Source organism: Quercus lobata, chromosome 2 (genome assembly GCF_001633185.2).
Source record: "Quercus lobata isolate SW786 chromosome 2, ValleyOak3.0 Primary Assembly, whole genome shotgun sequence".
Classification (NCBI taxonomy): domain Eukaryota; kingdom Viridiplantae; phylum Streptophyta; class Magnoliopsida; order Fagales; family Fagaceae; genus Quercus; species Quercus lobata.
The window spans coordinates 5,974,992-6,046,337 of NC_044905.1; the positions used below are offsets into that span (position 1 = coordinate 5,974,992).

The following is a 71,346-nucleotide window of genomic DNA, read 5'->3' on the forward strand; positions in this document are numbered from 1 at the left end:
ATTGTCTATCAAGGTGGTTAACAAAATTTTAATGAAACCAAATGAAGTACCAAAGCATGAATGATGTAAAACTTTAATAGAAGTAGAAGCGTAAGTTTTATAGTAAAAAAATTAAATTAAGAAGGAAAATTAAAAAAATTACATTTCTCTATAAATATTGAACCAATTGACTAAATCATTTTTGATAAATTTCATTTTAAGAATGTAACAAATCAAATTATATAGTTTCAAGATTAACAAATTAAAATGTGAGGTTTTAAAAAGTAAAAAATTAAACCCAATAATTTCAAAATATAATAAATTCAACCTAAGGTTTCAAAAGCTAGCAAATTAATAAACCCTAACCTATATTATAACTCAAACACTATGGGATGAAGTCTAATTTGTTATCTTTAGAAATAGAGGTTTATTTTGCTACTTTTGAAACTATAGAGTAATTTCATTAATTTGTTACTATAAAACTAGAATGTTTAATTTGTTAAACCACTTAAATTATAAGGTGTATATATATATATATATATATATATATTCCTTTCTTTTTTAAGAATACCATTGGACTAAAATATTTGGGTAACCAACTCAATTTTAATAAGGTAAATATTTGAAATATTCATTAAAAACACATAGTATAAAAGGATTTTTGATCATTTTAGAGGGGCCATGGCCCCTTCCCTTGTTGATAGTTCTAAATGGCCTTGGAAAAAGCAAGAAGCGCTTCGTTCACAATATTATCACAACAAATCATAAACGATAAGTTTTTACTAGTTCTAATTTGAAACAACCACTTAAATAATGAATAAAACTCATTTTCAAATAACTGAAAAATATGTCGTACAGGCACTGATAGTAGTTTATTCCAATTTTGAAATACAACCTAGGAAGTTATTACACGTTAAAACCATGTTAAATCCTTGGAAGAATGGATACTCCATTTTTCCTCAACAACATATGTATTCCATGCGTGTCCCAACCCTTTTTTTTGAAAAAAAAAGGGGACGATACGTCTAGGATATGGCCATGATACAACTCAGATACAACCCAACCTCCCAATCAAGAAAGCTCAAACTTGTAAGGATTTTTATTTATATTCTTTATATATTAATTTTAATGTTAACACTTATCTAATTATTTTTTATTTACACTTTTGGACATTAGTTTGTATTCTAAACATCATATAATGGCCATGTATTCACTTTATTTTCCATTATTGCATTTAAATTGATTTATACTTAATAATTTTTTTAAAAAAATTATTAATTAATACATGTAATCACGTCATATCGTATCATAATTTTTCAAGAATTTCTATATCACCGTATCCCATATCGTATTTTACCCATGCTTCTTAGGGTAAATCATGAGATCTAACTTGATATAGTTGGCACATGCATTTATAGTATTTGATAAATAGATTTGTGCAAACCCATATGCAGTGAGAATATATGATGCAGCGAGTTTGCCATTGTTATAGCTAAATGAGGTCTTCAAATTAACTAGGGACTAGGGTGGTGGATTTACATAAGCTATTAGGGTTTTTGTGTGTGTGTGTGTGTGTGTGTGTGTGTGTGTGTGTGTGTGTGTGTGTGTGGGTCTTGTTATAGCTAAATGAGGTCTTCAAATTTGGGACTAGATTTACATAAGCTATTAGGTTTTTGTGTGTGTGTGTGTGTGTGTGTGTGTGTGTGTGATGGGTCTTGAACTAATGGTCTCATCCTTCACATCTTTACAAGGGGAGAAGGTGCCCTTTTAGCCAGGGACGGACCTAGGTGGGGGCCCAAGGGGGCTTGGCCCCCTTGGGTTCAATTTTTTTTTTTTTTTTAAGTTATTATATATTTTATTTTTCTAGTTGGGCCCCCCTTTCAAAACTTTAGGCCCCCTTCTTCTCAATAAGCCTAGCTAGTCTCACCCAAATGACAACTATCCAACCCAAAAACTTAATAAAAATAATAAAAACATTTACAATGATGATTGTATTTTAGCAACAAAAAAAAAATATAAATATATATATATATATATATTTTTTACCACCAAAGAACCAAAAAATCATTTGTTATTAGAGAAGTTAAAGCTAATTTTTTTGCAACTACAGTAAATTGGTATAAATACCAATTGACTGTAGCAAATTATTAAAAATAAAATAAAATATTTTATTAAGATTACATCTCTTCCTTCAATTAAAATACTCAAATTCTCTCTCTTCCTTTATTATTTTAATGAGTTGTTTATATTATTTTAAGTGAAGTGATTAAAAAATAGAACAATATTTGATATTTGGTGTATTGTAAAGTAATGTGGTAAAATAGATAAAATAGTTTTTTGAGGTGCTAAAAACTAAAATTTTTAGCACCACCACTTTGAATACTCTAACTTCCACTACCCAAAAAAAAAAAATCATAGCCAGCTTAGTATTAAAACAAAAAAAATAAAAAAATATTATTTTGTTTTTTTTTTTTTTTGTTTTGGTAAATAATTGCATCTTAATATATTTAGAAACAGCAATTTTGAGTATTTATAATTTTTTAATACTATATAGATGCTTATTTAGAGTTTTTTTTTTTTTTTTTTTTTATACTCCAATTCTCGCTAACTTAAAATCCTTAATCCATTCCTTCTTTGAGCTAGATCGGACTTGTCACCTCCTAAATTTTTGGCAGGTGGCAGGTTGGTAGCATCCTTGAAGCTTTGGAAGCACACCATAACTTCGGTCATTTTATCTAGCTAAGCTTTTTCTTTTCTTGTTCTTTTGATTATAAGTGTCATTTTTTATTTTTCTCTTCTTTTTTTCCTTTCCTCCTAAAAAATAATGAGTTGTTTCTCTATAGCTTTTCCCCCGGATGCCTAGGCAACATGTTCAGGATTATGTCAGTGCCTCATAGACACAAATATTGCAGTATCTGTGCAAACTAGCTGCAAAACAGAGATTAATCTTTCGCAAGTATAAGACTCTTGGAGACTTGGACACCCTGACGAGACCATCTTAAATAGGCAAACATTTCTTCTGAGGTTAGTCAAGAGGCTATCCGGATATTCTGACAAAGAAATTAAGCTGTCCATTTTCACATCAAACCTGACATCAGCTATGCAACTCTGTTCAGGATTATGAACACTGATTACTCGTATAAATTATTATTAGGGATGAAGTTGTGACTTTTGTTTTGGTTCATATAATAGGATGTGTCACACCTTTGTACATTAGATATTTATGGTGGAAGCTCAATTTATAAGAAAAGAAGCTTTTTTACATTATGCCTTAGCTATTATACTTCACTAGCTTGTAACCCCATGCATATGCATAGACACATTTAAAAATATACAATAAAATGCATAATATAATTCCTATATATATATAATTTAAATATTATTGATAGTCATTTTTATATTTTGTTAACTTTTTTAAAAAATTTGTAAGAATATTATTAGGTATAAAATGTAAATTGTCCATTTTTTTTTATAATTATTGTAAAGCACTTTTTTTTTTTTTTTTTTTACAATTCATTTATTCTAAACTCTTTGATTTTTGTACTTAATAACTCACTTAAATGAATATTTATGATGTAGTCCCACATTTGATTCTAAAATTAAGAAATAAAACTCTTTAAAAATAAATCATTTAGGATACATGGCGCAGAGTTAGAACTCTAATTTAGAATTTTAATTTGAGTTTCTCTCAACTTCACCTATTATATATATATATATATATATAGACTAGCCACAGACAAATGTGATGCGTGAGAATATATAATTATTTTGAAATGTGGTATAATATATAATTTATTCTCTAAATTTTATTGTAGATAATTTCTTCTACCTAAAAATTAAACAATTTCTAAAAGTAATTTTAATTACACAATTTTTACAATATATATAATTTTATCATTTTTTGTGTTTTTGATTGTTTGATTGATATCCATATTTTTCTAACTTTTTTCTTTTATGCATTATATTTTCCTAATTTCTTTTGGTACAACTAAAATTTTGAAGTTTCACATTCATTATTCAAATTCTCATTCTCTTAAGGAGATTATCATGATAACTCAAATTTATCATATAATTACAATTAATATTCCTCAAATAATTGATAATACTCTCAACTCAAACTTATCTTTAACTAGTCTTAAGTACACCGAATTGGACCGAAATGAACCAAATTGGACTGAAGTGGACTAAAGTGGACTGAATAGACCATATTAGACCGAATAGACCAAATTGGACCGACATGGACCGAAATTAACCAAATAGTCCGAGTAGACTGAATGGACCAAATTGGACCTAAATAGACCGAATCGATAGAAGTAGACTATATGGACCGAAATTTATAGAATGGACCAAATAGACCGAAGTGGACCAGATAGACTAAATTTGACTGAATAAACCGAAGTGGAGTGAATGGACCAAATTGGACGAAATTGACAGAGGTAGACTGAATTGGACTGAATTGGACCGAAGTAGACTGAATTGGACTGAATGGACCTAATGCTGATATGTAACTAGCAAACATAACTAAAAAAGCTAATGATAATTATAATAAGAAAGTGATGTAAAACCTGGTTTTGAATAGGATACGAATATGAATACAGCGGTCTTGTGGTAATGAAGACGTAGATATGTGTTATTGGGGTTCTAATAATTTGGTGATATATCTTGGTAGTTTGGTCCCTCGTAGAGTGAGGGTAAATGAGTTTTGGTGTTGCAATTTAAGGCTTGTCTTGCCTTGCTCAACATGCTAAAATATGTGAGCTGAGGTTTGATGGAAGAGGGGTTAAAGCAGAGGAGGAAAGCGCTTAGTTTACTTTCTGGACTATCAAGGAGGTAGTGCATAAATCTTCAGTGTAGAGTTTGACTGTCAGAACTCGATTGCTTAATGTTTGGTAGTTGTATTTTTGTGTGCACGTGTGCTAGTAGTATCTCCTTGGGGTTAAGACCCCCAGAACTCTAAAGTTAAGAGTTCTATGGGGGAGGTTCTCATTATTTTACAAATAGGAGATTCTGAGTCAAATTGTTGGATCTAGTTGTCTTGATTTTGCTTAAATTGTACCTGAATCTTGGGAATTTATTGGATTTTAACTAGTGTAAGAGAAGTTTTGTCATCTGTACTTATTGATGTGGTATTGCTGTTGATTATTTCAACAAAAGAAGAAAAGAAAAAGAAAGACGTAACACAGCATGGACAATCCATGACCGTACAGAAACTATTTGAGCTTAGTTTACATGTACCTGGACAATATAAATTTTTAGAAATTACAGTGTGAAAGGGCAATTTATTCTATTGGGGGAAGTTTCCCTGTAAGGAAAGATGAGATCATGGTCAGTGCTCGTTCTGGTTGGTAGCTTGGAACTTCATGCCCAGCTCCCCTTACTGTGGCGAATGTCACTCCTTTGTACTCAACCACATATCCTCCAACCTGCCAGCATCAACATGTTGGAAATTCTTAACCTTATTTAATTTTGGCTAAACTATGAGATCAATTATCTAATATATTTACCTCATTGTCAGAATACCATGGGCGCCAATTAGTAGTGACTGGTAGTTTTAGTGTGTTTATGGCGTACCTAGAGGAGGTTACTGGAACTCGGCCATCTATGTCGCCACTGCAGGTTTCATTGACAGAAAGTTTAAGGTGCTAGCAATTGGTAGCTTGTATTATATCTAAATTAATGTTTGTCACACATAGTTGCACACATCCGCACACAGCCTTGTTTTGAAGACACAATTTCAATTGACAAGATGCACACATTTAGTACACACCGGTGTGTAATAATCAGCACTCTTACATCTAATTACTGTAATAGACTTACAGCTTTGGTTCAGTTATGAAGAGAGAAATTTTAACAGGGTTTTCTCATGAATAGGAAATTTTGAAGGATCACTTGCCAAAAACCAAAAAAGCTCATGTAAGATGAGGGATTACCTGTATATCCATACACTAATTCCACTTGAAATGAGATGATTTATAGTGGGCAGAATTGTCGTTGGGCTGTCTCTCCATGCATAACCACTGCAGGCAGTGTAGAAGCAAAATTAGTAATTTGTATTGGGTGGCACTTTTAGTCCAAGAAAGATCTTAACTTTGCATTTGTGGGACTTCTATCTTTTCATGCTTTGTGACAAGATCATCACTGCCCATGTGGTCAAGTCCACAGGTATCACAGGTAACTCACTCATACCTGCAAGCTTCCCATTCTGTAGCTTTTGCATGAAGAGCTGTTTGCACCTCGGCAAGATTTAGATAAGTACGGACATAATAGTCGGAGCAGGGATCAAAATTGTGGACCTATATAGTGTAAGATTAAAATCAGTTCTAGCTTAGTTCTAATTACAAGGTCAGTTTAAGTTCTTTATATGTGCTTGTCAACTGAATATAAAATCACAGATTATTGAAGCCAAATTCATGCTTAGTTTACAAGAGCATAAAGTCAAACCCAATTGTATGCGCCCTGTTTTATAATAATCTTCATGGCTATTTCTTTATGATTCTAATTAGATTTGAAATTATTCATAAAAAAAATAAAAAATAAAAATAAAAACTATTTTGATTAATGCATAAAGACTTACAGAACCGCTTTGGCCTGACTTGGGTTTTGCATTTTTGCAAATTGGAGCATATATGTTATAAATACCAATATTTCCGATTTCTAAATCTCCTCGTGTTTGGTAATCATCACACTGGCTTGAGAAATTATCCGAAACCAAGTTGCAGTACTTATGAATTCCTGCATTAGTTTCGTCGGAGTTTAAAGCATGTGTCCAAAAATAATCATACATGCCCACTTGACCAGTATTATCATCTATCCAAGCATTCCCAATCTGCATCCATTGACATTTACAGAGAAGCCTTTATCAGTTTTTTTAGAATAAGCATTGAGATAACAAGCGCATAGAATTCACAATGTACTCACTGCAATGCCTTTGAGGTTGATTACTGTTTGGTTTTTGTTCTTGTTCTTTGAGAGAATTGTGTGAGCAAGTTGAGGTACATAATGACCTGCATAGCTTTCTCCAGCTATAAAGAAATCTCTGTTTTTATATTGGGGGAATCTCTCAAGCCAGTTCACAAGAAAAGTGTAAGAGTCCTCCGCTGTTTTTGTGTCACCGCTTTTGATGTAATCTGAGGACGTGTTTGAATATGAAAACCCAACTCCCGCTGGGGACTCCAAAAAGATAACATTTGCCACTGCCAATATTTTTTTCAAAGGGTATTAGTTTTTACTAAAGAGAAATAAATTCAGATTAGATTTCTAGTACTTAAAGCTGTACGGCTTACTCTATCATTTGAAGGTGAAATTACATGAATCTGCTTACCGGAGTTCCATGCGTAATCATTTCGGAATAATGTTTTTCCATCACTGTTGACTCTGAAAGGTCCCAGTTCCTCCATGGCTCCATATCCAAGAGAAGAACATCCTGGGCCTGTAAATCTCAGTATGGTTTTATTAGTGAGTTATTCTATCCGCCCCATAAACAATCTCACAATTTTTAGCATAACTCTCCTACTTGAAATATTATGACTAGTTTCTTGTAACTTTCACACTAACCTGCTATTTTTTATTTTTCATCAATTAGTGACAAAAGTTATATTTTTTTTTTGGTGGGACTAGAATTTTTTCACCAGTGACATCCCTTAACTTTTCCTATTTTTTGTTAGAGAAACAGTTAGGCGATAAGTATAATGCTTTGCGTCGGCCTCACTACTACTGATAGGAAATGTCCAATATGTTGTGACAACTGGCAAGAGATATTTTAATTTGTCATGATACAGAAAGTTTATAACTCAAAGTAAATCAGCAATGCATTCAAATTTTGTGGCCCCATGCGAGTAAATTAGTAAGTAATGGTGTAAGAAAGCAAAGATAAGTTGTGAGAGAAAAAGCAAATCTAAGGGGCTGTTTGGGTGAAAAAAAATGCTCATTCATCCCTCAAATATCATCACTCTATAACTCATTTCCTATAATTCAATAATCCCAAATATTTCCAAAACCCGGTTTGGCACCTAGAACTCAGTTCTATTTTCAACTTTAAGAACTCAAAAACATGGAACCTACCCTCTGACCATGCTACCATTATCCCACAGGTATGTCTTCTTCTTTATTCATTTTTTTTAATAAATAAAAAATTGACTCTTTCTCTTTGTCAGTGTCTTCTTCTTTGAGAGTGGCCACAATGCAGGTGAGAGTTTTTTTCCCTGGGTTTGCATTTGGGGTTTTGTGAATCTTTGGAAGGATGTTATGGTGACCGAGGACTTCGTGAATTTAAAAGTAGGTGTTTCAGCTGAAGAAGCAATAGATGTGAAGAAAGGAAGAAAAAAAAATACACTCACGGCTTGTTGAAGCAGAATCTGGAGGCTGAGAATGAATAGTGCTGAGAACGGAGGTTGAGAATGGCTTTTAGAGAGCAAAATCACCTTTCGGAAATAACAACAATGGAGGCTGAGAATGAATAGTGCTGTAGCCGTTGGCTGGGCATTTTTGCTCTACTACGGATGGGACTTAACATGTGGGTGGGACCCACTAAGTTCAATAGAATTACAAAAATACCATTATAATTTAGTTTTTATAACTCAAAAACAACTAAAACTTGTTTTCAGTTTTTGTATCTCATTATTCAAAAATGTGAGAATTGAGTGATGAAAACAAAACTTGAAAACAAATCCAAACAAGCTGCATCTCTTTGGGTCTCATCATTTTTGAATGATGAGTGATGAAAATTAGGTGATGAGTGATGGTTACATCAAAATCCAAACAGCCCCTAAATGATTTTGTAGAAACCAAAAATTTGGAAGGTGATTGTTTATAATACAAAAGAAGATGGTGTTATTATTAATAAAGGTAAAAGTTAACAAATGCATTTGTTTAAGAAATTTTTTACAGGAAAAAAAATTAATTTTTTATAGCTTTTTATATTTCTTATAAAAATTATGTCAAATTTTTTTTTAGTTTATTAACAATTGTCCTAAAAACACCTATTAACATGACCCTTTAATAAATAATACAAGAATATGAGAGTTTTCTTTCCCTTCAAATCAATTTGCCATCATATATTATACAGAGGATAGCTAGCTAGTTTTCTCTAATCTTTTATATTTCAACTTCTAGGTCTCTTCACCACTTGACTATAAAGCGTTTTCTTAAATTTTGAAACAGGAGAGTTAGCTCATGGATTTTTTTTTTTTTTTTTTTTTTAAGGATAAGGATAAAGATATCTCCAAACTGGATTGGAGAGATTCAGAAGACCATTCACGTGTCCAACCAATTTTAACAGTATTTAGTTCTTATCAGAGCCTAAAAGGTTGGAGGACATATTGTCATTCTTTCGGTTCAGCTACGAAATGAACTTGTCCATTAGGTACAAATTCATAAACATGAGTTCCAGAGTTTAGAAGACAAAACAAGGAACTTGGCACTGCTAATGCCAAAGTTCATCTTAAAAGATAATTTCCTATCATACACAACACTTTCACAATAAATCTTAAGTGACAAGTTGCTGTGAGTTGTTACTAGTAGACAAAAAAGTAATTTCCGTGGTGATTCGAAAAAAAAAATGAAAAACGTGATGATTCAAATTAAAAACTCGTAATAAATTTTTACTTAGGAATTGTTGTAAAAATTATGTGAAAATGTTGTGAAGAAACGCTTCTAAAAAATAAACAAATAAGGTTATTTTCGATGGAGAACTTGCTGGGTGGGCTCAAGTATTGACTTATTGGCTACATGATGACGGCTAACCCATAATTTAGCTCAAGAATAACAACACTCATTTTCGCGTGCCCCCTAAGCCTAATAAACACCACTCATTAGGTTGATGATTTGGGTTTCACGTGGACAATATGGTAGGTGACAAAACAGAAGAGGTTGGGAATTGAAGTGGCCCAGTCCGACTATGGTGGCCACATGTTATTCGGATCTAGAGGGGCGGTGCCACCTTCAGGGACCACCCTGATCTGAAATTTTTTTTATATATATAATAATTTAAAAAATTTTATTTGTCTACCCTTAAAAAATATTTAGAAACACCCTCATTTTTTTTTTCTAATAAAATTAAATTTTGCTCCATAATTTGTTCTACATTCAATGAATAAATAATTGATTGGTTGTGTACATTGAAAGAGATGTAACTTGTAATATTGATAATGAAACTATCACACACTGATTTCAAAATATGAAAACTTTTAGAAGGCAATTGTAAATTTTATGTATTTGCATGTTTTTTAATTGTTGTTATTGTCAATATATAAATTTCTCTTTTTATTAAATTGTATAATTTATGCTTCTTAAGAAACATCTTGAGAAAAATTCCTGCAAATCTAAGTCTAGCCACCACTGCAGATCTAAGTCTATTCTACTTTACATTTCTGGCTGATGCTATGCTACGTGAGAATAGTAGTATCAATAATCCTCAGGCCCTGCCTTCTACACAGATGAGACTACAGAATAAGCAAGCCTTTCTTTCTTTCTTCCTCTTCTTCTTCTTTATTTTTTTATTTATTTTATTAAGTTTTCCGGAGGGTTTTTATCTCAAGGTTTCCTTCATTTTATTGTGATCTCGAACTGTATTTTGCTGCTGATTGAAGTGTTAAGCTCAATTCCAGAATCTAAAATAAGTCAATATTTGTAGGTTGTAATATTTATGTTCAGTTATTTGACAAATGAGAAATTCATATTCAGGTTTATGCTCAAAGATTGAATAAGTTAAGCTAAAAAAATATAATAGGTTTTGTGTATAAACTTGTGAGTATAAATTCAATTTGGGCATATATAATTTATCATATGTTTATGTGTATATATGTTTTTTATTCTTATTATATATTTTTATATGTATAATTTATAAAGACTTGATATTGGATTGTGTAAGTTTTTAAATAAGTTTATAAGATATCAAATAATTATTTGGATTCTAAAAAAAAAACAATTATTTGGAATTAATGAATAATATTAACGGTCAATCTCATATATATATAATTTTTAATAGTAAATTTTTTAATTGGTGGTGTTTATTATATGAGGAAAGACCAAGTTGATGAATAACTTGTGAATAAACTTGAAATTGTATGACAAGAAAATAAAGCAAACTTAAACATGTAATCATAGTATCTAATTTAGTAGCCTTCAAAAAAAAGTATCCAATTTAGTATGATGACAAACTTGAGTTTGGCTCGTATTTGGTACAAGACGATACAAGGGTAATATGGTAGTAATGCGATTACAATATAAGAAAGATTAGGTTATGTTTCCGTTTTGACTCGATCGATTAATTTATAATTTCATTATTTTAAGATATGTTATTTCTATATATAGGATGCCACCTTTTTATGTTCTATATTCAGAATGAAAGAAAGTAAGTTGAGCAAGTAGAACTTGATATATAGTTAAAATGCGGGACACTAAGCCAAGAATTCCTACGTAATAAATAAATTGTGTTTGATTGTGTGGACATATATAATTGGATTACCTAAGATTCTTTTTCTATTATGTGTGCATGGATGTTCATGTAATTAATTATATAAAAGTCCGTATTATATATTATGTAATATTATCATTTGGAGTCGTTGTTATTACTACCTAGGAAGTATATAAGTGGGTATTTTCTACATTCTTTGTGCCTATACTAGTTCATACAAATGAAATTGAAATATTTGGTACTGTGTTTACCTCCATTTAACCACAAGACTAGAGGCTTGGTTGCAGAATTTTGAGGTGACTCCACAAAGTAATAGAACAGTGCTCTCCCGGGTTTCGGGTCTATAGTAATATAGCCAGCATACTGATCGAAATCCACTCCTTTTGGTTGTCCTGGCAAGGCATTGATCTTGTCAGCTTTCTTCAACCCATCTTGGGGTCCAATATACACTGGAGAAAAATCGCCATCATCGTTGTCTAATCCAACCCATAGTTCAGTATTTGGAGGATTTTGGGATTTTCGAGATTTAAGCAACTTGAAAAGGTTGTCAGTTTGGCTAGAGTTGCAAAAGATGGGAAAAACCAAATGGTGAAAAGAGAGGAGAATAAGAAAGCTTGTGAGAAATAAATGCTTCATGGCTACTAGCTCTTGTTGTTGCTTATTGCAAATTACTTTAGTTCCGTGAAGGGCTTTTGGTGTCTATTTATATATCAATAAGGGGAGTGTGGAGGATATAAATTAAAAATTTTCACAATGAGTGAGTTGGCATGTTGTGATAGGTGTTAATAAAAATTATGTAAATAATAAGTTCATATAAAAATAATGTTACTCCAATCACAATTATTTACTTCAACTATTGTAATAAAGATTGTAAAAATTATTGTACCGCTAACATTAGTGTTTAGAAAAGAACATTGACATGACAACATTATCTAGCTACCTAGGGACCATTATAGGCAGCATATATAATTAACTTGAAGCAAAGCATGCTCCTCGAAATCACAGGATGCAAAGCTTTGCTTTTGACTTTCAAAGGTAAATTTGAGAAGAATCCCTCTTCATTTCTTGATAATGTTTTGTCTACATGATAATATTAGGATTAATGGTAATGTTTTGTCTACATGTTAATGTTAGCTGATAAAGTTATATCAAGGAGCAAAGTTACATAAGAATACGCAATATCTTGTCTATCGATCCCAATTCCTAAATGGTGAAGTCATTTTGTTTTTTTCTTGTGGGGGGAAAGTAATAAAAGTATACGTAAAATTTTCATTTGTATTAGGTATACTTCTCCAACCTGTTAGCAACAATAGGTTGGAATCAGCTGGGAATTTGCATCATCTATACTCACTTTAAATAGTTCTAAGTGGTATTTGGAAAAGGCTTGCTACAATTGGAAATTCAGTGGAAATTATATTCTCCTTTCGAAGAGGCACCATTATATCCTATACAATGATACAAAATCATTTAGATCTAAAGGGCTTCGTGTTCCATCATTGCTCCAATTGTCCAATTGCGGATAATGAACGACTTGGTCCTGCCTGTCAATCATATCAGCCTGATTGTTACGTAAAAATCATGATTATCATTATAGAATTACTTATTACAATAATTAACTTCAACCTATTAATTAAGTGCCATACAAATTATTGAATGTCCATGTGACTCAGGTCATGCTTGCCCAACCCAAAATTTGACTGACATATTTCAATTAAGGAAAATACTAGTACACACATCCTTAAAATGCACTAAAATTGTCAAGTCATGATTTCTAAGTTAGAAATCATGATTTGATGTCACAGTTTCAATGCATTTCAAAAATGTACGTAATAAGATATGTATAATAAATAATACGCTTTCAAGTATGGCCAAATTCCAATACATGCATCAGGTTGTCTTGAGGGGTCAATGTGCACTGCACAGCCAAATATCTGCAGATGTGTCCCAAGACTCTAAGCCAAAGCTCATCCAGGTCAATGCCTTAACTGGTGAAATACCTTTAGCAATCTTCAAATTTTCAAAAGAAAAAAATTGAATCATTGATAAAGCCTACTATTAGCACGAGAAAAATTTAACATCCCTTAACTATTGCCTACACGAGAAAATTTTAATCTCCCTCAACTATTGCCTATAGATATTTTCTTGTTACCTACGGCTACATGCGTTGCATGTCCTAGAACGTTAGCATTTTTTTATTTTTGGCAGAAATACATTTTTTGTTCTTACATTTTTACCCTATTTCCATTTCGGTCCCTACATTTTTATTTTACTGCTTTTAGTGCTTAAACGAAAAAAGTGTTCCATTTTGGTCATTACCATTACTCACTTAACAGAAATATCCTACATGGCAAATAGAGTATACTGTTGGCACAGTAAATGCTAACGTGTCTATTAAAATAATATTAAAAAATATCACGTCAGCATCCATGTCAACCTACTTAAAAAAATAAATTTATCAATTTTAAAAATTATAAAAATTATAAAAAGGAAAAAACATAATGAAAAACAAAAACAAAAAACAAAAAAAAAAAAAATGGTAGAATTTAGATCTGTGTGTGTCTTTGTTTGCACTTGTTTCTTTTTCTTCTTTCTTTCTTTCTTTCTTCTCCTTTCTTCTTCTTTCTCTTCCCAGATCACTATTTCTCCACCTCTTCATATTTTTCTTCTTCTTCTCTTTTTCCTTCTTTCTTTTTCTTCTTCTCTTTTTCCTTCTTTCTTTTTCTTCTTTCTTTTCTGCTATTCTCTCTTTCTCTCTTGGTAAAACCCCATCGTTTCTTTCTTTCATTCTTATAAATCGTTGGTGTGATGTGGGTCCTTGGCTAGCGATAAATTAATGTGGGATTAATAGTGTTTGTAGGTGGTGGGTCAGTTTTTTGGCTGTGTAGTGTGTGGTGTGGGTTTCTAGGTAGATCTGAAACCCATCTGGGATTGAATGTGAATCCTCTCCCTCCTCATTCTCACTCTCTCTCTATTTGGGTTGAGTTTGTTGTATTTGTTTTGGATTTTTGATAAATTTGAAAAAGGATATTATGGGTTTGTGAAAGGAAATTTTTTGGGTCTGTAATAGAGAATTTGCTGGGTTTGTGTATAAGGGGATTTGTTGGGTTTATGAAAAATGATTAGATCTTAGGATTGACATCAAAAAGTTGGTTGGTTGTCAGATCTAGAATTTTTTTTTTTTTTTTTTTTTTGGGTGAAACTGAAAAATTTGTTTGGTTGTCAAGAAAATGGATAATAAAATATTATTTTCTTTTAACTATCAATGAGTTTTGATGTGTTCGGTTATATAGAAAGTACAAGAAAGACAAGGAAAAAAGAAAAAGAAAATAAGGATTAATTTACTAAGAATATGAAAAACATGAACATGATTAGTTATGTTCTAGGGAAGAATACTGTTAGGGTCATATTTTTGTAATTAGCTAATCCTTTGACAAAATGCACTTTACTTGTAATTGAGTAGATCTAAGATGGGTTTAGTACTTCAAGAAACATGTTGTTTAAGTCAAGTATTAAAGACATGAAGATTGGTCCAAGAGACAAGTGAAGAAAAACTGTTCATTAAGTCTCGACAGATAGCTCGACAGATGCTTGCTATCGAGATTTAATGTGAAACTCAATAGATAGCTCGACAGCAACTCGATCTATCGAGAATTATGATTTCAAAATTTCTAAATCTAAAATTCGGCCTAGGCTTGAATATTTGTTTAGGGTTTCTTTTCTCACAACTCTAGACATATATAAGGCTTATTTTAAAAGCCATCACACACAAAAACAGAGACCAAGAGACTTAGACCATGTTTGGTAACTGTTTTCGTTTTCTATTTTCGTTTTCTTGTTTTCAAGGGAAAAAGAAAAAAACAAATTTTTTCTGTTTTCAAAATGAAAAACACGTTTGGTTAGTTGTTTTGAAAAACACATTTTTCAAAAACAAAATTCAGGAAATTTTTTTGGTAGTTGTTTTTGAAAAAGTTGAATTTTTTTTTTCTTTGGTTAATTTTTTTTTTATTATATTTATTCTAATTCAAAAAAAAACGTTTGCTCCAAAGTATTTAAAATCCTTACACCTAAAGAAATTATAAATCAATTGTTTTGTATATAACATTCAAGCCTAAAACTTTAATCATAGAAGATTGAAACTATAACAATTATCCAGAGTTATAAAAGATAATCAATAACTAAAAAGTTTAGTACATGGCATCAATGCCAGGGAATCAAGTTCATCCAAAAAAAAAAATGTGGCATCAATGATGCCTATTATTTGCCAACATCAATCCTACGATCTGATCCCTATAAGCTGCCATAGCTTCAACGGCTTGATCAGTTAAGTCAACAGTGTGCGATGGCTCACCTGAATTATCTCTACCTTCACCTTCAACAGTAAGGTTATCAATATTGAATTGAGTAAACAAGCGATCATTTCTTGTTGCCATTCGAATGAAGTTATGAATTGTGCAACAGGCTCTCATCACATTCCCTTGTTGACATGGTTTATAACGGGGCATCATTTTTGACTGGAAATCGTGCCTTTAAAATGCCAAAACATCTTTCAATTACATTACGAAGAGAGGAATGTCTATAATTGAAAAGCTCTTTAGCACCTTCAGGATGATCCCCACCTCGAAAGTCTCGTAGATGGTATCTCTCAGTACGATACGGAGGTAGAAACCCCAAGGTGCATGGATAACCAGAATCCACTAAATAATATAGCCACCTAACAAAAAAAATAATAAGATAGAGAGAAGTATGACATGGTGAATGGATTAAACTTGAAAATTGTAAATATGTAAGTGAGGCAACAATATATCTTACCAGATGGAGGCCATGGGAAATTATTTTCTGGCCTTTGTAGTGCATCTAAGAATACTCGTGAGTCATTGGTTGTACCCTCCCAACCCGTGTAAACAAATGTAAACTTCATATCAAAATCACATGCACACATTATATTATGGGTGATTGTGGCCTTTCTATTCCTGTAGCTGACTAGCTTTAATTTTGGAGCCCATGCACTAATATATGTTCCATCAATTGCGCCTATACATTTCTAGAAAAAATATAAACACAAGTATTAACATATGCGAGCAAATAATATTTGTATGATAAAATGAACAATAACTTGGGATTACCTTGAAATATGGAAAGAACTTGGTATTGTTAGCAATACGTGGATGCACTTCATTGCTTTGAGAAGGACGTATAATGAATTTTCCCAGGCGGCATATGGCTCTTACAGTTTCCTTAAATTGTCTGTCCACTGTCTCAGTTGAGTGTTGAAAACGATCTGCTATTACCCTCATCCTCACATTATGTCCCACTATTAATAGGAACATACCAACTGCCTCCTCCACTGTGATCCAGCGTGAGTTTGTTAAGAATTTATGTGTTCTCAAATAGTTACATAGACTTGTAAATGTTGGCCTATCCATGCGGAATAACTCATAACATGTTCGAGGATTGCCATTCAATATCTCTTTTATAAATGCATCACCAGTCAACATAGAGATACGTTGAGGCTCCTTAGGAATATAGTTGTTTTTATTCTCAACAAACATTAGTAGGAAGAACATATCATCGTCCTCTTCCTCATCTGAAGATGATGAGTTGCTATAATAATTTGGTTCAACATTCATCCTGGAGAATTGAATAGCAAATTTGTTCTCAAATAGTGTTTTTTATTAACATAAATAAAACACTACCAACATAAATTATAATAAAATAAAAAATAAAAAATAAAAGATTACCATAAAATAATAATCCATCATTTAACAACATTAAATAACAATAGAATAGTACCAAATCATAGTTCAAAGACATTAAAATAAACATAATGAAATAGGAAATTATTGTTTTAACATAATCTCCTATAGCCTACCCAACCAAACCATCCTCCTGGTGAAACTCATGTTAACAAAGATCTCTCTGTCATCAGGATCTTGCTTGAACTTCTCAACAGACTTCATAAATATTTCATCATTGACTTCTTCCATGGTCTCAAGGATATTAATGCACTTGCCTAAGGAGAAGTCATTTGTAGGTGCAATACTATCACTAACTTCATCAATGGTATACCTCTTATACATCTCAGCCTTTGCTTTAGATGCCTCTATCCTAGCCTTAGCAGCCTCAGCCATTGATTGTAAGGTATCATTCATTTGGGAGCTCATTAACTCTCGCTTACTCTTACTAGGACGCTCGTCACAACTATCACTAGAACGCTTGCTCGATCAGGTTGTAATGTCAGACTCAAGAATTGCCATGACAGGGTCTTGGGTAGGACTTTCTAAATTAACATGAACTCCCCCATGAATAAGTCGTTCTTCCAATGCACTCTCTTCATCTGAATTAGGAGGGTCTTGGGTGGATGCAAAGTGTAAGACCCTAGTAGCTATAGACTTATTAAATATAAGTCCAAGCAAATTATAATTTGAAAGTCCTTTGGTTCAAAACATCTTTGCCTTGGGATGTGCCTAAAAATATAAAGACATCTAGTAAGAAAAAAAAATGATGGGGTATAATGTGTCAAAATAAAACACTGTATTGTATTCAATGATATTTACCCAACAATAATTTTGCCATGACTCCTCAAGTGCATGAACAGTGTTGGTTTCAGCATCCCAACCAAAACCAGTTTGATTTATGAGCATAGAAAACTCATGATGTAGTAAACGCATCCTATTAAACTTCCTTTTGAATTGATTCATTGTAAAACTCCATTTACCTAATTCATTCAATGTAGCTAACATTTTCTTCCAAGTATCGGAACTGAATTGCCCATCTGCCATATTTCCCTTATTGATCTCTTTCAGCATTATGTCAATAAATAGTTTCTCAAGTTGTGATGTCCAAAGGCTATCTTCATCAATCGAACTGTTTCCTTTCATCTATTATAATACAATGAAACATGGAAACAACTAAGGAACAACCTTTATAAACACAACTATCAAATACAACTAAGAAATAACTTCTTGTGGACATCATTGACAATTGAAACAATTGAAGCATTACATCATTAGAGCTCACAATAATTTGAATACAAACAGAAATCTAAAAATATTAAGATTAGAAGATTGCATTTTCCTTTGCCTATTCTGAGACTTAACAGAACAAATAAATTTCTACCACAAACCTTAACAATAAATGTAGAAAGTTTGCAAATTAGTGTATTCATTTAGTTTTCATGTTTTTGTTTCAGGTGCTAATGAAGATGAGTTAAAGAAAGTGAAGCATGTGGTTCAGAACCGAGTTTCACATGTGGTACTTGGCCGTAGAGACTTAAATTCATACTGAACCACATGGAGTTTCAACATGTATTACTGAACAACCTTTATAAAGTTTTTGAAAGAACCCAAATTTGCATTTTAGAAAGAACCCAAATTGCCCATTTGCATTTTATAAAGTTTCAACATGTATTACTGAACCACATGGCCGTAGAGACTTCCCATGTATTTTAGAAAGAACCCAAATTTGCATTTTTTGAAATTAAGTATATGAAGTTTTTTTTTTTTAATGAGTAAGACTTGAACCTAAGGCCTAAGTAGTGCCTATGATCTCTTAGTCTCTATTTTGTAGGTATCAGGAGGCCTTTGCTCTTTCTAATTGTACCAATGGAAGAAGTGGTGGCTCAAGAGTTCTAGTCCACAGGCTGGAGGCTATGGTGGATGCTGCAATGCAAGCTAGGAGGTGTGGGTTTAGCCAACTTTTGTTCATGAAGGCCTAAGTAGTGCAATCCTACTGCTTTACTCAAATTTGCATTTCAAACTGAATTAATCATCTTATAATATTTTTTTTATGTTATTTGAATGAAGCATTACATCAATTAGCTTGTGTGCTGCTTTATAATAAACTATGTACAACCTTAACATCAAACAGCTTGTGTCCCTATTTTAGATTTGCCTTCATCATTCAGCTATTCACAAACTTGCTTACAAAACGGTTTCTAAAAATAAATAAATAAATTGCTAACTGCAATAAGTCAATAATTTTTTGTTAACATACACACACGACTACACAGAACAGATTGGGATCCTGAGGTTTTTTTTTTTTAAAAAGCAAAATCTCTTAAATTCGAATCACATATACTGTTAATTCAAACCATTCTCAACAACAACCAACAACAACAGCAACAATTTTTTCAAACCACATATGCTGTTACATTCAAATCACAACAACTAGCAACAGCAGGGGAGGTAACACTTAAACAGGGGAGAAAACAGGAATGCAAGACACACAAACCCAACACCATAGAGCCCACAAGCATACCAACAAGGCCAAATCAAACCCAAAACCCCAAAATCCTAAACCAAACACACACAGAAAAATACCCATTCTGATAAACCCAGATTCAACGCAAAATACATAGCAAACTTCAACCCCAAAATCCTAAACCAAACACACACAGAAAAATACCCATTCTGATAAACCCAGATACAACACAAAATACATAGCAAACTTCAACCCCAAAATCCTAAACCAAACACACACAGAAAAATACTCATTCTGATAAACCCAGATTCAACGCAAAATACATAGCAAGCTTCAAGCAATTTCGGAATAATCCATGAACAAAGAAAAAAGGAAAAGACCCGTACCTTTGAGTGATTGGGTCCGAAAAATTGTGAAATACTTCCCAGACCGCACAGACCTGCTACATCACGCACACACACAAAAAGAAAAAAAGAAAAGAAAAGGAGACTGAGATAATGAATACGAAAGGAATAGAAGAATCTAATGAAAAACAAGAGGCATTCATGAAGGACAATCCAATGAAGTCCATTCACTTACCTTAGAAGTGGTTCTCTCAATCAAGGTTTTCTCTGTGAGCAAGAGGGAGGCAGTGGAGGCGTAGAGCAAGATAAAGGGTTATCAGATACGTTAGGCACTAAAATATTGAGCGAAAAAAAGGAAGCGCGGGAAAACAAATTTGTGAGTCTTGTGGGTTGAACCAATGAGCTGGTTCATTAATTGGCTTATTTCCAGGTGTGTTTTAGTGTGTTTTCTAAGGTGTGTGAAAACTGAAAAATAAAAACAGCTAAAGGCCTGTTTACAGTTTCCTTCATAATATGGAAATTAAAAATAGTTTTTGATTTTTGCCTAAAATCAGTTACCAAACAAGTTTTTTGCCTTAGGAAATAGAAAATTGTTTTTGAAAACAGAAAACTAAGGAAAAAAACAGTTACCAAACATACCCTAAATTTTCTCTGTGTGAAACTACTGCGTTTATACGCCATAGGGTTTTGTAACCGAGTGCTTCCAGATCTTCATTGTTGATGAAGTGAAGAACTTTGCAGCCAACAACATCTGTTCAAGTTGCTGGAGTTAGTCACCTACTTGAGATCCATGCAAAGGATTAGTCACAAATTGGTGGTTTGTGCATCAAAGGGAAAGGTGACTACTACAAAATCAAGTCCAATTGGATATTGGAGCAAAGGTTCAACTATAGGTTGGTATTTCGGGATAGGCCAGGGTAGTTGGTAAGATTCCTTATACTTGTAACTGTTTGATTGTTAATTAGTGGATTCTTGAGAGTGATAACCTTAAAATCACCCGGTGGAGTTTTTGTCTTGTGATGTTTTCTCCATTTGTCAACAAATCACCATATCAATTTATTTTTTGCTACACTTAGTTTATTTGGTGATTTGTTGGTGCTTCCATGATTTGCATGTAATTTGACATAATTAATCAACTTGGGTAATTGAATTAATTAACCGGGGTCAAGCTATCTTAACCCAACAAACACAAAGAAGATGAACATGTTCTTCTGAAAAATAATGAAAGGAATTAAAAAAAAATTTATTTATTTATTTATTTTACTTTTTTTTTTAAATCGAAATTCAAAATTTTATTTTAATTGTTTTATTTGATATGGGTTTTTTAAAAATTAAATTGCTGACGTGGCATTTTTAAAAAGCCAAATAAATTTTTTTAAATATTATTTTAATGGACACGTTAGTATTTATTGTGTCTATAGTGCACTCCGTTTGTCATGTAAGATATTTTCGTTAAGTGATTAACAATGAGGACCAAAATGAAACGCTTTTTTCATTTATGGACTAAAAGTGGTAAAATAAAAAAGTATGGACCAAAATAGGAATAGAATCAAAATGTAGGGATGAAAAATACATTTCTGCCTTTATTTTTACTTTTTTGAAGCCATGGTGTTAGCAAATTTGATTTATAGGAAACATAATGAAAAATTTTAATCGGTAACTATTTGGCCAAGCCATGGAAGAGAGCCTATAGATTCAAATTCTGTGGTATGCACATATTTGAGTTGAATCCTAGAGTGACTTGATTTGCATTGCATTTGCTTCATGCCAAATATAAAGTATGCACTATACAGGGATAACACCTCAAAATCCCTCAGTCCTCCCAGAACTGCAATTAGTCCACTAATTCGGCCTTACCCAGACTAGGCCCAAACTTGGTATTTTCAGCCTAGGTTGATTTTTCCCCGTGAATTCGATAATTTGGGCCTTTTCCTTTTTCCCTAAGAAAACGTCTAACAACTCTATGTTCCAAGGTCTAAGCCAGACTCTAGGCCCACCCCTAAACATTAGTTTATCAGGTATATTTTATTTTGTTCGAAACGTTTCTTGTGGTATAGAATGATTTAATCAATTAACTTCCTTGGACAGCTCAGGCTTTCAGCATTTCATAGTTTTCAAATTAATTAAATTGTTACTCATAACATCACCAAGCGGGGATAGCTCAGTTGGGAGAGCGTCAGACTGAAGATCTGAAGGTCGCGTGTTCGATCCACGCTCACCGCATTTTATTTTCCTTTTCCTACTTTTATAGGAAAAAACTTGTTTTGGTTTTTGGAAACCCTGGCTATTCGTATAAAATTCAAAAACATTTTGTGTAAAAAACACTATCACATTCATTTCCTTGGCAATACGTCACTTGCAAGATTACATTTTATGAGGATTAATTACAAAAAGAAACGGGATTTTGGGAGAGTTTTCTCAATTGAGAATTTCTCTGGAATCTTTTTTAGGTATTTTAATTTTCTTCTATTTTTTTTTTTTTTTTGGGTGGGGGGGGGGGTGGTCTCTCAAGATCTTCTGTTTGCATTTATGTTTAGAATTGGGGGGGGGGGGGTCTCTCAAGATCTTCTGTTTGCATTTATGTTTAGAATTGAATTCTAAACAGTTGTTTTCTCAAAAAAAGAATTCTAAACAGTTGTGATTGTGCATCAATGATTGATAATGTCATCGTCTTTCTTGTTTTCATTTATCTACTTAATAAAGCTTCTTACATAATATGTGTGATGGTGACTCATTTGGTGGACAATTGACAAATTATCTTCGGAGCATTAGGCCGTTCATATAACTAAGAATGAGAAAGCAAACAAATACCATGATAGAAATCATAGAATCATTAAGAAAAGGTTGAAGTTACCATGTTTTACGGATGATGAACTATCACAACAATTAAGTAGTCTTAATTGTGGTTTTAAAAACCAGACCAGCTGGTCCGACCGGTTCAACTAGAAACTGGACACAGTCCGATCCAGTAAAAATATCAAAATTTGGTCAAAATTGAGTTAAATTGGAAACTAGAAGCCAAAACAGTTTTGCTCTCGATCCAATTTTTAAAACCATAGTCTTAATCGACGATTTTTTCAGACCCAAACCGTTCATTGAACCATAAAAGGAAGAGGTTTAAGGTTTTTGAAGTCAAACCGAGATCGAATCAAGGTCGAACCGTGATGACATCATAATTAATTTAATAATTATTTTAAATATATATAAAAACATTAAATTAATAAAAAATAGAAAAATTAACTAAAATAGTCCAAAACAAATATAGATAGTATTTTTTATAACATAACTTTCATAATACAAATAAAAATTATTAAATTCTAAAAAAACATAAATAGCTATTGAGTTTCTAAATTATTTTTAAGTCATGAAAAAGCACACTTTAGTACCAAATAATTTTTATTTTATGAAACCCAATAAAATAGTTAAGAAACAAATTAATTTATTTGCTCATGGTCAAGCCCATTTGACTGGATCATTTTTTTTTCCCAAGCCCATTTGAATGGTCACTTTTCACCATTTATTATGAATTAAAAAATAAATAAAAATCAAAAGCTAGATTGAAGAATGAAGATGTCAATGCATTTAAAAATTGTTAAAGTTTAAACAAATAACAAAACCCAAGATATCGTTTTACTGTCCAAAAAAAAACCAAAACCCAAGAAGTGCTTGACAGCAAGCAAGCATTTATGTGAGTAGTTGACACGCATAACAAAGAAGTCTCCAGAAGCGTGAAGAAGTCTACAACATTTTTAGCAATAATTTCACAACAAAATTTATATAAAAAATTGTTATTAGTTCTAATTTGAACCCACTGTTGAAATTATTTTTTTACTCACCAATATTAACTAATAACAATCTATACTTAAAATTTATTGTGAAAATATTGTAGTAACATTTAATTGTGATTTTCTATTCTTTTTATTATTATTATTATTCCCTTCTTTCCTTGCATCCATACATTTCTTTTCCTTTTCTTTTTTTTTTTTTTTTCTCTTGTTTTTTCTCCTCCACACACGTTTCCCCATCCCCACTCCTCTCATCTTGTTTTTATTTTTCTAGACTCTTCCTTCTCCACATAGAGTGTCCTCTACTTTTATTTTTCTTTCTTTATCTCTATCTCTCTGTTTCTCATTCTCTTTCTCTCATACTCTCACCCTATCACACACACATTATCGGCGGAGAACAAAGCTAGAATTTAAAGCTTGCTTTGCCCAAGAGAAGAGTTTCTGAAGAGAGGGAGCTGTGTGATGTGCTCTGAAGAGAGAAGAAGAAGAAACATAAAGACATGTTGTGTTTCTATGGAGATGGCAGTGGCAAACTTGATGTACTTTTTTTTTCTTTTAAGAGGGAGTTGTGTTTCTTTTTTTTTTTTCTTTTTTTTAAGGTTCAGATTCAAAGGGAACCGTGAGAAGCGGTCTGATCACGGTTCTCAAAACCGTGCGGTTGAACCGCAGTTCGAACAATTACTTGCTTTTTTGGCATAGAACGGTTCTTGAGCATAAAAGAACCGTGATTGTGAGAGGTTCACGTTTTTCTGGTCGGACCGTACGGTCCGGTCTGGGTTTCAAAACCATGTTAATCATAACACTTTTAGAGCATGGAAAGTTGGAAATTTGAACCATATGGCTAACCAAAGGTGCTATGACCAAACTTCCAGTCTGGCCAGGCAGTTAGCTCGCGACTCAAACTCGTGACTCGTTCTAGTCGTGAGGTTAAGCTGCCAGAATGCCCTGTTTGATGAAAACTGACTTTTCGCATTTCTCATACACACTACTATAAATACCCTTATACTCACGAAATGTAAAGAGCTTTTAAAGAAAATTTTGAGAGAGAAACCCTAGAGAAAAACAAGATTGACTCATCCACAATCTTCATCACTTGATTATCCAAATTTCTCTACTCTCACCCTCTCCATTAACATATCCTTGAGAGGTACATTTGCCAAATCCTTATCTCACCATACCAATATCAGTGAGGAGGTGTTTTGGTGTTTAGGAAGCAATTCAGAGAGGACCAATTCATTTGGTTAATGCAATGGGCTTATTGTGGGATCCGGTAAGCTAGATAAGACAAGGTTTGGCGTAACCCTGTTGGAGCAAGAAGCTTGAAGGGCTTAGGGGCACTGGGTAGATTAGGCTTGGAGGGTCTTTTGCTATTCATGTATCTCAACTTTATTCTCTAGTGGATTATTGACCGCTTGGAGAGCAGCCGAGAGGTTTTTCGCCGAGTACTTCAGTTTCCTCCTCGATAACACATCGCCGTGTTATCTTTATGTTTGCATCTCTCTTTCCTTTCTCTTTACCTTTTAATTGCTGCTATGTTTGTAATTAATTATGGTTTAGAGTGTATTACCAATTTGGATATAGCTTATATTTCATATTCCACACATATACTGTTTGATTATAAGCTTCTGTTGGTAATTTTGTTTTTGGGGGTCTAAACGTTCATTGGTGTTTTATACGCTATTTGAACTTTCAAAAACAAAGCTAGGAATTCAAAAATTCATCTAAAATAAAAAAAGAAAGGTTATATATTTTTGTTCTAGAACTTTCTGGGTAGGCTCAACTATTGATTTATTGGCAACATGATGCCTAACCCATAATTTAGCTCAAGAATAACATCACTCAATTTTGCATGTGCCCTAATAAATACCACTCACAAGGTTGATGATTTGTGTCATGTGGGCATATGGTGACAAAATAGAAAATGTTTGGAGTGCTCAATCCCACTATGTTGGCCAAATGATATTGGGATCTAAGTCTATTCTACTATACATTTCTGACTGTTGCTATTTGCTAATGCTATATGGGAAGCAGTATCAAGATTCTTCAGGCCCTGTCTTCTACCTGGATAAGACTACAGAATAGGTAACTTTTTCGGTATTAAACCGGATACATGTAATACCACCTTGTTTTCTAGAGGAGTGTTAATCTCTTCTTTGAAAAACCATATTTTGATGCTAATTGAATGTTAAGCTTATTTTTAGGGCGGTTTGATGCATTTGGGAGCATAAGGCGAAAACAGAATTGAAGCCTTATATATATAAATTAGGGACGGACCCAAGGGGGCCCGGGCCCCCCTGGTCCAAAATATATTTTTTTAGTTATTATATATATATATATATTTTTTTTTTTTTTTTAATTTTTGTAGTTGGGCCCTCTTCCAAAACCTTAGGCCTTCCTTCTCTTCAATAAGCTTAGCTAACCTCACCCAAATAGTAACTATCCAATTCAAAAACTTAACAAAAATAATAAAAACATTCACAATGGTGATTATATTTTAGCAAAAAAAAAAAAAAACTATTTTATCACCAAAGAACCAAAAAATCATGTGTTATTGGAGAAGCTATAGCTAAATTTTTTTGCAACTATAGTAAACTGGTATAAATATTAGTTGACTGTAGCAAGTTGTTAAAAATAAAATACAATATTTTATTAAGATTATATCTCTTCATTCAATTAAAAAACTCAAATTCTCTCTCTTCCTTTATTATTTTAATGAGTTGTTTATATTATTTTAAGTGAAGTGATAAAAAAAAAAATAGAACATTTGATATCAGGTGTATTGTAAAGTGAGGTGGTAAAATAGATAAAATAGATTTTTGAGGTGTTAAAAGCTAAAATTTTTAGTACCACCACTGTGAATATTCTAACTTCAACCAAAAAAAAAAAAAAAATCCTAGACAGCCTAGTATTAAAAAAAAACATTATTTTGTTTTTATTTTCGTTTTTGTTGGTAAATGATTGCATCTTAATGTATTTAAAAATAACGAATTTTTGTATTTATAATTTTTTAATACTATATGGATGTCTATTTGGAGTTTTTTTTTTTTTTTTTTACTCCGACCCCTACTAGCATAAAATCTTGAGTATGTTCCTGATATATATATATATATATATATATGACTTTAAAAAAAATTAAATATTACTTAAACTTTATTCTCTTGTTTTAGATGCAAAATTACTTATTAACATAAACCGCATAGATTTTTTATTTTTTATTTTATTTTATTTTATTTTATTTTATTTTTTTTGTGAAGAAAGACTATAGATACAAAATATTTGACAAAATTTTTCACACCTATTGATATGGTAGATTGATAGAGGTAAGTAAAAATGTGATGTTAGTTGGGAACCTGGATGAGATAAAAGTTTGCCAACTCAATTGTTGTGAAATTTTTTTATATATTGCTCCCTTTAAAATAAAAATAGAAGTGTTACATTCACAACATTTTCATAACAAATCCAAGGTGTTAAGTTGTTACTGATTCTAATTAGAACCCATCACTGAAATTACTTTTTTGCCACTAATAATAGCTAATAACAACCAGTGGCGGCTCCAGGAATTTTTATCAGGATATTCCTTAAAAAGCATAAATTACACAATCTAATAAAAAGAGAAATTCATATATTGACAACAACAACAATAAAAAAAATACGCAAATACATAAAATTTACAATTGCCTTTTACGAGTTTCTCATATTTTGAAATCGTTGCATGATAGTCTTATTATCAATGCTACAAGCTACATCTCGTTCAATATACACAACCAAGCAATCATTCATCTACTGATCTCCCATTCAATTGTGTAATTCATTCTTTATATATTTCATTGCTGAAAAACTTATTTCTACTGTTGCAGTAGCGACAAGAAGGGTCCAAACTAACTTCACAAGCAAATAGACTAATGGATAAGTCTCATGCTTCCCTGTGTTCACTAACTTTTCAGCAAATTCACAAACTCCTTGAAGATTTAAAAACAAGTCATTGCTTTACATATATCACAAATGTAATTCTGAAGTTGAGAGTCAAGTGCCAAGATATCTGTCCCAAAAAAATCAGATGAATAGAACTTTGCTAAACGTATCAAATTTTCCTTATCAAAAGCCACAAATGAATTACTTGGATTCAAGCAAGCCATACAAAGTAGCAAATCAGTATTCACCTCTGAAAAACGGTTGTTAAGCTCTTGAAGTTGCAAATCTATGACTGTGTAGAATAGCTCAACACAATAATGATGTAAATTTGTATTTTGTTGGGTGTTGCATCGCGGCCTCCCACTAACTACAAATATTTCATCCATGTTCAAGATAGGAATATCATCTGTGGCACAAAATGAAGATACTTCAATCAATAAAGATATTCATTCATCATCTCTCATGAATTGTTGCTTAGACATTTTAACAAGATACATAGAATTTACTATATCTTGATTTTTTTTCTTTTTTTTTGCAATGCTATTGACAATTCATTTGTGATCCCTAAAATGTTTTTCACCAAGTGTGGAGTAAAGACAAATTCAAAAGATATAATTGATCTCATAATAGATCGAGCTTCAACTTTTTGGTTTGAGAGGCCTTCTTCAATAATCTCAAGTACATCAACAACAATAGAAAACATCAAAATCAAGTTAAGAATAGTCCCATAATATGATCCCTAACGTGTATTACCAGGACGTTTAAGATTTGTTTCTTGATTCAAACCTTGCCCACTTCTACGTACACCATTCTCTAATTCTTCTTTAATTTTGGCAAATTGTGCATCTCGAAGAGCATCTCGTCTCTTACCAGAGCCTCCAACAATAGTTACTAAATTACTAACCACATAAAAAAAATTCAGCAATGTTAATGTGATTTTTAGCAATGGCAACAAGAGTCAATTGAAGTTGATGAGCAAAACAATGGACATAAAATGCTGACTTATTCTCTTTCAAAATTAAAGTTTTGAGACCATTGATATCATTTTGCATATTACTAGCCCCGTCATAACCTTGCTCACATAATTTCAATAAACTCAAATTATATTCACAAAGTAAACATTCAATAGCATATTTGAGTGACAAAGTAGTGGTATTTGCTGCATGTACAATACCAAAAAACCGCTCTATAATAATTCTTTTTTTGTTCACATAACAAAGAGCAAGGGCCATTTGCTCTTTCACTGAGATATCACGTGACTCATCAACTAATATTGAAAATAATCCATTGTTAAGATCCTTGATGATGGTTTTAGATGTTTCACGTGCAACTGCATTCATAATGTCTTTTTGAATTTCATAGTGGGTAAGCTTGCAATTTTTCGGAACTTTTTGCAACACTTCATTGATAGATTCATTATGATCCCCCAAAAATTGCAGAAATTCAAGAAAATTTCCTTTATCACTTGAACCTTGAGATTCATTGTGACCATGAAAAGCTAATCCCCAGCATAAAAGGAATCTTATGCAATCAACTATTGCATTAAATTGAACCCAATATTCAATTTTATCTTAATTTGATTGCTTAACCAAAACACTTTGAATGTGTTGTTTTTCCTTCATTAGATCTTCACTCTTCTTGACAGCCTAGTTATGAGCACTATTAACTCCTCCAAAATAGGAATTTAACTTCTCTTTCTGATTCCAAAGTTTGAATCCCTTCGTTACAAAAGTATCACCTCCTCCTTGCTTACCAACATCTTGCCCAAATAGGTAGCAATATAAACAAAATATTGCATCCTTATACTATATTCCAATCACTTTCTATTTACATACCATTCAGATGTAAATCGACAAGGCTTTCCAGAAAAATCTGTTAGAGGGTAATCATGGTTTTTGAAAATAGGTTGACAAGGGCCTTTTTGTAAATAATATCTTCTTGTTTCATCATGATTATTAGGATGATAAGATGATATCTTTTCTTGTAACCCAGGATCTGAAGGAAGATTTTCTAAGTCAAAGTCAACACGAATTCGCTTAGAAGATGAAGATGAATCTTGCACAGGAGATGAATCTTGGGTACGTGGTTTTCTTATCAAATATTTGTCCATAATTCTAGCATAATAATAAAAAATAAACTATAAGTTCATTTGAAATATTAATAAAATTATTAATTATTGTTGTTTAGTTGTTTCATTAATTTGTTTGTCCTTTATAAACTATAATTTGTTGTATTGTTGTTTCATTAATTATAAAATTATTAATTGTTGTTTAGCCTAACATAATTTAATTTGTTTGTCTTTTATAATGTATTTGTTAATTAAATTATTAATTATTGGTATTTAGTTGCTTCATTAATTTTTTTTTACTAACTACTAGCAGTTTAGCACACACCCCATTGTGCATTACTACACACTAGCACACACCCCATGTGCACACACACCTCTGCCTCTGCATGCCTATACTTCCCCAATTCAAATATCCCACCCCACACCACACGGCCCCATGGTCCCATCTACCCCCCACTCAACAGACAACATTCACACAAGAGGAGCCAATAAGATAAATTCACAAATTACAATACACTAAAAGACAAACTCACCAACACCAACTGACCAACATAGTGATACACCAATGGATAAAGTCAAAAAAAAACAGGGGCAAATAAATTGAATAATTATAAACTTAAAGAGAGAGAATTAGTTTAAAAAGAAAGAGAGAGAATCAGATAAAGACTTAAAGAGAAAAAGAGTCTCATTTCAGACTTTCAGTAACTCAGTTCAAGAGAATTAAGAGCTCTCTCTCTCTCATACCACAGTCCACACTCCACAGCAAAACCCAAAGATTAAGAGAGAAAAAGAGAGAGAAGTGAAGTGTAAAATACCTTGTGGGAGGCCTGAGTAGGGGCACCGCGGACCACGACAGCACGTTGAGGCGTTGGAGGTGAGGAAGGATTCAAGGCCAAGCATCGGTGTCGCAAGCTCTGATCCGATCGAACCGATCTCCGATCTTCGATGCCCAACCCAAGCTCTGTTGCTTGAGTTTAAAGCGGAGGCACTGTCGCCGTGCTGCGCCGATGTGGTTGATGATGAGGTTTCAGGCGGAGGCGTAAGGCGTTGTCGTTGATGAGGTTTTTTTCTTTAGGTTAGGTAAGGTTTCTAATTTTAGGTTTTGCTTTAGCTTTACCATTTGATGATTGATGAATCGGCGGACGCATATTTGTATTGGGTTTTGGTTGTTGTTGTTGTTGTTTTGGTTTTGTTTAGGATTGATGTTGAGCTTCTTTTTTTTGGGCTTGCTTTGTTATTTTATTTTTTATTTTTTTTTAAGATTTTAGTTCAAAATTTGTTTGGCATAAAACAATTTTGAGGGTGTTCCTAATTTGTTTTTAAGGGTAGATAAATAAATAAAAAATTAAATTATTATATATAATTTTTTTTTCAGGTCAGGGTGGTCTTGGGACCACCCTGGGCTAAACGTGGCGCTGCCACTGATAACAACCTGCCACTTAAAATTTATGAAATATCAAATTATTATTTTAATAAGTTAATAATATTAATAGCTAATCTCATAGGTATAGTTTTTAATAATATAAAGTTGGTGGATCTAACTCTTAATAAGTTCATTAATGAAAATGATTCTATCTAATTAAATAAAAAAATAATTATAATTATAATTTATTATTAATTATTAATTATTCATATAGGTTTGTGAAGGAATAACATTTTTTAGTGGTGGGTTTTATTATAAGAGGAAAGAGTAAGTTGATGAATAAATCATGATAAGCTTGAACTTGAATGATAGAAAATATATCAAACTTGAACATGTAATCTAGCTTAGTATGATAATTCGATGAACTTGAGTCCAGCTCGTATTTGAAATAAAAATTAAATACATAAACCACTTTACAACGTATATATTTGACCCCTTGTGCTGAATCAACCAATTAATTAGCCAAGTTAATTTATTAATTCAATTAGCATGTAATAAGCATGGTAGCACAAACAAATCACCAACTAAGTTAAAATGCAGCGAAAAATAAATTGATATGGTGATTTGTTTATAAATGGGGAAAACCTACACGGCAAAAACCCAACCGAGTGATGTTAAGATCATCACTCTCGAGAATCCACTATTATCATAACAAGCGGTTACAAATAAAGGAATCTTAGTATCTTATACCAACTTACAGTTGAACCCTTACCCCAATTAGACTTGCTCTGTAGTGACAATCTCTCCTTTCAATGCACGGCTCCTAGTACGTGACTAACCAATTCGATGCTCGAATCCCAGTACGCGGCTTACTCACCAACTTGAGAAAGATGTTGGCTGCAAAGAAAGCTCAAACATCTATTCACGGATTGGAGTGAAATCAGATCTAAAAAACTGATTTTCATAAACATCGATAGATACCCTATTTATCGAGCAACTGTTAAGCATCAGGCTTAAACAATCTTTTAAACCTCGATAGATACTAGTTGTCGAGCTTTAAAACTCAGCACTTCATCACTTGATTCTTGGACAGATTTGCATGGCTTTAACACTTGAACTTCAAACCTTGTTCCTTGAAGTATTAAACACATCCTAGATCTACCCAATTACAAGTAAAGTGTGTTTTGTCAAAGGATTAGCCAATTCTATATTGATATATGTTCCTAACATGATTCACATATGTCCTAACACTAGTAATTTGTAGCATGTATTATATCTACATCAATGTTTGGCTCACATATCTAGTTGCACACATATCTGCACATACAACTGACATGATGCACACACTTCATACACACTAGTATGTAATAAACAACACTCTTATATCTAATTACTGTAATAGGCTTACAGCTTTGGTTCATTTAAGAAAGAGAGAAATTTTAACAGGATTTTCTCTTGAATAGGAAATCTTGAAGGATCACTTGCCGAAAACGAAAAAAGCTGTAAAGATGAGGGACTACCTGTATATCCACACTCTAATTCTACTTGAAATGAGCTGATTTACTGCGGGCAGAATTGTCGTTGGGCTGTCTGTTTATGTAATACCTCTGCAGGCAGTGTAGAAGCAAAATTAGTAATTTGCTTTGGGTGGCACTTTTAGTCCAAGACAGATCTTTACTTTGCATATGTGGAACTTTTAACTTTTCATGCATTGTGACAAGATCATCACTGCCAATGTGGTCTAGTCCACAGGTAAGTCACTCATACCTGCAAGCCTCCCATGCTGTAGCTTTTGCACGAAGAGATGTTTGCACCTCGGCAAGATTTAGATACGTAGAGACATAATTGGAATAAAGATGTCTAGTCCAACGTTTATTATATAGTATATGATATGATTTTGAGAAGCATCCCTATTTCTTGGTTGTATGGTTTTTATACGTGAGAGAGCATTTGGATTAATGGTAATGTTAGCGGATATAAGTTATATCAAGGAGGAAACTTATACAAGGATACGCAATATATTGTCAACCCCAAGTGTTGAAGTCATTTTTTTCCCCCTCAAGCATTGACGGAGCTGTTATTGGAATAGAAGGGCAATGGGCCCCCTAATTTTTTTTTTTTAATTACTATATTAATAAGTACTAATTTTAGCAATTTGTTCAATAAAATTACACTCTGCCCCCCCTTAATAATGCCATCAATTCTTTTGAGAGTAATGTTATAGCCACAAATGTTTTTACAACATTTATACAAACTATTGAAGTAGCAAATTCTTATTGGTTCGTACACTTGCATCACTTTTTACTTATCAATAACCACTCACCACATTAGCAATTTGTAAAAATTTTGTAGTTTTAGCATTTTTCACCTTTTAAAGGACATAAGAAATTAATAGATTAAATCTAAAACAAAATATACAAGCCCAAAAAAATTTGCCCAACAACAAAAATCACCAATAATAAAACTAAAAAAATTAAGCCCAATCAATCTATTTTACCCAAAACAAAAAACTTGGCCATTTAAAAAATTTTAAACAAAAATCCTTAATAGTAAAACAGTAGACTGAAAGGCCAGAGCCACCGCACACAGCCATCAGTAGAGTCACCCTCCCCTAACTCCAAGTCCTAGCTCCGGCCCTGCTTCAAGGGAGGAAAGTTATAAAAGTATACGTAAATTTTTCATTTAGAAATTTTCATTTGTATTAGGTGGATGGTCGGTGCAGTGTGGATGCACTTTCTGAAGCTCTGTGGACCATATAGACAAGCAGCTCACTCCCTTTTCTTTCCATACCTCTCCAACCAGTTAGCAACAAAAGGTTGGAATCTTGGGAATTTATATTATCTCTATTAGGGGCAAAATCAGGAATTTTTTGTTTGGGGAATTATGATACTAATATTAGACAAGACAAATCCACATACACATTCACAAACACATACGTACTTATAAAAACCTTAATGTTTTAATATTAGAGGAAGTTATAATTCATAAATATATTGTGCATAAAATTATTGACATTTTCGTATAGGTTTGTTAAATAATTTTTTAGAAGAACTTATTCTCTTTTAAATTCCAATGACTACTATATAAAAGTTGTATAATTTGATCATAGACATGCATGTACACAAATATAAAATTCCTTTTTTAACATCTCGGTAGTGAAATTATGAAATTATTCATTTTCATTATAAAATATTAATTGTCTATCAAAGTGGTTAACAAAATTTTAATGAAACCAAATGAAGTACCAAAGCATGAATGATGTAAAACTTTAATAGAAGTAGAAGAATAAGTTTTATAGTAAAAAAATTAAATTGAGTAGGAAAATTTAAAAAAAAAAAATTACATTGTCTCTATAAATATTGAACCAATTGACTAAATCCTTTTTGATAAATTTCATTTTAAGCATGTAACAAATCAAATTATATAGTTTCAAGATTAACAAATTAAAAAGTGAGGTTTTAAAAAGTAAAAAATAAAACCCAATAATTTCAAAATGTAATAAATTCAACCTTAAGGTTTCAAAAACTAGCAAATTAAACCCTAACCTATATTATAACTCAAACACTATGGGATGAAGTCTAATTTGTTATCGTTAGAAATAGAGGTTTATTTTGCTACTTTTGAAACTATAGAGTAATTTCATTAATTTGTTACTATAAAACTAGAATGTTTAATTTGTTACACCACTTAAATTATAAGGTGTATATATATATTCCTTTCTTTTTTAAGAATACCATTGGACTAAAACATTTGGCTAACCAACTCCAATTTTAATAAGGTAAATATTTGAAATATTCAGTAAAAACACATAGTATAAAAGGATTTTTGATCATTTTAGAGGGGCCATGGCCCCCTTCCTTGTTGCTAGTTCCACCCCTGATCTCTACTCACTTTAAATAGTTCTAAATGGCCTTGGAAAAAGTAAGAAGTGATCTGTTCACAATATTTTTATAACAAATCATAGACGATAAGTTTTTACTAGTTCTAATTTGAACCGACCACTTAAATAATGAATAAAACTCATTTTCAAAAAACTGAAAAATATGTCGTACAGGCACTGATAGTAGTTTCTTCCAATTTTGAAATACAACCTAGGAAGTTATTACATGTTAAAACCATGTCAAATCCTTGGAAGAATGGATACTCCATTTTTCCTCAACAACATATGTATTCCATGTGTGTCCCAACCCTTTTTTTGAGAAAAAAGTAACGATACGTCTAGGATATGGCCATGATACAACTCAGATACAACCCAACCCCCCAATCAAGATAGCCCAAACTTGTAAGGATTTTTATTTATATTCTTTATATATTAGTTTTAATGTTGAACACTTATCTAATTATTTTTTATTTACTCTTTTGGACATTAGTTTGTATTCTAAACATCATATAATGGCCATGTATTCAATTTATTTTCCGTTATTGCTTTTAAATTGATATATACTTAACAATTTAAAAAATAAATAAATGATTAATTAATACATGTAATCACGTCATATCATATCATAATTTTTCAAGAATTTCTATATCACCATATCTCATATCGTATTTTACCCATGCTTCTTAGGGTAAATCATGGGATCTAACTTGATATAGTTGGCACATGCATTTATAGTATTTGATAAATAGATTTGTGCAAACCCATATGCAGTGAGAATATATGATGCAGCTATGAGTTTGCCATTGTTATAGCTAAATGAGGTCTTCAAATTAACTAGGGACTAGGGTGGTGGATTTACATAAGCTATTAGGGTTTTTTTTTTTTTTTTTTTTTTTTTTGTGTAATGGATGTTGAACTAATGGTCTCATCCTTCACGTCTTTACAAGAGGAGAAGGTGCCCTTTGAGCCAGGGACGAACCCAGGTGGGGGCCTAGGCCCCCTTGGGTTCAAAATTTTTTTTTTTAAGTTATTATATATTTCATTTTTCTAGTTGGGCCCCCCCTTCAAAACTTTAGACCCCCTTCTTCTCAATAAACCTAGCTAGTCTCACCCAAATAACAACTATCCAACCTAAAAACTTAACAAAAATAATAAAAACATTCACAATGATGATTGTATTTTAGCCCAAAAAATATATATTTTACCACCAAAGAACTAAAAAATCATTTGTTATTAGAGAAGTTAAAGCTAATTTTTTTGCAACTACAGTAAATTGGTATAAATACCAGTTGACTGTAGCAAATTATTAAAAATAAAATAAAATATTTTATTAAGATTACATCTCTTCCTTCAATTAAAAAACTCAAATTCTCTCTCTTCCTTTATTATTTTAATGAGTTGTTTATATTATTTTAAATGAAGTGATTAAAAAATAGAACAATATTTGATATTGGGTGTATTGTAAAGTAATGTGATAAAATAGATAAAATAGTTTTTTGAGGTGCTAAAAACTAAAATTTTTAGCACCACCACTTTGAATACTCTAACTTCCACACACACACACACACACACACACACACAAAAAAAATCATAGCCAACTTAGTATTAAAAAAAATATATATATTTATATTTTTTTTTTGTCTTTGTTGGTATATAATTGCATCTTAATATATTTAGAAACAACAATTTTGAGTATTTATAATTTTTTAATACTATATAGATGCCTATTTAGAGTTTTTTTTCTTTTCTTTATACTCCAATTCTCGCTAACTTAAAATCCTAAATCCATTCCTTCTTTGAGTTAGATCGGACTTGTCACCTCCTAAATTTTTGGCAGGTGGCAGTTTGGTAGCATCCTTGAAGCTTTGGAAGCACCCGATAACTTCGGTCATTTTATCTAGCTAAACTTTTTCTTTTCTTGTGTTTTTTATTATAAGTGTAATTTTTTATTTCTCTTTTTTTTTCCTTTCCTCCTAAAAAATAAAGAGTTGTTTCTCTATAGCTTTTCCCCCGGATGCCTAGGCAACATGTTCAGGATTATGTCAGTGCCTCATAGACACAAATATTGCAGCTTCTGTGCAAACTAGCTGCAAAACAAAGATTAATCTTTCGCAAGTATAAGACTCTTGGAGACTTGGACACCCTGACGAGACCATATTAAATAGGCAAACATTTCTTCTGAGGTTAGTCAAGAGGCTATCCGGATATTCTGACAAAGAAATTAAGCTGTCTATTTTCACATCAAACCTGACATCAGCTATGCAACTCTGTTCAGGATTATGAACACTGATTACTCGTATAAATTTTTATTAGGGATGAAGTTGTGACTTTTGTTTTGGTTCATATAATAGGATGTGTCACACCTTTGAACATTAGATTTTTATGGTGGAAGCTCAATTTATAAGAAAATAAGCTTTTTTACATTATGCCGCTATTATGCTTCACTAGCTTGTAACCCCATGCATATGTATGGATACACTTAAAAATATATAATAAGATGCATAATTAATATAATTTCTATATATATAATTTAAATACTATTGATAGTCATTTTTATATTTTGTTAACTCTTTAAAAAATTTTGTAAGAATATTATTGGGTATAAAATGTAAATTGTCCATTTTTTTTAATTATTGTAAAGCACTTTTTTTTTTTTTTTTACGATTCATTTATTCTAGACTCTTTGGTTTTTGTACTTAATAACTCACTTAGATGAATATTTATGATGTAGTTTCACATTTGATTCTAAAATTAAGAAATAAAACTCTTTAAAAATAAATCATTTAGGACACATGGCGCAGAGTTAGAACTCTAATTTGGAATTTTAATTTAAGTTTCTCTCAACTTCACCTATTATTATATATATAGACTAGCTGCAGACAAACGTGATGCGTAAGAATATATAATTATTTTGAAACATGGTATAATGTATAATTTATTCTCTAAATTTTATTGTAGATAATTTTTTCTACCTAAAAATTAAAAAATTTCTAAAAGTAGTTTTAATTACACAATTTTTACAATATATAATTTTATCATTTTTTGTGTTTTTGATTGATTGATATATATATATATATATATACATACACATTATTTATATATATATATATATATATATATTGAAATGATCCATATTTTTCTAACTTTTGTTTTTATGCATTATATTTTCCTAATTTCTTTTGGTACAACTAAAATTTTGAATTTTCCCATTCATTATTCAAATTCTAATTCTCTTAAGGAGATTATCATGATAACTCAAATTTATCATATGATTACAATTGATATTCCTCAAATAATTGATAATACGGTCAACTCAAACTTATCTTTTCCTATTCTTAAGTACACCGAATTGAACTGAAATGAACTAAAATGAACCAAATTGAACTGAAGTGGACTGAAAAGACCATATTGGACCGAGTAGACCAAATTGGATTGACATGGACCGAAATTGACCAAATGGACCAAAATTGACGGAATAGACCAAATTGGACCTAAATAGACCAAATTGACAGAAGTAGACCATATGGACCGAAATTGATAGAATAGACCAAATAGACCAAAGTGGACCAAATGGACCAAATTTGACTAAATAAATTGGACCAAATAGATAGAGGTAGACCGAATTGGACTGAATTGGACCGAAGTAGACTAAATTGAACTAAATTGACCGACGTAGACTAAATTGGACTGAAATGGACCTAATGCCGATATGTAACTAGCAAACATAACTAAAAAAAACTAATGATAATCTAGAAAGCACTAACGCAGCTACAGGATTGCTGTACCAAAGCTCGACGTTGCCCGACAGGAGGTGTGGCGGGCGACACCGCGACCCGCGTGTTGATGCCACGTCGGAAATTTTTTTTTTTTTTTTTTTCCGTTTCTAGATTCACGCCAACTCACGTCAATTCAGATCCGATGTGCGTCAATTCGTGCCAAACCGGTCCAAATCGAATCATATTTGCCAAATATCGATGTGTTTCGGCCGAAAAAAAAAAATGGTGGATATTGATACAAGATAGCCACCCATTGCCGTCACAAGATACCGGTGGCCTTATTCCCTTTCTCCTTCTTCTTCTTCTTCTTTGCTTCTTCGTTTTCTTCTTCCTTTTTATTTGCCGCCTTCTGTTCTGTTTCTTTTTTTGATAAGTTTTTTTTTTTTTTTTTTTCATATTAAAATGATAGGATAAGTTTTGTTAAATGCCAGGCTTTATTTTGTTTTTTGTGCCTCTCTGACCAAACACGTGAGCCACATCTTCCCTTTTCTTTTCTTTTTTAATGAGAAGCTACACCTATTTTAATACCTACCACATATATCTTTTATTTTGTTTTTAGGCTGACCAAATACGTGAGCCACTAAGCCACATCTTTTCTTCTTTTTTTTATTGGAACCCTCATCTATTTTAATACCTCTATCAATAATTCAATTGTCAAAAACTTCTGTGTACTTATTACTTTCTATTTATTAATTATTATTATTATTATTATATGAGTTTTCTATTATTATTATATAAAAAGCATGTTTAGCAATATATAAAATATATAAATAAAAATATTTTAAATAATTTTTTAATCGCCGCATCTTGCCGCACCCGCACCCTATTTTTCAAAAATTGCTGAGTCTCACACCCTCATCCATACCCGCACCCAAATCTGGAAACACATCCGTGCTTCATAGATGATAATTATAATAAGAAAGTGATGTAAAACCTGGTTTTGAATAGGATACGAATACGAATACAGCAGTCTTGTGGTAATGAAGACGTAGATATGTGTTATTGGGGTTCTAATAATTTGGTGATATATCTTGGTAGTTTGGTCCCTCGTAGAATGAGGGAAAATGTGTTTTGGTGTTGCAATTTAAGGCTTGTCTTGAGTTGCTCAACATACTAAAATATGTGAGCTGAGGTTTGATGGTAGAGAGGTTATAGCAGAGGAGGAAAGTGCTTAGTTTACTTTCTGGACTATCAAGGAGGTAGTGCATAAATCTTCAGTGTAGAGTTTGACTGTCAGAACTCGATTGCTTAATGTTTGGCAGTTGTATTTTTGTGTGCACGTGTGCTAGTAGTATCTCCTTGGGGTTAAGACCCCCAGAACTCTAAAGTTAAAGAGTTCTATGGGGGAGGTTCTCATTATTTTACAAATGGGAGATTCTGAGTCAAATTGTTGGATCTAGTTGTCTTGATTTTGCTTAAAGTGTACCTGAATCTTGGGAATTTATTGGATTTAACTTGTGTAAGAGAAGTTCTGTTATCTGTACTTGTTGATGTGGTATTGCTGTTGATTACTTCAACAAAAGAAGAAAAGAAAAAGAAAGACGTAACACAGCATGGAATTCAATACTAAATAAATAGTTTTTTCCTTTTTTGAATTCCTTTTCTCTAGTAGAAGTCAATCCATGACCGTGCAGGAACTATTTGAACTTAGTTTACAAGTACCTGGACAATATAAATTTTTAGAAATTACAGTGTGAAAGGGCAATTTATTCCATTGGGGGAAGTTTCCCTGTAAGGAAAGATGAGATCATGGTCAGTGCTCGTTCCGGTTGGTAGCTTGGAACTTCATGCCCAGCTCCCCTTACTGTGGCGAATGTCAATCCTTTGTACCCAACCACATATCCTCCAACCTGCAGCCAGCATCATCATGTTGGAAATTCTTAACCTTATTTAATTTTGGCTAAACTATGAGATCAATTATCTAATATATTTACCTCATTGTCAGAATACCATGGGCGCCAATTAGTAGTGACTGGTAGTTTTAGTGCGTTTATGGCGTACCTAGAGGTGGTTACTGGAACTCGGCCATCTATGTCGCCACTGCAGGTTTCATTGACAGAAAGTTTAAGGTGCTAGCAATTGGTAGCTTGTATTATATCCAAATTAATGTTTGTCGCACATAGTTGCACACATCCGCACACAGCCTTGTTTTGAAGACACAATTTCAATTGACATGATGCACACATTTAGTCCACACCGGTGTGTAATAATCAGCACTCTTATATCTATTTACTGTAATAGACTTACAGCTTTGGTTCAGTTATGAAGAGAGAAATTTTAACAGGATTTTCTCATGAATAGGAAATCTTGAATGATCACTTGCCAAAAACAAAAAAAGCTCATGTAAGATGAGGGATTACCTGTATATCCATACACTAATTCCACTTGATATGAGATGATTTATAGTGGGCAGAATTGTCGTTGGGCTGTCTGTCCATGCATAACCACTGCAGGCAGTGTAGAAGCAAAATTAGTAATTTGTATTGGGTGGCACTTTTAGTCCAAGAAAGATCTTAACTTTGCATTTGTGGGACTTTTATCTTTTCATGCTTTGTGACAAGATCATCACTGCCAATGTGGTCCAAGTCCACAGGTATCACAGGTAACTCACTCATACCTGCAAGCTTCCCATTCTGTAGCTTTTGCATGAAGAGCTGTTTGCACCTCGGCAAGATTTAGATAAGTACCGACATAATAGTCGGAGCAAGGATCAAAATTGTGGACCTATATAGTGTAAGATTAAAATCAGTTCTAGCTTAGTTCTAATTACAAGTTCAGTTTAAGTTCTTTAAATGTGTTGGTCAACTTAATATAAAATCACAGATTATTGAAGCCAAATTCATGCTTAGTTTACAAGAGCATAAAGTCAACCCAATTGTACGCGCCCTGTTTTATAATAATCTTCATGGCTATTTCTTTATTATTCTAATTAGATTTGAAATTATTCATATAAAACTAAATAAAATATAAAAAACTATTTTGATTGATGCATAAAGACTTACAGAACCGCTTTGGCCTGACTTGGGTTTTGCATTTTTGCAAATTGGAGCATATATGTTATAAATATCAATATCTCCGGTTTCTAAATCTCCTCGTGTTTGGTAATCATCACACTGGCTTGGGAAATTATCCGAAACCAAGTTGCAGTACTTATGAATTCCTGCATTAGTTTCGTCGGAGTTTAAAGCATGTGTCCAAAAATAATCATACATGCCCACTTGACCAGTATTATCATCTATCCAAGCATTCCCAATCTGCATCCATTGACATTTACAGAGAAGCCTTTATCAGTTTTTTTAGTATAAGCATTGAGATAACAAGCGCATAGAATTCACAATGTACTCACTGCAATGCCTTTGAGGTTGATTACTGTTTGGTTTTTGTTCTTGTTCTTTGAGAGAATTGTGTGAGCAAGTTGAGGTACATAATGACCTGCATAGCTTTCTCCAGCTATAAAGAAATCTCTGTTTTTATATTGGGGGAATCTCTCAAGCCAGTTCACAAGAAAAGTGTAAGAGTCCTCCGCTGTTTTTGTGTCACCGCTTTTGATGTAATCTGAGGACGTGTTTGAATATGAAAACCCAACTCCCGCTGGGGACTCCAAAAAGATAACATTTGCCACTGCCAATATTTTTTTCAAAGGGTATTAGTTTTTACTAAAGAGAAATAAATTCAGATTAGATTTCTAGTACTTAAAGCTGTACGGCTTACTCTATCATTTGAAGGTGAAATTACATGAATCTGCTTACCGGAGTTCCATGCGTAATCATTTCGGAATAATGTTTTTCCATCACTGTTGACTCTGAAAGGTCCCAGTTCCTCCATGGCTCCATATCCAAGAGAAGAGCATCCTGGGCCTGTAAATCTCAGTATGGTTTTATTAGTGAGTTATTCTATGCACCCCACAAATAAAGTCACAACTTTTACCATAACTCTCCTGCTTAAAATATTATGACCGGTTTCTTGTAACTTTCACATTAACCTACTTTTTTTTTTTTTTTTTTCCATCAATTACAATCAGCCGAATAGAGAGTTATGGCAAACGTTATATATTTTTTGGTGGTACTAGAATTTTTTCACAAGTGACATCCGTTAACTTTTCCTATTTTTTTGTTAGAGAAATAGTTAGGCGATAAGTATAATGCTTTGTGTCGGTCTCACAACTACTGGTAGGAAAAGTCCAATATGTTGTGACAACTGAAGAGATATTTTAATTTGTTATGATACAGAAAGTTTATAACTCAAAGTAAATCAGCAATGCATTAAATTTTGTGGCCCTATGCGAGTAAATTAGTAAGTAATGGTGTAAGAAAGCAAAGATAAGATGTGAGAGAAAAAGCAAATCTAAGGGGCTGTTCGGGTGAAAAAAATGCTTACTCATCACTCAAATATCATCAATCTATAACTCATTTCTTATAACTCAGTAATCCACAAATATTTCCAAAACCCGGTTTGGCACCTAAAACTCAGTTCTGTTTTCAACTTTAAGAACTCAAAAACGTGGAACCCACCCTCTGACCATGCTACCATTATTCCACAAGTATGTCTTCTTCTTTATTCTTTTTTTTTTTAATAAATAAAAAAATGGACTCTTTTTCTCTGTCAGTGTCTTCTTCTTTGAGAGTGGCCACAGTGTAGGTGAGAGTTTTTTTTTTTTTCCTGGGTTTGCATTTGGGGTTTTGTGAATCTTTGGAAGGACGTTATGGTGACCGTGGACTTCATGAATTTAAAGGAAGATGGTGTTTCAGCTGAAGAAGCAATAGATGTGAAGAAAGGAAGAAAAAAAAAATACACTCACGACTTGTTGCAGCAGAATCTGGAGGCTGAGAATGAATAGTGCTGAGAACGGAGGCAGAGAATGGCTTTTAGAGAGCAATATCATCTTTCGGAAATAACAACAATGGAGGCTGAGAATGAATAGTGCTGTAGCCGTTGGCTGGGCATTATTGCTCTACCGCGGAGGGGACTTAACATGTGGGTAGGACCACTAAGTTCAACAAAATTACAAAAATTCCATCATAACTCAGTTTCCATAACACAAAAACACATAAAACTTGTTTTCAGTTTTTGTATCTCATTACTCAAAAATGTGAGAATTGAGTGATGAAAACAAAACTTGAAAACAAATCCAAACAAGCTGCATCTCTGTGGGTCTCACCATTTTTGAATGATGAGTAATGAAAATTGGGTGATGAGTGATGGAAACGTCAAAATCCAAACAGCTCCTAAATGATTTTGTAGAAACCGGAAATTTGGAAGCTGATTGTTTATAATACAGAAGAAGATGGTGTTATTATTCATAAAGGTAAAAGTTAACAAATGCATTGGTTTAAGAAATTTTTTATAGGAAAAAAATTTATTTTTTATAACTTTTTATATTTTCTATAAAAATTATGTCAATTTTTTTTTTTAAAATGGTTTATTAACCATTGTACTAAAAATAATACAAGAATATGAGAGTTTTCTTTCCCTTCAAATCAATTTGTCATCATATATTTCAACTTCTAGGTCTCTTCACCACTTGACTGTAAAGCGTTTTCTTAAATTTTGAAATAGGAGAGTTAGCTCGTGGATTTTTTTTTTTTTGGTTAAGGATAAGGATAAAGATATCTCCAAACTGGATTGGAGAGATTCAGAAGACCATTCACGTGTCCAAACAATTTTAACAGTATTTAGTTCTTATCAGAACCTAAAAGGTTGGAGGACATATTGTCATTCTTTCGGTTCAGCTACGAAATGAACTTGTCCATTATTAGGTACAAATTCATAAACATGAGTTCCAGAGTTTAGAAGACAAAACAAGGAACTTGGCATTGCTAATCCCAAAATTCATCTTAAAAGATAATTTCCTATCATACACAACATTTTCACAATAAATTTTAAGTAGTAAGTTGTTGCGAGCTATTACTAATAGGCAAAAAAATAATTTCCGTGGTGATTCGAAAAAAAAAAATGAAAAACACGAGAATTCAAATTAAAAACTCATAACAACTTCTTACTTAGAATTTGTTATAAAAATGATGTGAAAATGTTATGAAGAACCGCTTCTAAAAAATAAATAAATAAGGTTATTTTCGATGTAGAACTTGCTGGGTGGGCTCAAGTATTGACTTATTGGCAACATGATGACGGCTAACCGCTAACCCATAATTTAGCTCAAGAATAATAACACTCATTTTCGCGTGTCCCCTAAACCTAATAAACACCACTCATTAGGTTGATGATTTGGGTTTCGTGTGGAGTCTGTGGACAATATGGTGGGTGACAAAACAGATGATGTTGGGAATTGAAGTGGCCCAGTCCGACTATGGTGGCCACATGTTATTCGGATCTAGAGGGGCGGTGCCGCCTTAAGGGACCACCCTGATCTGAAATTTTTTTATATATATAATAATTTAAAAAAATTTATTTGTCTACACTTAAAAAAAACAATTTAGAAACACCCTCAGTTTTTTTTTTTCCAATAAAATGAAATTTTGTTCCATAATTTGTTTTACATTCAGTGAATGAATGATTGCTTGGTTGTGTACATTGAAAGAAACGTAACTTGTAGCATTGATAATGAGACTATCATGCACCGATTCAAAATATGTAAACTTGTAGAAGGCAATTGTAAACTTTATGTATTTGTATATTTTTTAATTGTTGTTATTGTCAATATATGAATTTCTCTTTTTATTAGATTGTATAATTTATGTTTCTTAAGAAACACACTGAGAAAAATTCATAGAGCCGTAATTGCAAATCTAAGTCTATCCTACTTTACATTTAATGGTGGCCACATGTTATTCGGATCTAAGTCTATTCTACTTTACATTTCTGGCTGATGCTATGCTACGTGAGAATAGTAGTATCAATAATCCTCAGGCCCTGCCTTCTACACAGATGAGACTACAGAATAAGCAAGCCTTTCTTTCTTTCTTCCTCTTCTTCTTCTTTATTTTTTTATTTATTTTATTAAGTTTTCCGGAGGGTTTTTATCTCAAGGTTTCCTTCATTTTATTGTGATCTCGAACTGTATTTTGCTGCTGATTGAAGTGTTAAGCTCAATTCCAGAATCTAAAATAAGTCAATATTTGTAGGTTGTAATATTTATGTTCAGTTATTTGACAAATGAGAAATTCATATTCAGGTTTATGCTCAAAGATTGAATAAGTTAAGCTAAAAAAATATAATAGGTTTTGTGTATAAACTTGTGAGTATAAATTCAATTTGGGCATATATAATTTATCATATGTTTATGTGTATATATGTTTTTTATTCTTATTATATATTTTTATATGTATAATTTATAAAGACTTGATATTGGATTGTGTAAGTTTTTAAATAAGTTTATAAGATATCAAATAATTATTTGGATTCTAAAAAAAAAACAATTATTTGGAATTAATGAATAATATTAACGGTCAATCTCATATATATATAATTTTTAATAGTAAATTTTTTAATTGGTGGTGTTTATTATATGAGGAAAGACCAAGATGATGAATAACTTGTGAATAAACTTGAAATTGTATGACAAGAAAATAAAGCAAACTTAAACATGTAATCATAGTATCTAATTTAGTAGCCTTCAAAAAAAAGTATCCAATTTAGTATGATGACAAACTTGAGTTTGGCTCGTATTTGGTACAAGATGATACAAGGGTAATATGGTAGTAATGCGATTACAATATAAGAAAGATTAGGTTATGTTTCCGTTTTGACTCGATCGATTAATTTATAATTTCATTATTTTAAGATATGTTATTTCTATATATAGGATGCCACCTTTTTATGTTCTATATTCAGAATGAAAGAAAGTAAGTTGAGCAAGTAGAACTTGATATATAGTTAAAATGCGGGACACTAAGCCAAGAATTCCTACGTAATAAATAAATTGTGTTTGATTGTGTGGACATATATAATTGGATTACCTAAGATTCTTTTTCTATTATGTGTGCATGGATGTTCATGTAATTAATTATATAAAAGTCCGTATTATATATTATGTAATATTATCATTTGGAGTCGTTGTTATTACTACCTAGGAAGTATATAAGTGGGTATTTTCTACATTCTTTGTGCCTATACTAGTTCATACAAATGAAATTGAAATATTTGGTACTGTGTTTACCTCCATTTAACCACAAGACTAGAGGCTTGGTTGCAGAATTTTGAGGTGACTCCACAAAGTAATAGAACAGTGCTCTCCCGGGTTTCGGGTCTATAGTAATATAGCCAGCATACTGATCGAAATCCACTCCTTTTGGTTGTCCTGGCAAGGCATTGATCTTGTCAGCTTTCTTCAACCCATCTTGGGGTCCAATATACACTGGAGAAAAATCGCCATCATCGTTGTCTAATCCAACCCATAGTTCAGTATTTGGAGGATTTTGGGATTTTCGAGATTTAAGCAACTTGAAAAGGTTGTCAGTTTGGCTAGAGTTGCAAAAGATGGGAAAAACCAAATGGTGAAAAGAGAGGAGAATAAGAAAGCTTGTGAGAAATAAATGCTTCATGGCTACTAGCTCTTGTTGTTGCTTATTGCAAATTACTTTAGTTCCGTGAAGGGCTTTTGGTGTCTATTTATATATCAATAAGTGGAGTGTTGAGGCTTCTTGCATCATGGAAGCACCAATTGGATCGAGACTCTGAAGTGGAGTGTGGAGGATATAAATTAAAAATTTTCACAATGAGTGAGTTGGCATGTTGTGATAGGTGTTAATAAAAATTATGTAAATAATAAGTTCATATAAAAATAATGTTACTCCAATCACAATTATTTACTTCAACTATTGTAATAAAGATTGTAAAAATTATTGTACCGCTAACATTAGTGTTTAGAAAAGAACATTGACATGACAACATTATCTAGCTACCTAGGGACCATTATAGGCAGCATATATAATTAACTTGAAGCAAAGCATGCTCCTCGAAATCACAGGATGCAAAGCTTTGCTTTTGACTTTCAAAGGTAAATTTGAGAAGAATCCCTCTTCATTTCTTGATAATGTTTTGTCTACATGATAATATTAGCATTAATAGTAATGTTTTCTCTACATGTTAATGTTAGCTGATAAAGTTATATCAAGGAGGAAAGTTACATAAGAATACGCAATATCTTGTCTATCCCAATTCCCAAATGGTGAAGTCATTTTGTTTTTTTCTTGAGGGGGGAAAGTAATAAAAGTATACGTAAAATTTTCATTTGTATTAGGTATACCTCTTCAACTTGCTGTTAGCAACAATAGGTTGGAATCAGCTGGGAATTTGCATCATCTATACTCACTTTAAATAGTTATAAGTGGTATTTGGAAAAGGCTTGCTACAATTGGAAATTCAGTGGAAATTATATTCTCCTTTGGAAGAGACACCATTATATCCTATACAATGATACAAAATCATTTAGATCTAAAGGGCTACGTGTTCCATCATTGCTCCAATTGTCCAATTGCGGATAATGGACGACTTGGTCCTGCCTGTCAATCATATCAGCCTGATTGTTATGTAAAAATCATGATTATCATTATAGAATTACTTATTACAATAATTAACTTCAACCTATTAATTAAGTGCCATACAAATTATTGAATGTCCATGTGAATCAGGTCATGCTCGCCCTACCCAAAATTTGACTGACATATTTCAATTAAGGAAAATACTAGTACACACCCTTAAAATGCACCAAAATTGTGAAGTCACGATTTCTAAGTTAGAAATCATGATTTGAAGTCACAATTTCAGTGCATTTCAAAAATATATGTAATAAGATAGGTATAATAAACAATACGCTTTCAAGTATGGCCAAATTCCAATACATCAGGTTGTCTTGGGGGGTCAATGTGCACTGCACAGCCAAATACCTGCAGATGTGTCCCAAGACTCTAAGCCAAAGCTCATCTAGCTCAATGCCTTAACTGGTGAAATACCTTTAGCAATCTTCAAATTTCAAAAGAAAAAAATTGAATCATTGATAAAGCCTACTATTAGCAAGAGAAAAATTTAACATCCCTTAACTATTGCCTACACGAGAAAATTTTAATCTCCCTCAACTATTGCCTACAGGTATTTTCTTGTTACCTGCAGCTATGTGCGTTGCATGTCCTAGAACATTAGCATTTTTTATTTTTGGCAAAATTACATTTTTTGTTCCTACATTTTTACCCTATTCCCATTTTTGTCCCTACTTTTTTATTTTATTGCTTTTAGTCCTTAAAACAAAAAAAGTGTTCCATTTTGGTTATTACCATTACTCATTTAATAGAAATATCCTACATGGCAAACAGAGTATACTCTTGACATAGTAAATGCTAACGTGTCTATTAAAATAATATTAAAAAATGTCACATCAGCATCCATGTCAACCTCTAACTTAAAAAAATAAATTTATCAATTTTAAAAATTATAAAAATTATAAAAAAGGAAAAAACATTATGAAAAACAAAAAAAAATGGTGGAATTTAGATCTGTATGTGTCTTTGTTTGTACTTGTTTCTTTTTCTTCTTTCTTTCTTTCTTTCTTCTTTCTTTTTCTTCTTTCTTCTCCTTTCTTCTTCTTTCTCTTCCCAGATCACTACTTCTCCGCCTCTTCGTATTTTTCTTCTTCTTCTTCTTTTCCTTCTTTCTTTTCTGCTATTTTCTCTTTCTGTCTCGGTAAAACCCCATGGTTTCTTTCTTTCATTCTTACAAATCGTCGGTGTGATGTGGGTCCTTGGCTAGCGATAAATTAATGCGGGATTAATAGTGTTTGCAAGTGGTGGGTCAGTTTTTTGGCTGTGTGTAGTGTGTGGTGTGGGTTTCCAGGTAGATCTAAAACCATCTGGGATTGAATATGAATCCTCTCCCTCCTCACTTTCTCATCTCACTCTCTCTCTATCTGGGTTGAGTTTGTTGTATTTGTTTTGGATTTTTGATAAATTTAAAAAAGGATATTATGGGTTTGTGAAATGAAATTTTTTGGGTCTGTAATAGAGAATTTGCTGGGTTTGTGTATAAGGGGATTTGTTGGGTTTGTGAAAAATGTTTAGATCTTAGGATTGACATCAAAAAGTTGGTTGGTTGTCAAATCTAGAATTTTTTTTTTTTTTTGTGAAACTGAAAAATTTGTTTGGTTGCCAAGAAAATGGATAATAAAATATTATTTTCTTTTAACTATCAATGAGTTTTGATGTGTTCGATTATAAAGAAAGTACAAGAAAGACAAGGAAAAAAAAAAGAAAATAAGGATTAATTTACTAAGAATATGAAAAACATGAACATGATTAGTTATGTTCTAGGGAAGAACACTGTTAGGGTCATATTTTTGTAATTAGCTAATCCATTGACAGCACTTTACTTGTAATTGAGTAGATCTAAGATAGGTTCAGTACTTCAAGAAACCCATTGACAACACTTTACTTGTAATTGGGTAGATCTAAGATAGGTTTAGTACTTCAAGAAACATATTGTTCAAGTCAAGTATTAAAGACATGAAGATTAGTCCAAGAGACAAGTGAAGAAAAACTGTTCATTAAGTCTCGACAAATAAGTCGACAGATGCCTACTATCAAAATTTAATGTGAAGCTCGATAGATAGCTCGACAGCAGCTCGATCTATCGAGAATTACAATTTCAGAATTTCCAGATCTGAAATTCGACCCAGGCTTGAATATTTGTTTAGAGTTTCTTTTCTCACAACCCTAGACATATATAATGCTTATTTTAAAAGCCGTCACACACAAAAACAGAGACCAAGAGACTTATTTTCTCTATGTGAAGCTACTGAGTTTATACACCATAGGGTTTTATAATCGAGTGCTTCCAGATCTTTATTGTTGATGAAGTGAAGAACTTTGCAGCCAACAACATCTATTCAAGATGCTGGAGTTAGTCACTTAGCTGGGATCCATGCAAAGGGTTAGTCACAAATTGGCGGTTTGTGCATCAAAGGGAAAGAACACTACTACAAGATCAAGTCTAATTGGGTATTGGAGCAAAAGTTCAACTATAGGTTGGTATTTCGAGATAGGGCAGGGTAGTTGGTAAGATTCCTTATACTTGTAACCGCTTAATTGTTGATTAGTGGATTCTTGGGAGTAGTGACCTTAAAATCACCCGGTGGAGTTTTTGTCTTGCAAGGTTTTTCCCCATTTGTCAACAAATCACCGTGTCAATTTATTTTCTGCTACACTTAGTTTATTTGATGATTTGTTGGTACTTCCACGATTTGCATGTAATTTGACATAATTAATCAACTTAGGTAATTGAATTAATTAACCAGGATCAAGTTATCTTAACCCAACAAACACAAAGAAAATGAACATGTTCTTCCGAAAAATAATGAAAGGAATAAAAAAATTTAAATTAATTTATTTATTTTACTTTTTAAAAAAAATTGAAATTCAAAATTTTATTTTAATTGTTTTATCTGATGTGGCTTTTTTAAAAATTAAATTGCTAACGTGGCATTTTTAAAAAGCCAAATAAATTTTTTTAAATATTATTTTAATGGACACATTAGTATTTACTGTGCTTACAGTGCACTTCGTTTGCCATGTAAGATATTTCCGTTAAATGAGTAACAATAAGGATCAAAATGGAACACTTTTTTCATTTATGGACTAAAAGCAGTAAAATAAAAAAGTATGGACCAAAATAGGAATAGAATCAAAATGTAGGGACGAAAAATGCATTTATACCTTTATTTTTACTTTTTTGAAGCCATGGTGTTAGCAAATTTGATTTATAGGAAACATAATGAAAAAATTTAATCGGTAACTATTTGGCCAAGCCATGGAAGAGAGCCTATAGATTCAAATTCTGTGGTATGCACATATTTGAGTTGAATCCTAGAGTGACTTGATTTGCATTGCATTTGCTTCATGCCATATATGAAGTATGCACTATACAGGGATAACACCTCAAAATCCCTCAGTCCTCCCAGAACTGCAATTAGTCCACTAATATGGGCTTACCCAGACTAGGCCCAAACTTGGTATTTTCAAGCCTAGATTTATTTTTCCCCGTGAATTCGATAATTTGGGCCTTTGCCTTTTTCCCTAAGAAAAAGTCTAACAACTATTTTCCAAGGTCTAAGCCAGACTCTAGGCCCACCCCTAAACATTAGTTTATCAGGTATATTTTATTTTGTTCGAAACTTTTCTTGTGGTATAGAATGATTTAATCAATTAACTTCCTTGGACAGCTTTGGTGGTTTCAGGCTTTCAGCATTTCATAGTGTTCAAATTAATTAAATTGTTACTCATAACATCACCAAGCGGGGATAGCTTAGTTGGGAGAGCGTCACGATCCACGCTCACCGCATTTTATTTTCCTTTTTCCTACTTTTATAGGGAAAAAAAACTTATTTTGGTTTTTGGAAACCCTGACTGTTCGTATAAAATTCAAACACATTTTGTGTAAAAAAACACTATCACATTCATTTCCTTTGCAATACGTCACTTGCAAGATTACATTTTATGAGGATTAATTACAAAAAGAAACTGGATTTTGGGAGAGTTTCTCAATTGAGAATTTCTCTGGAATCTTTTTTATGTATTTTAATTTTCTTCTAATTTTTTTTTTTTTTTTTTTGGCTCTCTCAAGATCTTCTGTTTAAATTTATGTTTAGAACTGAATTCTAAACTGTTGTTTTCTCAAAAAAAAAAGGAATTCTAAACAGTTGTGATTGTGCATCGATGATTGATAATGTCATCGTCTTTCTTGTTTTCATTTACCTACTTAATAAAGCTTCTTATGTAATATGTGTGATGGTGACTCATTTGGTGGCCAATTGACAAACTATCTTCGGAGCATTAGGCCGTTCATATAACTAAGGATGAGAAAGCAAACAAATACCATGATAGAAATCATAGAATCATTAAGAAAAGGTTGAAGTTACCATGTTTTACGAATGATGATCTATCACAACAACTAAGTAGTCTTAATTGTGGTTTTAAAAACCGGACCAGTCAGTTTGGCCGGTTCAACTAGAAACTGGACACAATCCGATCCAATAAAAATATCAAAAATCGGTCAAAATTGAGTTAAATTGGAAACTAGAGGCCAAAACAGTTTTGCTCCCAATCCAGTTTTTAAAACCATGGTCTTAATCGTAACACTTTTAGAGCATGGAAAGTTGGAAATTTGAACCATATGGCTAACCAAAGGTGCTATGACCAGTCAATCTGGTCTAGCATACACCACAATTAAAGATATATTAACCTATTAGCATAAATTCAAAACTAATTCTTCTTTATGTGCAAACTAAGTGTCATACTTGTACTAGAAGTCTATTAGTCTAGAGTTTAGTTTACTATATATACTCATGTTATGTTTCTTTGTAACACGGGATTTGCACTATACTTTTATTTAATAAAGATGTTACTATTAAGGATTTCTTCAATGGACTTGTGTCCTTATATTTCTATTTTATGCTTCCACGTCTATTCTTAACATATTTAAGCTTTAGTTCAGCACAATTGTTCCGAAATTTTACTAAGAACAAGATTCTCATAACATGTTGAAGAAGCTTTTGAAATTTCACCAATGAAAATTTATACACATACATGGTCCAATATCACCAGCTTTTGAAATTTCGCATGCGACCAAGTTATGAGATAATGCTTTGTTTTAACAAATCATCCAAGCTGTTGGTGAACATGTGCTTTACATATATTGCTATTTTAAAGGAATATAGTATCATAGCATGATATATATAAATGAAAACTTGCTGATATCGTTATTGTTTCGGTCATTTCTCTGACAATTATATTCTTTTTCGCTAGTTGTACGTACTTGTGTTGTAGTGGCTACAAGCATGCAACGAAGATTGAATTCTAAAAGAACAAGTGGGGTTGCTCATATTTTATTTCGTGCTAGAAAAGGTAGTTGTACATTGCAGAAAACAAAGAATTAAACTAATAAGCTTCCAGATCTAGGCAAAACATCTATCGAATCAGCCAACTATAAATCCTTACCAAACTAAGGAACGTAGAAAATATGTATCATTCTCCACCATTCTATTATATCTAAAATCAAATTTTATTAGTATTATCATAGGCCTTCTTCTACTTCTTTTTTACTAGTGCATTAATTTCTCCTTTGACCATGACCAAATCACCTCAATTGGTTCTCTATAACTTTTTTCTCAACAATAGTCCCTACTCTCTCCTATCTTTGAATGATGAGTTTCTTCACTTTATATTTTATCTTCTTTTTTTTCCAGTTATCTATTTTAATAACTACGCTTATTTGATGAAAGTATTGTTTCTTAATAGATCAACATTCATTATCATATAGTATAACGAGTTTTACGGTAGTCTTGTAAAACATTTCCTTTAACTCAATAGTCATTCCACATTCATATTTGCACTTCTCCACTTCATCTAGTACAACCAACATATGTTAAATGAGTTAAACTCTCTGTTAATATCACTCATAGAGTCATAATTTTTACTGCATCTACTATCAACTTTTCAAGTAATGATAAAATCTATTTGCCTAAACATTTGTCTCACTTTGAAGGTAATTAAATGTAGACCATTCTTCTTGAACTAAGTATTCTTCAATATCATATGCGGTTGTCAAGTTTCAAATGGCACTTCCTCACTCATTCCTTACCCTATAACATTGTTTCCATGAATTCTTTCAATCCCCTAGCTACTATATTTTTCAACACGACCATTTAGTTATCATCCTCCTCCATTTCTATTGGTGTCTTTTCTTGTGTACCATAATTTATATCATATATGTTCAATTTCTCTAAGATTTTCCACCTAGCAAGTGCCTATACAAATCTAATTATCCTATATTAACCTATTTATACAAACTTGTCCTCAAAATGCAGGAACCTTGCTAATTTCTCAATATATTTGGACCTCAATGTAGCATGTTGCTTGCAAGAAACGTCTTAACTGACCCTTATCCATTTTTCACTAAATAGGGTACTCGATGAAGCTTTTCGTTAGAAGTTCAGAAGTGGGGTCTGGAAAAAAGAGCAAAAAGCCTAAAACCAAAAGGAAAATGTGGGGAGAAGTACCTAATGAACACGCTTACGGGGACCATTTTCATAATGAAAGCTGGCAAAATCAAAACAAAACAAGACGACACAATGAGACTGGTTTATGTGCAGCTTATGTAGTTTTCTCATTGTTTTTTCTCTGGCTTTGCCTTACGGAGAATGTTAACCAGCACCGAACAGTGCTGGTTAAGTGCAGAAAAGACCAAAAAAATTTGTCAGAAAAAGTAAAAAAATCTGAAAATTGTACCTACAAAACTGAAAAAGTGACCTAAATTGAAAACAAAGACAAAAATAATGTCAGAAAAAAATGTTTAACGGGCACGTTAATACAACCCTTGTCTTATTACTTAATGGAAATTTGGACTCGTTCACTGTAATCCACTATTGTAATTCTTTAAAGAATTGAAGGATCTCCAGTAGATCTGTAAGACCAGGTACAGGTAGATGATTTAACTTCTACTGTTACCGAACAGTTTGATCTCATTAAACACAAGTCAACTTGTTTTTGTCCCCTAGCTTTTAATTTTTATTTTAGGAAGAAAAATTTACAGTTTACGATGTTGACTTTCTAAAACAGGAATATACTAACATCGATCCTAATGTCTTCTTAACAATTAAAATTAAATCACATCCAAAAAAAAATTAAATCGAGACATATATGTATTATAAAGTTTGATCACAGAGATGCTTGTGTTTTACGCATTTTTCAGTTAGGCAAGTATGAGTAATACTAGAGATATAATTATTTTTACTTCTTTTTAGAATTACCTTGTAATTAGAGTAATATCACATACATGATCTAAATTAATCACTAATACCACTTTTATAACGCACAAATCACAATAACTATATCTTTAGTTGTGAAAGGTATCGTGTTTTTAGATTTATAGGGGCAAGTATTAGCCACAAAGTTTTATATATATATATATATATATATATATCATAAACTGAAATGCTTATGAATTATGCATTTTTCAGTCTAGCAAGTAAGAGTAACAAAGTTTAGTCACAAAATGCCATAATACATACACATTTTTCAGGATTTTTATTATTAATGTAAGTGGTTACACTTGATTCTTTTTTTATAATTAAGCATTGATGGGTAGGATTGTGTAATGCTTTTTTTTTTTTTTTCAAATACTCAGATCTTCTATTCAATGATAAGGGATGTTATCATTTGAACTCACAAACCCTAATGCCTTTTTTATTCAATAAATGTTGTGGGGGGCGGCAGTGGCGGGATGAGGAACAAAATGCTCATGTATTAGGCATTTTCGATCAGTCATTGTTTAAAAAGTAAGTTGGCAAACTTATTGGGGTACCTATGGTCGGCTAAGAATAGGACACATATGCTTTATCCGAGTGAAAATTGTAGCAAAGTATTGGCTTTTTTATTCAACCACTGAGTTACTCTTATATATATATAAAAGAAGAACTATAAAAATAAAAAAATAAAAAGGAGTTACTTTTCACATCAAAGGATCACCATTTAGCTTTATCATTCAATAATAGAGATTTGTTGGTGTCTCTTCAAATGATCCGGAAGGGGACAGAAAGATAGATATATGGTACAATAGTTGATGTGCATAAAAAAATTTACCATCTTTTACATAACACATTATGCCAGTAAATTATTATTGAAATAATATCATTTTCATAGGAAACAATTAATCATATATTTTTTATTATACACTATTTGTAATCAATCACATCATATTGTTTGAAAAAAATATATATAATGAAATTTTTTTTTGTTTTATATAATATTGATAGTTCATAGCACATAGTACGAACTATTGGATCCCAAGACAAAGTGGCTTTTGATTCGCACCACTGCATGTAAAAGAAAGACTTTTCAGCATATAGCTGCTTTTGCCCTTTATCAGGACTGCCGTCTGCCGTCTGCCGACTGCAAAGTGCCGATGGTTCTATTTTCTATTTTGGCCTGACTCCCACATTAAAATTATGTGACTTGAGAAACCCATGGACACACACTCACCACACCAGTTTCTAAGGATAGTGTAGGACGGTAGGACCATTTTTAAAGCCTGTGCCATCTTTTGACTTACAATGCACAATACGTATTGCAGTAATTTCCTAGCTAGGTCTGCAATAATCTTAGACAACATCATATTTATGCCAGCATTTTAACATGCATGTTTGCTCTTATCTACATCAATTCTCATTCTTTTATCCAAGAATCTCATTTGTTTATCACATTCATTTATTTACTTGTACATCATTACATTTATTAACCCGTACAATGTGATTAATGAAGAGGAATGTCTAGTACAATTATGATCACTTGCCGGTATGATTAGAACATATTGATTTTTATTTTGAAAGTAAGAGAAAGTATGCTCAATTCTATATTAAATGCTTTGAATTCTAATTTCAAGAAATAAGAGAAAGTATGCTCAATTCTATATTAAATGCTTTGAATTCTAATTTCAAGGGCTCTCATACTTTTTCTCAATTCTCATTTATATCAATATGGGAATTTTTGTAACCAGAAAACTTTTTGCTCCTAGGGACCTTTTACTTCTTACATCAAATTGATAGAGATTAGCAATGATAGTACCCCCTATCTATTAACTTTGAATGAGAAACCAGACATAATTAAATCATTTCTTGATCTACTTCGGGATGTTGGTTGTAACAGAAGCATGCTTAACACATGTGGTGACATGGAAATTGAAAAGGAAGAAAAAGACAAGAGAGAAAAGAAAAGAAAGATGACTACCTTGATAAGCTAAGCTTTTAGCTAGCTTTAGCAAAAGAGGTTCAATGATTTTAGTGGCATGATATCATGTTCATTTCATCATCAAAAGCCCCCCACACTGGAAAGCTTCAAAAGGTAATTTAAGTCGTGCTCTTTATAGAGGACATGCATGAGTAGATGTCTTTATGCAAGAAATGTGGTGTGGGGTATATTATGGTCCTTATGGAATCTATTGCACAATGAGCACAGTCAAAAGATTATTTTGATTTGAAATTTATTTCATGAATCAAATTAAATAAGTCATTTGAAATTTTAAATAACATGACAATCTGTATAATATGAAATCATAAAAATTAAAGTCATTTAAAATTTTAAATGACATGATGGTCTATATAATATTAAATCTTAAAAACTGAAGTCATATTCTCTCTTCTTTACGTGTGTTTGTTTCTCATAAAAAAATAAAAAATAAAAAACTGAAGAAGTCCTATTGATAAAATTGACTCTCGAACATCACCTTTGGCAACTTATGAAGTCCTTCGGATCCAAATATTCCAACCAAGGTGATAGGATTCTAGAGAGGCCACACACTCATATGACCCAGTAATGATTCTATTGGCTCCCCCGTAGAAGTACTATTTTCTCAATTTCTGGTCCTGAGAATGGACCTACCGACATTTGTTTCACATTTACGTTTCTCTATGTGCTTTTCCCTAACCCCACCAAAAGGAGCTTGCTTTTCTTTCTTTCCCTCTTACTCTTGTGGAATTTCCTTGTATAAACTATTCTTTCCTGCAAGGTAACTATGCAAAAATTGAAGTATATGATTTCACAGCTAATTAGAGGGGCTAAAAATAGTTATTTACACACGACAGACGGTATTAATTTTACTTATGTTGTTAATTGTTAGGGTCGAATGCCTTGTTCCACAATGAAAATACTCAAAATATTGTTGCCTTGGCAGGGTGGCAGACCAATTCAGAGGAAAAAGAAACTTTCAAACAGAGGGCGTGGACATCTCTAATTACCACTAAAAGTAGAGTGTCACTGTGTTCTGCGACTACAACACTTTTGTCCTTCCATTTCAGTGACCCAAGAGTCTCTGCATGACCTGAGAGTTAGCATTTCAATTGTTATCATGTTCTGGAAAAGTCACTTTTTTTGTGGTACAGTTACGGTATTCAAAATGATTTTTTTTTTTTTTTTTTTTTGGCTCACTAGGAAATTCATTAATATTTTTTTATAATTCCAAATAATTATACAAACAAAAATTTGTATTCATAAATATAGATTAGACCCTAAATAGAAAAGCCTTTTTCTTGGGTCATTTGAGAGCCCCAAATGACAAAACAAAAAATTTAGAATATGTGTAAAAAATTAAGTGGAAAAATGATTGGTTTGAGGGGAAGCAAAATGTAATATAGAAAAAAAAAAAAGGTCAATAGTGATGAACAATTAGTCAATGGTCAATCAATGGAGGGTGAAAAAACAAAGAGAGAGAAGCTATTTTGAGAGAGGGTTTTTTTTTTTTTTTTTTTTTGGGTGGTGGTAGTTTGTTGTGTACGCGAAAAACACTTTTTGCTCTAATGGGCTTATTTTCCATTCACTTACATTTTTCTCTCAACCAAATACTATTTGGGAAAAACCTAGATATAGCGTCTTAGCTACTATTCCAAAAGCAATTGAAGCTTGATTTTTTCAAAAATTTAGAGGTGTGACTTAATTTAAAGAGAGTATATAAGGAACAATAACTAAGGTAGGTATCTAAGTTTTGGTCTTTATTAGATTTGGCATGTGATATAGATTTTGAGGGTTTTTTTTTTGTTTTTTTTACATCGATTGGGGGTAAGAATATCTGAACTTTGAATTTCTCCATTGAAAATACTAAAAGGTGCTAATTAGTTAAGCTACAAGCTCTTGATACAGTAGATTTTGAGTTGAAAGTTTGATTCGTTTGAAAACTTTCCTATCAAATCAAATCAACAATGTATGTGTGTGTGTGTGTATATATATATATATATATATATTACATAAACAACAATTTTTTCCTTAAAAAAGAACTATTTTCAATTAATTGGAATCCTCGCTATTGACATTTCGTTTTCATCTGTCAGAAGGATCTACCTCTGATTGATTGAGCACTTGGAGTATTAATCAACTTTCTGTGTGTCGAGGATCCCGCAACAACTGTTATTTTTCTCCCCTCGCCATTTTTTTTGGTTATGAACTTCTTATGAACTGTGATTGCTCAAAGCCAATTTATAAACAGAGCGACTCCTGTCTTGGCTATATAAATTGCAATTACAATTACATACATATGATATATGTATATATATATATATATATATATCCAGGGAAGCAATATTAATCTTTGAGTGCAGTCGTACAAGTGCATCCCTTCAACTATTCCTGAGTAAACTACTCCAGATTTCCCACCCCAAAACCAAACCCAAAAAAAAAAAAAAAAAAAAAAAAAAAAAAAAAAAGAAAAGAAAAGAAAAAGAAAGAAAGAAAAAAGAGTAAACTATTCTAACAACTAGATCAATTTGGTCAACATAAATGGATTTAGATGTTCTTCTTTTAGGGGGAGAAAAAGAAAAGAAAAAGATGTAGATCTTATTAGGTGGTAAACAAAGACTTGCAATGAAAGTAGTGGTTGCTAGCTTAAACTAAACAAAGGGTAGAATCTAATTACGAAGGGCAAGGATTTGTTGCAAACTAAGTTGCAATAATTCTTGCAAAATGCACACATGTCAAGTGGTAATTTGGTGAAAAATTCAATCTTGAAATAGAAGTTTTCTTTTAAATATAAGCCGTGTTTATCTAAGGTATTGACACATGTACATTTTTTCAGGAATTGCTGCAACTTAGTTTGCAACAAATCCAAATCCATAAATATGAAAATCTGAATGAGAAATTTCATTTCTCAACTTGTAGTCTATCTAGTATTGTTTAGAAATTTCAATTATTTTTTACCTATAGTGGAGTGATGCCGAGAATACACACTTTAAAATGAGCAAATTGAATTTGACCGCATTATAAAAAATTAAGTAAACATTAATTATACCATTTTGGTATTTATTTATTTATTATAAATACGATAGAATTTCATATCTATAACATCTGCTTTATAATAATTGCTCTCTAACACAGACCAAACATCAATTGTTTTCTGGTGTAGACAAGATTCAAACCCTAAATTTTTTACTCAACGACAAAAAACTTTACCAATTGAATTAATTAAAATCCACTATTTTGATATTTTTTTAAACTATCGACGATATTAAAATCCTATCCATTTATGTAAAAAATGAATGGACAGAATTTTAAAAACTACACAGTAAAGTTTGACGAAATATCACAGCTCATATGGATATATAGGTAAAATGCTTGCCTTAGCTCTGAAATATATGTGGACTCCTCAAACAACTTTGTTGCCCAATTTGTTTATTTGTTTGTTAGCTTGAATGATTAGGGTCCATACGTGTTTGTTTTTTAATTTGGCATAACCGACATAGATTTTGGCTTGCTGCCAGACTAGAATGAGGTCTGCATTTTTTTCAGATAGAGAAAAGTGGTTACGATTTGGATGTACATGTACGTGACAAAGTTGTAATCCTCACCATACAAAGAGGCATTGTATTTTACTTTAAATCTTGCATAACAAGTAAAGCAAGCCATTATTATTTATATTTAGGTACCTACCTTTCCTTTTACATTCAATTGTTATCATTCCTACGTTAAAAAGTTCAATACTGTAATTAGAATTGCTTAACAAAGGAAAAAGAGTCATTTTCATATCATATTCTTCATGGCTTGTCAATCACTCAGACTCAGTTGTCATAGCTTTTTCTCTCAATTGTGATTACATAAAGAAAGAATGCGATCCAATAGAATGATGATTATGTAAAAGCTCAACATAATTGCCTTCAAATCTAGCTGATTTAGGTTGTGTCATTTTCAACAATCCCTTGTCTTGTAGCACAAGCAAAGGACTAAACTACCCTCTCTATAACAGGCATTATCAAAGGCCTCTGTGAGGAGATCCATGTCATTTTCAACAAATGGCTTAGTTTATTACTAAGCCATTAAATCAAATGTTATTTATTAAGCATTGCATTGCAGTTAATCTCATGTGTCTGTGCTTGACTGCTTGGGAGTCACAATCAGTGATCACGTGGTTGGAGGTTGGTGAGTCCCATTCCCTTTGTCAGTTCTGGTCATACCCACCATGATAGCTTGCCGTTTCAACACTCCTTCCATGTGTGTGTGCTGCCGTCTTCTTTCAAACTCAAAACACCATATCCTATAGAATAAGAATATTTATTTATCTAATGAGCAAGGTTAGAGTTATAATTTTTTGTAACATTTTTCACAACTTAATAAAGTCGTAAATTAAAATTAAAATTAAAATAGTTAATAGTTGTTTATTTGATTAGCATTTTGTGGTGTTTTCAAAATGGGACATCTACTTCTCAAAAAAATAAAATAAAATTTTGAGAAATACAATGTTCAAATCTCATTTCCCTTCACTATTGAATTATTCAAAACAGTGGCGGCTCCAGGAATTTTTCTCGAGGTGGTCATGAAGAAATTTAAATTAAACAAAATCTAATAAAAAAATAAATTCATATATTGACAACAACAAAAAATAGAAGCAAAAAATAAAAATAAAAAAATAAAAAACATCCAAATATATAAAGTCTTACAATTTCCTTCTACGAATTTTTTTATTTTGAAATCTTTGCATGATAATCTCATTATCAATACTACAAACTATATTTTTTTCAAAATTTTCTTGGATTTTTCTTTTTGTTTGTAAGGGCTCAATATATTATTAAGAGGAACAAAGTTTGAAAACAAAATTTGACTACAAACTTAATTATAGGCTAAGAATACAACTTTCACTAAACAAATTAACATGACTACATATTTTGAAAATCTAAGTATTGAATTATTTGTTCTTTATGTTGTTAAAACACATGTCAAATTTCATTTCAATAAGATGTTATTTACTATTTGATCCATAAACTTTTTTTTTTGCGTATAATTTTAGACTACAAAAACTCGAAATTTAAAAATTTGATTGATGACATAAGCTATTGATTTTTTATCTTCTTGAAGTTTTGCAAGTATAGAGGATATAAGAAGAAGAAAAAATGTAATCTAATTGTGGATTTATCAAAATTCATATCTAATAAAAAAACATTGGGTGGAGTTATAGCCTTAGTGTCCATTTGGCATGATTAATTTTGTCAACTTATTTTACTATTCAGCTTATTTTTGCTACTATTTATAGGTCTCACTACACTTTTTGGTACTATTCATAAGTCTCACTATATTATTTTAGCTAACTTTTACCTTTATCTATGATACTTTCAACAAAAAATTTTCAGTTTTTGCAAAATAAGCAGATCTCAAACAGACGCTTAGTCTACAACCAAGTTAATTTGTTGCTAAATTTTGTCCAAAGTTTAATTATGTGAGGCCAGAGAATTTGTGATCCTGGTCCACTTTGCACTAGGGCCCAAGGCCCACACCGAGGATAGGCGTTGCCGAGGACATGCAACGGAAGTCCAAATGGCCTAAAGATACAACCGAGAACGATTCTGTTCTCGGCATCCCAAGGTGCTCCTGGAAAAAAGGGCAAGCATGGTATAGGAGCGGTTCAAGGAAAAGCTAGACACCTCCGCATTAATGGGGAAAGGACCCCTGAGCAGTGTGGCGACAAGGGACAAGGGAAAGGCTGTCATTATTGCAATTAAGTACTCTACGCCTGACAGAGCAATGTTTTTCAGTTTTTACAACCACCCCCAACCACTTTGGGTATGGGCTGATAGGACAAGTATCAACTCTAGAAAGCTGGACCTACACGTGGACGTTGGAGGGAGGGTAAGGGCTAGTATAAAAGGAGAATGAAGCAATCCATAAAAAGAGGCTTGGGGGGGGGGGGGCAGGGCTAAGAACCAGAGTCACCCAGGCCGTGCTGAGGAGAAAAATCTTCTTGGACAAGCATAGTTCACCCCTGTACAATCATCTCGAATACCATGACTAACCACTGTCCGGTGACCAAGGCCTAGCCTTTTAGCCCACTCTCTACAAATTTTATTGTTTGGACCTTTAGCGTACGAACTCAATACACCATTTGGGATCGTTACAAATCGAGTCCTTACAAATTATATTGGGATTAAAAAAATTTAGGGTAGCTCATTTTTTTAAGGGTAAAAAAATCATAAAATTTTTAAATTTTATATATAATAATTTTTTTTTTTCAAGTCAAGCTGGTCCTATGACCACCCTAGCTCTAACATGGAGCCGCCAATGATCCAAAAGAGAAAATTAAGATTGAAGTAACATCACTTTTACATAAATCTATCACTGACATTATTTTTATCATTCACTAATCATAACAAGCCAAATTAATTGTTGTAAAGAAAAAAAAACGAAAATTTTATGTTCTTATCCTATTGTTATTAAATACAAGAAAGTAATTTTTTTAGCACATCTCCCTCTCCCATAAACGGTTGATTAAAAAGTTTTAAATAGAGTATAAATTATATTCTTTGCCAAAGAAATGAAAAAGAGAAAATAAAAAAGAATATAATTTTAAGAAGTGCTACATTCATAATATCTTCACAATATTCTTACAACAAATCCTATTTACTAAATTATTACTAGTTTTAATTCGAACCCGTTACTAAAATTATTTTTTTGTCCCACTAGTAACAACCTAACACTTAAAATTTGTTGTACAAATATTATAAAAATATTGTGGATATCATTTCTACCATTTTTATTCTATAAGGAAGGATATGGGAAATTGGAATGGGAGGCGTTAAGAGGAAAGCTTAAAGAGAACGCCAGACAATGCACGCGATGTGGGGTTAAATATCCAGATTCCAGATTCCAATTCTTTTTAAATCTTTTGACTTTGGCATTTAAAAAAAGTGCTTATTCGATGAAGAGAATGGAGATATACATGCATCCAGCAATATAATGCATTAATTGCTTTCAAAAAACATGAGTCGTTTGATTGAGTTTGTTAAGGCTTCTCAAAAAAAAAAAAGAGTTTGTTATGTTGGGTTGCTGCTTTAAATTTTATCGGATGGAATAGTTCTTAACGAAAAATATATATATATATATATATATTTTTTTTTCTAAAATAATGATTTCTAAAATCATTTTCCAAAAGTTATGACATTTAAATTTCAACTCCAATAAATATTTAATTAACGCTTTATGTAGACATGATAAAATTGGACTGATCAAATTCGTTAACCTGCCTAAACCTGAAAGATAAAAACAAGTATAGGTAAGGATTTTTGGACTAATGAAAAAACAAGACAACCCGAACTTGATCCATTGAGGCGATAGGTCGGGGAAACATGCGGGTGAAATGGATTGACCCTTTTTAAGGAAGGAAAAATTTTATTTTTTCTTATCTAATTTTTACCTTATTTGTTTCACAGTTTTTCACTCTCAAATCTCTTTCTAATATACTCAATTTCTCAATTTCTTTCTCTTCATTATTCTTAGTTTTTCTCTTTCTCTGAATTTGGAGAGGATTGGTGTTCCTTTTGCTAAGACACCTAGTTTGTGAGTTTATTTCCACTTAACCTTATTTTTTTAATTTACTTTTATCTTATTTAATTTTGCTTACTAAAGGAATAAAAATTTCTGTAAAAGACACTATAGCGAGAATGTTTAGTTGGCAGACATGTGACTTTGGCAGCTTTTGCCTACAAATACCAACCGATAATTTTTAAATTACTAATTAAATTAATCCACCTCTTAGTTCACTTCCAAATCCATAAACCAGTAAGGCATAGGATTATAAGAAGCCCTACCAATTTGGGACTTACTAGTGATAAAACTTTTGGAGTCAACCCGATTATATAAATATAAAAATGCAATAACATATAGTAAAACAAAACTTTAGTATTTAATGAAAATAGCACTAATGTTCCTTCTCTTTTACATTTACTTCCTTGTATATCCAAGCATATAGTTAAGGGGTATTTTGGAAACATACTCAAAAAGGTAACTAAAGAAGTGTAAAGTCAGAGAAAATTCTGGGTGCCACCAACTATTAGTTAAGTTAAAATTACAGTTACTTACCTCTTCTCAAAAAAAGTTAAAATTAGAGTTCCTTTGTGAATAAAAATATTTATCCCCCTCTTCTTCTTTTTTGTCAATGATGGTTAGAAAAATTTAAATACTAAATACGTTGTTCCTTGCTCCCTCAAGCACTTAGAGAGGTAACAACTCATCCAAATGATGCAATGATAAAATATTTTATTTCAAATGATCTATTTTATATTCCAAAAATCACAATCTACTTTTCCTATAAAAAAGAAATCATAATCTACTACACCTTTTTTTTTAAATTTATTTCCTTATCATGATTAATAGAACATCTAAAATAGGACAAAGGATATCTCTTAATCTCCTTGTAATGACTTAGTGACTATTGAATATCAGTAAGATATTTATTATATATATGCATTTTCACTCTCAGAGCACGTGAGTCTCACAATGTTATGCAATCCACATCATGTAGGGCTCACACACTAAGAAAAAATTATGTATATATGTGCGAAACCTACTTACGATAAAAAGAAAAGATGTAAATATCTCATGCATGAGACAATTATGACCGTGTAGGGCTCACACACTCTAAGAAAAAATGATGTATATATGTGTGAAACCTACTTACGATAAAAAGAAAAGATGTAAAAATCCCATGCATGAGACAATTATGACCGCGTTTTACATTTATCCAATTTAATCGACAGAATCTACCACAATTGGATTATAAAGCGATGTTGCAAGCTGATTTCATGGTGACAAAAGCAGAGAAGAGTTGTAACTGACTGACCACCATTTAGAGTCTCCATAGTGCGTTAGCATTTTGTTGCGTACGGTACTATATTGCGCTTTACCTGCATTTGCTTTGCACTTAGGCCTTTTGGCAAAGAAAGCCAACCAATTTACCTTTCACACCAAAGCTACCTGACACGTACTCTCATTCTCTCTCTCTCTTCTTCTTTTTTTCTTGAAATAAAGAAACGGTGGAAGATACAGCTATAGACTCAGCTAGACCATATATAGATTGTCCACACACGTACAATTCTCTATGTTTTTTGCATAATCCAAAGTCGTATACCTCGAAATCTTGACCGTTTGTTATCTGGGTATTCTTTGGTTTTACACTTTACTTCACTGTAAACAAGGAATGCTGAGATTGGAGTGATCACTGCGCTGTTATTTACTACTACCTTTTTGCGTTGGCATTGAACTCGTTCAAGTTTCTTGCTAAAGTCAATGAACTGAAACACTTTGATGAAGGTCTGACTCTGATCATCTCTATTGAAAGCAATTCAATCTAGTCTATTTTTGGAATGGTGTGCTTTGAATTTGTTTCTTTATCTCATTATTGCTATTCCTTGTTTTTGTGATTGTTGCTTATGGTGTTGAATTGGGTTTGGTGGTGATGTTGCAGATTTGACAGAATTCAAAACATGAATACCAGAGTCAGAACTTCGCTTCAGTCTATGAAAGCTCCTATGAAACAAGAAAAAGTAATCCTTAAATGCTTCGAAGTTAATTTTATATTATTATGAGTATATGTTTTTTGAAAAACGGTTTTCTACAGTAGATGTTGCAACTTCCAATCCGTGAAGTGTGTAATTTATTCACATGTGGTGGGGGTTACTGTTTTCACCTGAAATATGGCTTCAGTTGAAACTCAAATCTCCAGAAATTTTGCAAAAGTAAAATCTTTTTGATGAGAATCTGAGAAAGGTGTCTTTTTCATGGTTTTATATCTGGGAATCCATGTCCTCACAGAATTTTCCCAATAAAAAGATTTTATCCCTTTCACTGTTTGTGTAGCTTGTAAGGGTCATAGATTTCCATATATGCTTTCTGTTTAAAAAAGAACAACTTTATGCATACATGTAATTCCGCCTATGCATTGTTTTTCTTGTTGAAGCTGATTGTGTTATTGTTGTCTTAAAGGAGAAGCTGGATATGCAGAGGAGAAAGCAAAATGATGCTGCAAAAGCTACCCGGAGTCAACGGACTTCCAGCGAGGAAAGAAAAATTGCTTTGCAGCAAGATGTATAAATACAATTTCTCATAGACCCTTTTCTTTTTTCTTTTTTTTTTATTTGTTTGGAATTCATTTATTTTCCTCTGTTTTTGACAGTTCAGTTTGAAACTTTGACTTTCAGGTTGATAAGCTTAAGAAGAAGCTTAGGCACGAAGAGAATGTTCACAGAGCTTTGGAGAGGGCTTTCAACAGACCTTTGGGAGCTCTACCTCGTCTTCCCCCTTATCTCCCTGCTAATGTTAGTAATTCACAATCTTCTTGGACTCATAATTTCATTTCTGTTTTATGTTTTAACAAATTTTCCTTATTTATGTTTCTTAACAACGAGTTCAATTCAAGTGAACTAGTTCATTAATGTTAGTAATTCACAATCTGCTTGGACTCATAATTCCATTTCTGTTTTATGTTTTAACAGATTTTCCTTATTTATGTTTATTAACAAAGAGTTCAATTCAAGTGAATTAGTTCATCAATGGTTAGATTCTAAGCTTATAGTGGCAATAATCTTAGTTCAAGAAGGTAGTGAGAGAGATAATTGAATTGAATTGATAGATTTAAAGGTAGAGAACAGAGAAAGCAAATAGTTTGTCTGAGTATTTTCATATTTTTCAATGAGGAATTGTATTCTTTAATGATGGATTTTCGCTTGTATAGACATTGGAGCTTCTGGCTGAGGTGGCTGTCTTAGAAGAGGAAGTGGTTCGGCTTGAAGAACAAGTTGTGCATTTTAGACAGGACCTGTATCAGGAAGCTGTCCACATTTCATCCACAAAAAGAAGTGTAGAGAATTCAGCTGATTCATATGCCCCATACCCCTCTAAGAATCACAAATCGGAGCAAGGCAAGTTCTCAACTCAAAATGTGGTTGATTCCGCTGCCTCCCTACGGAGGCATAAACCGTCTCTTTCTGGTAAGCTTTCTGCTTAATGTATAAAAGCATATACATTAAGAACATGCATGCGTCTGGAAATAGGATTTGAAGCCTTGTCCACTTCTTTCATCCCAGATGATGGTCGGGGAAAAGAGGACCAACCATGTACTAATTCAACAAGGAACCAAAAGGGATCCTCAATGCATAAATCTCAAACAACTAAAACTCCAGTTAAGAGACCTATCATAAGCCATATATCAGCAGAGAAGCGGTTAAATCCTCAGAATTTACAAGTATGTACTAATCTCAATAATTTTCACTTGGTCTTTTTTTGATTGGGGGAAAGGGGGGGGGGGGGGGTGATATTTACTTATTCATTTGTATTCACTATTCAATTAAATGAATATAAATTTTCAAATGTCCAGCTAGAACGCAGAGTAAAAGACCAAGCAAGTCTAGAAGGGGAAACTCTTGATGAAAGACTCAGACTGTCAGACAATGACAGCCCAAATAGAATTTCTGAAAATATTGTGAAGTGCTTATCAAGCATTCTCCTAAGATTGAGTTCTACGAAAAATCGAAGTAGTGCAGAAAATTTACCCTCCTTTTCAACTTTATCAGCTCGAGAAAGCAGTGAAGAAACAAATTATTGGGACCCTTATGGTATTTGTTCAGAATTTGGAAAGAGAGACATTGGTCCATACAAGAAATTATGTCAAATTGAAGCTGGGTCAATCAATCTCAACCGAACAGCAAATTCTATGTTTCTATTTAGCAGATTAAAGTAAATTTTCTGTTTCATATAACTAGGAAAGTTTCTCATTTTACTCATGATATCTACAGTATGCTAGAAGTCACATTAAATTTATTTTCTGATTTTTTCAGACTACTTCTTGGGAAACTTGCCTCTGTCAACTTAGAAAGCCATACCCATCAGGAGAAGCTTGCATTCTGGATAAACATTTACAATTCCTGCATGATGAATGTATGTGAATCCTTTACATGAATACTTGTTTCATTATGTCAACTGTTCTGTTGAGAATACATATCAAGGTCCTCATGAATGAAAGTTTTTTTTTTTTTTTCTTTTTTTAAGTTAGTGATAGTTTATGTTCCACACTTGCATTTTTCTGTACCTTTGTTAAGTGTAAAACAAAGAGCCTTAAACTATACTGTATTGCTTCAGGCATTCCTAGAATATGGCATACCAGAAAGTCCTGAGATGGTTGTTGCTTTAATGCAGAAGGTACAGACTTTCCCAGAAACTCCTTATCTTCTTGCTACAGTAACAATATATTTAATCTACTGTCACCTGAGCCAAAGAGTATTCAAATCAAGTACTTGAATGTCTCTATTTAGAATTCAGTTAGTTACAAACAAAACTTAAAATTTATAACATTACATGGATAGAGCCAATTATTTATGCAGTTCCATTTCTTGCTACTCAGGCAACAATAAATGTGGGGGAGCACTTGCTAAATGCAATAACTATCGAACATTTCATCCTGAGATTGCCTTACCACTCAAAATATGTAAGTAGTATGTCAAGTCTATCACAAGAATTCCAACTTGAAATAAAAATTCTTTCAACAAATTTCTGACTTTTAGTCCCACCAGACATTTTCAAAGGGAGCAAAAAATGATGAGAAGACAGTGAGAAGCAGATTTGGATTAGAGTTATCTGAACCGTTGGTGACATTTGCGCTATCCTGTGGAAGCTGGTCCTCACCTGCTGTAAGTTTATGAGTAGTTAGCTTTGCCTCAGTTATCAATCTTAGTCCCACATCTATCTTGAGAAAATTTAATGAAGTTCTTCAGTGGTCCCAAGTTCAATGAAACTTTAAAGCTAGCAATAGATTCACCAATGCACTCGTTTATACTTGGTGGCACTAAAATATTTCTCAATATATATTTTAAGTTTTTAACTTCTTTCCTGACCTTCATTGTGATAATTTCTCATCTAATACAAGAATTCTAATATGTTCCTAGCACCCAATTGTCTAAATCCAGACCCTTTCAATTCCCACTTTTGCTAGTGCCTAAGTGAGTTCCATACAATGATGCATTACTGATTTATGAACTACTCCATATGAAGGTGAGAGTGTATACCGCATCTCAGGTTGAGAACGAACTGGAAGTGGCTAAAAAAGAGTTCTTACAGGCTGCAATTGGAGTTTCAGCTACAAAGTTTGCAATCCCAAAGTTGTTGGATTGGTATTTACCTGACTTTGCAAAGGACTTGGAGTCATTGCTTGATTGGATCTGCCTTCAGTTACCAAATGAACTTGCCAAAGAAGCAATTAAGTGCCTTGAGAGTGGAAAAAAAGAACCTCTTTCACAGTTTGTCCAAGTTATGCCATATGAGTTCAATTTTAGGTACCTGTTATACACATAATAAACTCTTGCTTCAATTAAATTCTTTATTGCTTGGGTTTTAAGGGCTTTCAGGTTACAATTTTGTTATAGACAGCTACAGAATGTGTATGTGAGCTAGATGTATATATGGTCTCATTGTAAGTAGTATTGAGATGAATGATCTCTTCCAGTGAGGGGTTCTGCATGTACCTATGGTTTGTGAAGAGTTAGTTTTAGACCAAAAATCAAATAAATAAAAAAGTAAGTTCCTGATTCAATTTTTGACACTTCCTTCCTTAGTTCCTTTCATATGGGGTTTTAAACTATATCGTTGAATCCTTCTTTTTTTAACCTAAGAATTATGGATATCAACTAAATTGAAAAAATAAAAAATAAAAAAGGATTTGCTTGAATTCAACCACCAATTTATTTGCTGAAAGTAGATAAAACCGAAAATAAACACTATTACTTTCAAAAATGATGTGGGATTTTTTTTATATAAGATAGAATTTCTACTCTAGTCTAATCTAAGTGTATATATGTGTAAAACTCCTTATTGAAGACTTAAATCTTGACATTTACC

The 71,346-nt window shown here is 32.3% G+C and overlaps 5 protein-coding genes and 1 non-coding gene across 12 annotated transcripts; 2 read left to right on the top strand and 4 right to left on the bottom strand.

Moving 5' to 3' along the window:
• Positions 1-5,137: 5,137 nt before the first annotated feature.
• On the bottom strand, positions 5,138-12,048 carry LOC115974228 (serine carboxypeptidase II-3-like). Of its 2 annotated transcripts, none has more exons than XM_031094475.1 (8): positions 11,644-12,048; positions 7,301-7,408; positions 6,898-7,172; positions 6,554-6,805; positions 6,166-6,272; positions 5,910-5,996; positions 5,484-5,589; positions 5,138-5,402 (listed from the first exon to the last, which is right to left on the bottom strand). In XM_031094475.1, exons 1-8 carry the CDS (start codon positions 12,026-12,028, stop codon positions 5,259-5,261), a joined length of 1,464 nt encoding a protein of 487 aa, XP_030950335.1. In that variant the 5' UTR covers positions 12,029-12,048; the 3' UTR covers positions 5,138-5,258. The 2 variants fall into 2 exon arrangements, with proteins under 2 accessions (XP_030950335.1, XP_030950336.1); XM_031094476.1 differs by having other exon boundaries at positions 5,268-5,402; positions 5,551-5,589.
• Positions 12,049-15,547: 3,499 nt separating this feature from the next.
• LOC115974230 (protein ALP1-like) lies at positions 15,548-20,288 on the bottom strand. Of its 4 annotated transcripts, XM_031094481.1 has the most exons (6): positions 20,171-20,288; positions 19,978-20,030; positions 18,108-18,270; positions 16,516-17,020; positions 16,202-16,433; positions 15,548-16,103 (listed from the first exon to the last, which is right to left on the bottom strand). In XM_031094481.1, exons 4-6 carry the CDS (start codon positions 17,017-17,019, stop codon positions 16,087-16,089), a joined length of 753 nt encoding a protein of 250 aa, XP_030950341.1. In that variant the 5' UTR covers position 17,020; positions 18,108-18,270; positions 19,978-20,030; positions 20,171-20,288; the 3' UTR covers positions 15,548-16,086. The 4 variants fall into 4 exon arrangements, 3 of the variants coding, with proteins under 3 accessions (XP_030950341.1, XP_030950339.1, XP_030950340.1); XR_004087871.1 differs by having other exon boundaries at positions 15,548-16,433; positions 19,978-20,033; XM_031094479.1 differs by lacking the exon at positions 18,108-18,270 and having other exon boundaries at positions 15,548-16,433.
• Positions 20,289-22,085: 1,797 nt separating this feature from the next.
• TRNAF-GAA lies at positions 22,086-22,158 on the top strand. Its single transcript has one exon. It is a non-coding gene; the product is annotated as a tRNA-Phe (tRNA).
• A 5,530-nt stretch (positions 22,159-27,688) lies between these two features.
• LOC115958057 (zinc finger MYM-type protein 1-like) lies at positions 27,689-30,146 on the bottom strand. The gene is made up of 4 exons (XM_031076423.1): positions 30,075-30,146; positions 29,468-29,504; positions 28,537-29,202; positions 27,689-28,038 (listed from the first exon to the last, which is right to left on the bottom strand). Exons 1-4 carry the CDS (start codon positions 30,144-30,146, stop codon positions 27,689-27,691), a joined length of 1,125 nt encoding a protein of 374 aa, XP_030932283.1.
• Positions 30,147-40,318: 10,172 nt separating this feature from the next.
• Positions 40,319-47,262, bottom strand: LOC115974229 (serine carboxypeptidase II-3-like). Of its 2 annotated transcripts, XM_031094477.1 has the most exons (8): positions 46,836-47,262; positions 42,469-42,576; positions 42,066-42,340; positions 41,722-41,973; positions 41,337-41,443; positions 41,080-41,166; positions 40,654-40,759; positions 40,319-40,569 (listed from the first exon to the last, which is right to left on the bottom strand). In XM_031094477.1, the coding sequence occupies exons 1-8, from the start codon at positions 47,218-47,220 to the stop codon at positions 40,426-40,428; spliced, it is 1,464 nt and encodes a 487-aa protein (XP_030950337.1). In that variant the 5' UTR covers positions 47,221-47,262; the 3' UTR covers positions 40,319-40,425. The 2 variants fall into 2 exon arrangements, with proteins under 2 accessions (XP_030950337.1, XP_030950338.1); XM_031094478.1 differs by lacking the exons at positions 40,319-40,569; positions 40,654-40,759 and adding an exon at positions 40,766-40,863.
• Positions 47,263-66,265: 19,003 nt separating this feature from the next.
• Positions 66,266-71,050, top strand: LOC115974231. 2 transcript variants are annotated; one of them, XM_031094482.1, is made up of 12 exons: positions 66,266-66,771; positions 66,926-67,004; positions 67,444-67,545; positions 67,659-67,775; positions 68,192-68,447; positions 68,544-68,701; positions 68,834-69,192; positions 69,294-69,393; positions 69,595-69,654; positions 69,857-69,940; positions 70,026-70,142; positions 70,504-71,050. In XM_031094482.1, the coding sequence occupies exons 2-12, from the start codon at positions 66,945-66,947 to the stop codon at positions 70,801-70,803; spliced, it is 1,713 nt and encodes a 570-aa protein (XP_030950342.1). In that variant the 5' UTR covers positions 66,266-66,771; positions 66,926-66,944; the 3' UTR covers positions 70,804-71,050. The 2 variants fall into 2 exon arrangements, with proteins under 2 accessions (XP_030950342.1, XP_030950343.1); XM_031094483.1 differs by having other exon boundaries at positions 67,447-67,545.
• The last annotated feature ends 296 nt before the right edge of the window (positions 71,051-71,346 follow it).

What these genes read in the sequence shown, in the direction of transcription:
- LOC115974231 (XM_031094482.1), top strand. Translation starts at nt 66,945, where the DNA reads ATGAATACCAGAGTCAGAACTTCGCTTCAGTCTATGAAAGCTCCTATG. An exon ending in AAATTGCTTTGCAGCAAGAT is followed by an intron (nt 67,546 to 67,658) that starts GTATAAATACAA and finishes TTTGACTTTCAG; the next exon opens with GTTGATAAGCTTAAGAAGAA. An exon ending in CCCCTTATCTCCCTGCTAAT is followed by an intron (nt 67,776 to 68,191) that starts GTTAGTAATTCA and finishes TCGCTTGTATAG; the next exon opens with ACATTGGAGCTTCTGGCTGA.
- LOC115958057 (XM_031076423.1), bottom strand. Translation starts at nt 30,146, where the DNA reads ATGGGACCATGGGGCCGTGTGGTGTGGGGTGGGATATTTGAATTGGGG. An exon ending in TGTCGATTTACATCTGAATG is followed by an intron (nt 29,203 to 29,467) that starts GTATGTAAATAG and finishes AATCAAATTAAG; the next exon opens with ATAAAATTGAATATTGGGTT. An exon ending in TGCTGAATTTTTTTTATGTG is followed by an intron (nt 28,039 to 28,536) that starts GTTAGTAATTTA and finishes TTTGTGCCACAG; the next exon opens with ATGATATTCCTATCTTGAAC.
- LOC115974230 (XM_031094479.1), bottom strand. Translation starts at nt 17,019, where the DNA reads ATGAATGTTGAACCAAATTATTATAGCAACTCATCATCTTCAGATGAG. An exon ending in AGTTCTTTCCATATTTCAAG is followed by an intron (nt 16,434 to 16,515) that starts GTAATCCCAAGT and finishes TATTTTTTCTAG; the next exon opens with AAATGTATAGGCGCAATTGA.
- LOC115974228 (XM_031094475.1), bottom strand. Translation starts at nt 12,028, where the DNA reads ATGAAGCATTTATTTCTCACAAGCTTTCTTATTCTCCTCTCTTTTCAC. An exon ending in TCAACCTCAAAGGCATTGCA is followed by an intron (nt 6,806 to 6,897) that starts GTGAGTACATTG and finishes CAATGGATGCAG; the next exon opens with ATTGGGAATGCTTGGATAGA. An exon ending in ACAGAATGGGAAGCTTGCAG is followed by an intron (nt 5,997 to 6,165) that starts GTATGAGTGAGT and finishes CACTGCCTGCAG; the next exon opens with TGGTTATGCATGGAGAGACA.
- LOC115974229 (XM_031094477.1), bottom strand. Translation starts at nt 47,220, where the DNA reads ATGAAGCATTTATTTCTCACAAGCTTTCTTATTCTCCTCTCTTTTCAC. An exon ending in TCAACCTCAAAGGCATTGCA is followed by an intron (nt 41,974 to 42,065) that starts GTGAGTACATTG and finishes CAATGGATGCAG; the next exon opens with ATTGGGAATGCTTGGATAGA. An exon ending in CATGGTATTCTGACAATGAG is followed by an intron (nt 40,570 to 40,653) that starts GTAAATATATTA and finishes TGCTGGCTGCAG; the next exon opens with GTTGGAGGATATGTGGTTGG.